This window comes from Solanum verrucosum, unplaced genomic scaffold (assembly GCF_900185275.1).
Source record: "Solanum verrucosum unplaced genomic scaffold, falcon-dt-bn FXZP01000207.1, whole genome shotgun sequence".
NCBI classification, from domain to species: Eukaryota; Viridiplantae; Streptophyta; class Magnoliopsida; order Solanales; family Solanaceae; genus Solanum; species Solanum verrucosum.
Genome location: NW_026019996.1, coordinates 2,960,596 through 3,032,684, shown reverse-complemented (window position 1 = coordinate 3,032,684; position 72,089 = coordinate 2,960,596). Strand labels below are relative to the sequence as shown.

The 72,089-nt window shown below is 34.4% G+C and overlaps 4 protein-coding genes across 4 annotated transcripts; 1 reads left to right on the top strand and 3 right to left on the bottom strand.

Annotated features, from left to right (window-relative positions):
- Window positions 1-4,959: 4,959 nt before the first annotated feature.
- Window positions 4,960-16,833, bottom strand: LOC125819276 (uncharacterized). Its single transcript, XM_049498743.1, is given in 11 exon segments — window positions 4,960-5,273; window positions 5,363-5,549; window positions 5,882-5,983; window positions 7,201-7,277; window positions 7,469-7,668; window positions 7,750-7,921; window positions 7,924-8,070; window positions 14,442-14,519; window positions 14,605-15,636; window positions 15,731-15,912; window positions 16,026-16,833. Coding segments are annotated over 11 exon segments (2,439 nt in total). The 5' UTR covers window positions 16,198-16,833; the 3' UTR covers window positions 4,960-5,183.
- A 12,461-nt stretch (window positions 16,834-29,294) lies between these two features.
- LOC125819247 (protein RETICULATA-RELATED 5, chloroplastic) lies at window positions 29,295-36,628 on the top strand. The gene is made up of 7 exons (XM_049498715.1): window positions 29,295-30,026; window positions 30,384-30,513; window positions 30,800-31,330; window positions 33,935-34,042; window positions 34,238-34,786; window positions 35,302-35,415; window positions 36,331-36,628. The coding sequence occupies exons 1-7, from the start codon at window positions 29,362-29,364 to the stop codon at window positions 36,475-36,477; spliced, it is 2,244 nt and encodes a 747-aa protein (XP_049354672.1). The 5' UTR covers window positions 29,295-29,361; the 3' UTR covers window positions 36,478-36,628.
- A 405-nt stretch (window positions 36,629-37,033) lies between these two features.
- Window positions 37,034-38,797, bottom strand: LOC125819324 (arogenate dehydrogenase 1, chloroplastic-like). The gene is made up of 7 exons (XM_049498779.1): window positions 38,619-38,797; window positions 38,371-38,539; window positions 38,118-38,273; window positions 37,912-37,994; window positions 37,757-37,826; window positions 37,519-37,593; window positions 37,034-37,425 (listed from the first exon to the last, which is right to left on the bottom strand). Exons 1-7 carry the CDS (start codon window positions 38,795-38,797, stop codon window positions 37,333-37,335), a joined length of 825 nt encoding a protein of 274 aa, XP_049354736.1. The 3' UTR covers window positions 37,034-37,332.
- Window positions 38,798-48,277: 9,480 nt separating this feature from the next.
- On the bottom strand, window positions 48,278-50,967 carry LOC125819246 (cation/H(+) antiporter 15-like). Its single transcript, XM_049498714.1, has 3 exons — window positions 50,732-50,967; window positions 49,648-50,652; window positions 48,278-49,559 (listed from the first exon to the last, which is right to left on the bottom strand). The coding sequence occupies exons 1-3, from the start codon at window positions 50,951-50,953 to the stop codon at window positions 48,288-48,290; spliced, it is 2,499 nt and encodes an 832-aa protein (XP_049354671.1). The 5' UTR covers window positions 50,954-50,967; the 3' UTR covers window positions 48,278-48,287.
- Window positions 50,968-72,089: the final 21,122 nt, after the last annotated feature.

The following is a 72,089-nucleotide window of genomic DNA, read 5'->3' as shown; positions in this document are numbered from 1 at the left end:
TGAATATCCTCTAAGTCTATAATTTCTTGCTCCGGCTTTTTCGGTTCATCATATATATCCCCAACTGCCTGTCAGGACCATTCACTAAGTTTTTTGCAAGATTTTTTAAGCTTTTGATGCAGCCTCCACATAGCATTTCTTATTACTTCTTCCCCCAGATTTCTTTCACAATTGTAATGAAGTCCTTGTGTTCCACTCAAAAATCCAAGAATTTAAAATATCTTGGTCCCAAGATATCATTCTTTTTCAAAGAGATCAACAATGGAGCATGGTCAAAGCTTGTTCAGGCTAAGTGTTGTACTGTAATATCACGCATGACATCTTCCCATTCTTCATTAATCAACATCATATCTAGTATCATCCATATGGTCTTTGGAATGCCTCTATTATCACTCCGCGTAAACTTGTTTTCATAGATTCCTACATCTTTCCCTCTACAATCATCTTTACAAGTTTAAAAATCAAAGTTATTTTCAAGTCTATGTGGTTTGCCTCCATTTTCTTAAATCGTCCCATAATTGCATTCGCTGACCAGGAGTGCATTTAGAAAATACTATTATAAGGTGGATAGGTACCGAACTGGATTGAGTTAGAGCTCTGCATATTACTTGTTGCTAGGTCTCATCCAGAATGTGGACAGCCAGATCGTTCGTCCAAAACAACCAAATTTTGTTATTGCAATTGGAATAACATTGTTGGGTGCCTAATTTCAATTTGTATCTTTGGATTTTTGTTGCTCTAACCATTGGTTCTTGTATAGCAATAAAAGGAATATTGAACTGAGTTTGAATGTATTTGAGTCTAACTGAAGCTTTTTGGGAATTCATTCCCCTAATATTTCATGAGAGTGTTAAACATGGGAAACACTAGGGTTGATTTCCTTTGTCATCTTCTTGTTCTTCCTTGTAGCACTTAGTACTTGATGTACCTCTAGGTGAGAGGTTGTTATTTTGTGTCACCTTATCTTGATCACTTGATAGAGTTATTGGGTTAATCTCAAAGTCAAGGGATCTTTGTGTTCTTCTCATGTTCTCATCTCCTAATTTGGTTGTCTCATCTTCATCTTTGTTGAGGTCCATTTCTATGTCGTGAGTTTCTGGAACTGTATCAGTGTTCCAATATTGCTCAGTGTACCCTTGGTCTTAATTAGAGGCAAAATCGTATGTTGAATAGGTGAACCCCCCGGTGTAATCTCTTGAACTTAAATGGCCATGGATAAGTTCAATATTTTTCTGATTTTGTCCCCCTTTATCTCCACATTACATAGCTTCAAAGTAGGGAAAAGAGTATCAGTTTTCATTTTATTGCCCTCGGTCAATGCTGGTAGGTTCTGATCTAGAATTTTGGATGCAAACTTTTTCCTTCTGTCTTTAGGGCATTTCTTGATATGCTTCTCAAGAAATAGTAACTAGTCCCTTCTCCACATTGACTATGTAGTCTTCCAAGTGACCTGTCACATATGTTCTTCCTCTCCTCGACTTCTTCCATTTTTTTGTCCTTTGAGTTTTTCATTATTTTTCTTCTCTTTTTTCTTTCCCTTTCTTCTTGCTTCTTTGACTACTGGAACCAATTCTATTTTATGTTCCTCCATTTGTATATTTAATTGGATCGAGGCTTCGTAGGGTGTGACTTCCATTTGTATGGGTCTTACTCCATTGCAATAGTTTTTCATGTGGGTGGGAGATTATCCAACACATTCAGACTACTAGTGATTCCTTTGTTCTTATTATTCAGTTGTGACTCTTTTTTCTCGTTCTTTGTGTTTTTTTTACTTTTCTCCATCCTTATGTTTCTCCCTCGGGATTTTCCCTAGTTTTACCAGCCTTCGCAATATTCCCCAAAGCGTCCACTTTAGGATGTTGCAACCTGCAATGGGCATCTGAATGCCCTTGCATCTTGCAGTAAAAAATAGAGATTAGGGACATTGATCAATTGCAGAAAAGAGTTTAATTCTCCTAAGGCCTCGATCAAAGCAACTTCCACTTCGTTCAGCCTAGGTCGTGTCAGTTCTATCTCCACTCGAGCATTGGTTGTAGTTGGTCTAGTCCCAGACAGTGTTACCTTATCTAGTGCAATCAAGGCATCTAATGGTTCCAGAATCTTCTTCATTAATGTTAAGTCATAGTAGTGTCGCGGTATGTCCGGTAATGTCACCCATATTGATACAATCCAGATTGCATCAAGGTCATTCACTAGAAGTCAAGCACGAGACCTTCAAAGGATGCAAGGGTTATTCATGAAGTTGGAGGTCCTCGATATGGTATTGATGGCGAACAAGGGATTTCATGCCTTGAAGATTGCATGGGGGAGTGCTGACCATTTTGGCAAGCCAGAGCCAATCGATTGATCGCCCAAGCCCTTGGGCGATAACCCCAGCTCGCCCAAATCTATAGAACGTGGCTAGGAGCATTACGCAGCAGGAATCAATGTCGAACAGAAGGGCAGATCGCCGAGTCTACTAGGTGAGCCCGACTTGGCTCGCCTTTTGTCATTTTTGGGCCTTTTAACCTAAAACTATAAATAGCTAGTTTGGGTCCATTTTAGAGTTAGACTATTTTGAATATTGATGTTGAAAACTGAAAACTCATGTTTGAGTGTTGAGAGCTTGGTTAAGTTTCTGTTGATTGTTGTTTAGAAACGTCAGTTGCTTGGGATATCGATTCCCTTGAGGTCGTCATAAGAGTTTGGTGCTATAGTTGGATTAACGAATCAAGGTCTTATGGTTTAATATACCCTTTGGCTGCTTTTTTTTCCCTCTTGTGTGTCTATCTATCTTTATTTCTTGCATTTTCGATTTCCGCATTGTATTATGATTCTCCTTGTGAGAATTACATCACACACTGCGACGACTGTAGCATCTCTTGAAGTCATCTTATTTTGAGAAATCAAGAAACACATGTCTCCAGACATATTCCCCAATCTTAATTGTATCTCGCATTGGGAACATTCTCTTGAATTCATCTCTTAACCTGTCGGGACATGTGCAATAGAATTTTCCCATCATGGTCATCGTGCACTTTTCTGCTACTATCGCATCTTCCTCTTTAGAGAAGATCACTTTGGCCCTTCCATCAACAAGTTCATAAGGCTTGTTTTCCAATCGTATTATCTTTTTTCCTCGTCCTAGCGCTGCTGCAAAGTTCTGTTGAGGTTGTTCCCCATTGTGCTTGGTTGGTATGGATTAGATTGTTGTAGTAGTTGGTTGCCGATGGCCCGATGGCTAGTTGAATTTGCCGCCACCATCGAAGTTGGAGTTAGGTTTCAAGAAGTTTTGTTGCACGCAAGGCACGTTTTGTTTGATGTAATTTTTGAAATTTGTGTTTATTTGATTGTATCTTTTAAAAATATATGGTATAAATATTAAAAGTGGTAATATATGTAATTGTTTGAAAGTAAAGATAATGTTAATATAATATATATGGTAGAGGGTGTATATCTGGTTAGGTAGTTTTTCCTTAAATTTATTGAGATTAAGTGGGCCATAGTCATGACCCAATCCAATTTTTAACCCGTTGGAGCTCAAAGCAAATTTAGACGGGGAATGACTCAATCTAATTTCTATTTCAACTCATTTTAATATCTTTAATTTCAATCCAACCAATCCATTTGACACCCCTAATTTTTTTCTTTTGATTTCCAACAGTAGGATTTTGCTTTGGTTGTTTAGGTGATAAACCTCTTTGCATATACAAATAATCAATATCCTTTTGCACAATATTCACACCAATAAAAGTATCACCAAAGAATTGTATCAAGTGTTAAACAGTTCCATCAGAAGTACTGTTATCTTTATCTAGAGACTTATATTGGTCATCAAAGATTTTGTCTTTTTCCTTTGAACAGAGGATTAATATGCACGTTTGCCAGTGAGTTAGGAGCAGGTTCTTCAACCAAATGATCAAATCTAGAGCCGTTAATATTGGCTAGGTCCGTTGGCCGGTCTGGCCTAACTTGTGATTTAATAGGGTTAGACTATGATTTTTGGCACCTATTTAAGAAAAGGGCTTTTAAGCCCGACTTGAAAAAGTCTGCCGATTTGTGGGGCTAGAGCCGGCCCAAATAATATTTAATTAAAAAATAAAAATAAAATAGAGTATTAAAAATAACAAGAGTTTAAACTCAAAATCTATTTAATATTAGAAATATTACAATTTAAATACAAAATATGTTTATAAAATATCTACTACATAAAATAAAAATTCACTAAAATTTCTAGGGAATCACTACATAGGCCATAACCTATGAAATATTGTCATAGTTTTTTGTGTTTTATTATGATCATTAGAAAATAATTAGGTTAACATTTTTATTTAGCTATTTATACTTTTACTTGAAATCAAACTTAATAAATATTATAAAGATAATTTTATTTGTGTATTTGATTAACAAGTAGTAACACTAACACCATGTAATATTATCTTGTCGATATTTATGATAATATTTTTAATTATAAATTAATTTAAAAAACTATAAAAAATATACTTTTAAGAAAAGAGGGCTAACCCGACAAAGCCCATAGCCCACATACTTGTAGGTTGGACTAACCTTTTTCTAGCACACACAAAAAATGAGTTAGCCCAGTCTGGCCCATCAAATTTCAAAGCCTATATGAGTTGGCCCCGATGGAGTGATCTAGCCCATATTGACATCTCTAATCAAATCTATTACTAGTAGATACGTGTCGGGTATGTAACAGGGTCATTCCCAGAATCATTCTGAACCGTAACAAGGCCTTGGGTTCATCATTAGGAACACTATTTTTACTTTCATCTTAACACTACAAAAATAGATGTGGAGAATTCCATTTTTACGTATGCAAATAAATATATTTAACTGAGAAGTAACAAAAGATTAATAGTGTCCCACCACAAGGACATCTTTTCAAATATGAAAAGATCATAATATGTTCCACTAGAACCGATCGACAGCATCTTAACATAGCAAATATTGTATAACGGAATTTCAGTGAAGCGGCAAAAGCATGGAGTTTAAGACAGTCACACATGAGCTTGGCACTACTTGTGTACCAGTGTATATATCACTAGACACTAGTTATATATACTAACTAATCATTTACAGATTTGGATCAGCAATATGTGCAGTGAAGTCATTACCCTGTGTCATACTATATGACAATACATTACATGTATTAGCACCAAAACGTTGAGATATTCTTCCCAAACTCACAAGACGAGGGCAGACAAGAAACATCTCTTCCCTAAAGTCTTCGAGTTAGTCATCTGCCAACCATGGCCATCTTCATAGCATTCAACCTGCCATGAATTGCAGGCAACTTATAAGGCAAAGATTGGATAAATATTCTAAACCAAGGTGGAAGTGATAAATGCTTAAAGTAATATACCGAATTTAGAATTTCCTCTTGATCGTTTACCCCGCCAAATACAAATATTTTTCCTCCTATCACAACTGCTCCAGAGTAACCCCTGGGACCGTTCATCTGCTCTCCCATCACCCATGAACCAAACCGTGGATCAAGTATCTCAACAGATGAAACCATCTTCTCTCCATCATAACCACCCAAGGAATATCTGCGAGAATAAATTTGTACGTCCGGATATAATCATCTTCAAACACAATGTACAAACATGAAATCAGGACCTTCTAAGGTCCGGTAACTACTGGTAATAGGGCAATAAAATACAAAATCAGTTAATAGTCACTGAGCTCAATCCTACCACCTTTACCCTCCCAAATATTTCTCGTACCATCCATTACCTTAAACCTGCTATAGAAAAACTTGCAAAGGACAAAGTGACTGACCACCCATTAACAATCATTCGAGGACCATGAAATACAGGTAAAATAGTTCAATGGTAAAATTAACATATCTAACAGAGGCTTCTAACAGAAATGGACTTACAACTTCTCATTGTAGGCAACCAAAGAGTGGCATCCCCTCCTCGTTTTCATGCATCCCACTGTAGTCCATGTATGTTCCCTCGGGTCAAATCTTTCAACAGATCTAAGTGTAGAACCAAATATCACAGTCAGAAATAAATGCACTCCAAACAGAATCTAGACAAAAGTGTCATTACTATTTATTAGGTAAAAGCGCCGTATGGTCATACATCCACACCCAATAAACCATGGTATGAAGCACCCATTGAAACCAAAAGGCAAACCATATCTAACCTCTAGTAATTATCAAGAGAGCAGAGAAGAATTATCAGTTACATCTTTATTATCAAGTCAAAGGGTGGCACTGGGCCGGGCCAGGCCGGGTCGGTTCACTGATTATGGAACCCGGCCAGTCCGTGACCGGGTTGGGAGTACCAGGTCCACTGGTCCATATTGGGTGTGAAGTGACCCATGCGGTTCCGGGCAAGACCAGGCGGAATTTCAAAAAGATGTGATAACTGTTTAAATGGGTTCAAATTACACCACGGAAAGCAAAACCTCATATATAGTTACGTTCTAACTAAGAGCTGATAATACTATTTGGGGAAAATTGTGTGTCAAGCAGAGTATATGACTTCCCCAACATCAATGAATGCTTCACTATTTAGGTATTCACAGAGAACTCTTGGAATTAAGAGAAACGCAATCCTAGTTTCTTTAAAGTGTATGATGTTATTTATATTATATAGAAAATTGATAATCTAGATTTTATTTCGGCTTTTACTACTGATACAAATTGATAATCTAGATTTATTTCGGCTTTTACTACTGATACAACCCAGCTTACTCAATCTAAAAAGAACACAGACATACATATCTATAAATATATTACGAACTAATAGTTATATATATAGTGTCCCAATGCGGGTTTGACAGCTACCTGCAGCACAATGTCCCCACCGCCTGGCAGGCCAAAGAGGTGACCATGAACCATGAGTCTAGAAATGATTGGGAGAAGCACATGAAAAAAGTGAAACAAAAGATCCACCTTACTTGACCAGCTAGGAAAAACTAAACGGGATATGACCTACACAATTACACCTTCCTACATAAGATAACAGGGTTGTCATAAAACAGTTTCTAAAAGCTGGATATATAAAACACATACAAGGACTTATCCTGAAAAAAAAAAGGGCACAGATGTTTCATAAAAGATATGGTACATACGAAAGTGGATATGATTTGAAGCATGCAACAAACGGCTAAATAAAATGAATTACTGGAAAATCACAGGAAACTGAGCCTTAAGGAAGATAAGTCAGCAACAACACTAATTCTTACTTCGTATAAGCCTTCCCATCATAACCACCAGCAACATATATAGCACCATTAATATCTGTTGCTGCTGGAGCAAACCGCTGCAATATATGCAAAAAAAAATATAAAAATAATACATATCAATTGAATTGAGCAAACTTCAGAATATATTGCTTCCAGCTTATCTAAGAAAAAGACGCACACTTTTCTCATTAACAGAGCAACATGCTTGGTGATACCAACTCAAATAAGTCCTGTACAACACCATAAATTGTAATTAACTGGATGATACCTTTTGCATCATTGACTGAGCAGAGATCCAATGTCCAAGGTTCAAGTCAAACATTTCTACCTGTGAAAAACATTGAACACCATTTCCACCACCAAAAGCAAAAATTTTGTCATTCAAAGAAGCTCCAGCTAAGCAGCCCTTCTTCTCATTCAATGAAGGTTGTTGACTCCATTGATTTCTCAATGGATTGTACGATTCAACTAGAAATGAGCAAGTAATGTCAACACATTTCTTTTGGAAACATACAAAAATGGGAGAAGGAACAACCTCAATTCTTATACCTGTATTGAAATACACATTATTATGCACCCCACCAAGTACAAAAAGTTCACCATTTAATTTCACTGCCGCCGCATGCGATCTTGGAAAGGTCATCTGGCTAAGTGTTTCCACACGATCGTGCGAAGGAAAGTAGGAATCCAAGGATGGCATCCATGAAGAGCCATTATATCCCCCACAATGACCACGGAATCATTAATTCCTGGAGGAAGTTGTCCTCGTGGTACGTGTACTTCCTCAAGAGCCCTTGAGGCATACAACAGCCCAGGTACCAATTCATTAAGCATGTTCATGAATTGTCGCAGTTCCAATTTGTAATGAACCTTTACATGTAACAAGCAAATAAACTTGATGAACTGAAAGCTCATATAATTCAACAAACGAAAGGCACAATTTACTATAACAGGTTTAGCATTAGCTTCAAAATTTCTTACTTTTGTGTTTTGTGGCACAGAGAGGACCTCCATAACTACCTCTCAGAACTATGTGCAAACACAAAGATACAAATACATAATATTCGGGAGAGTTCACGACTAACGTACATAAGCATCAGGTACTTCAATACAATAGCCATAACTAGAGTAAACCGTAAAAAATTTTAGGAAGCCCTTGTAATTTTTTCCAAAACAGACACTGCCTCTCCGGAAGTATATGATTTAATGCATAATTAACATGAATTTGTTGAGCTCAAGAGTTAAACGTACCTAACACCCTATAAATTATTGCTCTTGACTCTCTACATAAAGTATCCTTGGAGAGACACAAAGCTCAATACTGCCTTCAATTCAAACTTAATATTCATGTCTCCTCCTCATCTTCAAATTAACATCCATTTTCTTAGAAGTATTGAAAATATGTCATGCAACATTAAAAGTTCTATGTAGACCACACTACTCTTCATATTAAAATGATTTTCCTATCCTATTACCGAAAAACCAAAAGGTAACATGTAGATCTCTATGTAACACTTGAAATATACTAAATGACACTCCATGCCTATTTTTAGGAGAACACTTTGACATGGAGACTATTAATTTTCAAGAGTTAGATTTTGCTTATTATCCATTAGGAACATGTCGAGTTATTTGTGTTATAGGAATGAAATAGGAAAAGTTGCATAATAAGGTGTTGAAAGTGATGCCTCAAAACCTAGAAATTAGTTCCACTTTCTGTTGTATCAATATATAGCTTAAAAGTAGGATTAAGTTCAGATAAATAAGGCTGCAGTATTTGGCAGAATCTGATTAGTCAGTTGCTATATTTTAGGCTTTAGTTATTGGAGATAATGTTAAGCTTATTTTACTCCTTTTCTTTAGCTTTTTAAGTTATGAATTCATGTATTTATATTGCAGTCATTATTTCAATACAAAAATGCAACTTAACCTTGTTATCTTTTCTTTTCTTTCTTAGTCAATATTTGTTATTCTCCTACATATTGTATCAGAGCATTGCCATCTTGAGGGACCTGTGAGAAGAGAGTGAACCATATAAACCTTTCTTTGAACTACTATCTTAAATAGTTTATAGAAAATGAATTGTGAAACAAGCTTCTTAACTCCACCAATCTTCAATCGTGAGAATTATCAAGCTTGGGCAATTAGAATGACGGTTCGTCTTGAAGCCCTGGATCTCTGGGAAGCAGTTGAAGAGGATTATGAAGTAACTCCACTCGGTGATAATCCAACAATGAATCAGATGAAACATCACAAGGAGATTAAGACAAGGAAAGCCAAAGCTAAGGCTTTCCTTTTCTCTGCAGTATCCCCTTCAATTCTTACCAGAATTATGCAAATGAAGTCTGCCACAGAAATTTGGGAGTATCTCAAAGAAGAATACCCAGGAAATGAAAGAGTGCAGAATATGCAAGTGATGAATCTGATTTGAGAATTTGAAATGAAGAGAAAGAAAGAATCAGAAACTATAAAAGACTATGTAGACCAACTACTCGACTTGGCCAACAAGGTGAGCTTGTTTGGTAAGGATTTCGCTGATGAAAGAATTGTTCAAAAGATTCTTGTTACACTTCCTGAGAAATATGAAGCCACAATTTCTTCTTCAGAGAATTCTAAAGATCTGTCAAGCGTTACCTTGGCAAAACTTGTTAAAGCTTTGCAGGCATTGGAGCAAAGGAGATTAATGAGGAAAGAAGGTTCTGTTGAAAGTGCTTTTCAAGCTAATTCACATAACAACGAGTCAAACAAAGGAGGGAAAAAGAACAAAAAGCAGGCCAAGCAATAATTACAACAATCAGGGAGGAAGTCAGCCTCCCTGCCATCATTGCAAAAAGACAAATCACTCTCAACAGAAGTGTTGGTGGAGACCAGGTGTCAAGTGCAACAAATGTGGTCAATTACGCCATGTGGAGAGGGTATGCAAGTCACAACCGCAACAAGAAGAAGCTAAGGTTGCTGTAAATCAATATCAAGAAGAGCAATTATTTGTAGCAACTTGTTTTGCTAGCAAAAGCGCTTCTGAAAGTTGGTTAATTGATAGTGGATGCACAAATCATATGACCAACGACCAAGAACTCTTTAAAGATCTAGATAGATCTTTTATTTCCAAAGTGAAAATTGGAAATGGAGAATATCTCGATGCGAGAGGAAGAGGAACTGTTGCAATTGAAAGCCTTACAGGTTTGAAACTTATAGTTGATGTTCTTTTTGTTCCTGATCTTGATCAAAACCTCTAAAGTGTTGGACAGCTACTTGAAAATGGTTTGAAAGTGTTGTTTGAAGAAAAAGCATGTGTCATCAAAGATGCTAATAATAAAGAGATGTTCAAGGTCAAGATGAGAGGAAAAAGTTTTTCCTTGAACCTATTGGGCGAGGAGCAAGAAGCAGTTATGCAGTTGGAAAATAACTCAGAACTATGGCACAACAGACTCGTACATTTCATCATGATGCTATACTCTTCATGAAAGAAAATCAACCAGCAGAAGGTCTTCCAAGCCTTGAGAAGAACCTGCCTGCTTGTGAAGCTTGTTAGTATGGGAAGCAAACAAGGTTGCCTTTTCAGAATTCATCATGGAGGGCAAAGCAGAAGCTGCAACTTATTCACACGGATGTAGGCAGACCTCAGAAAACATCATCTTTAAAGGGTAGCAAGTACTATATTGCCTTTATTGATGATTGTACCACATATTGTTGGATTTATTTTTGAATTATAAATCTGAGGTCGTTGATGAATTCTGGAAATACAAGGCTTTAGTGGAAAATCAGAGTGGTTGCTGAATAATGGAACCGAGTATACTTCAGAAAAATTCAGTAAGTTTTGTAATGAAGCAGGAATTGAGCTTCAGCTAACAACACCCTATACTCCCCAACAAAATGGAGTAGTGGAAAGAAAAAATAGGACGCTAATGGAGATGACAAAGTGTTTGCTCCATGAGAAAGGACTGCCAAAGAAATTTTGGGTTGAAGCTGCAAATACTACAGTATTTCTGCTAAACAGATTGCCAACTAAGGCCTTGCAAAAGAAGACACCATTTGAGGCTTGGTTGGTTACAAACCTTTGCTAACAATCTGAAAATATTTGGTTGTCTTTGTTTTTCTTATGTACCTCAGGTCAGGGGCGGCTCAACGTAATTTGAGGCCTAAAACGAAATTTTAATTGAGGCCTACATCTATATAAATATCAAATATAGTATTTAATTTTTAAAAAAATTTTAAGTGCAAATTATTACTTGATATCTTTTCTTAAAATATTTTTTTTCGAATATCGTTTTTAATTATTAATTTTAAGTAATATTTTATCAATTCAACATTGAAAAATATTCTTTTGCTGAGGCAATCATTATATAAATTGTTAACATAATACTATAAGTAATAAGTTGACAAGCTTTACATAAAGATAAGAATTAGAACCATAAAATCTGATACAAGAAATTGATAACTTGGTATAAGTTATAACCCTACTTTAATATGTTTATGTAATACTTGAATATTTAAGAAGAAACAAACAAAAGAAAAATTGTAAGTCACTTTGTTGAATTTTTTCGACTTTTAATTTATATTTTTGACAGTGTATTACTCTAACTTATCAAAAAAAATTAAAAAGAAAGTGCAAAATAATTTTAAAAAGATAAATAATACGAGTGTTAGCGAAGAGAATGTAAACATACAAAATAATGTTTTCTTAATTTCTTCTATTTGATTGGCGTTAAAAATAATAAAATAATATATATTTGTTTAAAATTATACTTTTTAAGTAAAAATAATTATTTTTTAATTAAAAAAATTAACACATAATTTTTTCTTGATGAAAATTTGAGGCCCCCAATTTATGTGCCTTAAATTTATCAAGCAAGAGTCGGCACTGCCTCAGGTGAAAAGAGATAAGTTGGATAAGAAGGCTGAACCTGGAATTTTTGTAGGATACAGCAGTCTCTCAAAAGCTTATAGGATCTATCAACCTCAAAATGACAAAATAATTGTTAGCAGGGATGTCAAGTTCGTGGAAATGACACCTGGAGCTAGCAAGATGATGAAAAGCAAAAAAAAATCTAGAATTTCTAGATGAAGATGTTGATGATGTACCTGTTAGAGGCACAAGAACACTTTCTGATATATATCAAAGGTGTAATGTTGCAATTTTAGAACCAGAAGGATATATGGAGGCTGCTAAAGATGAAAAATGGAGATATGCAATGCAGGAGGAGCTCAAAATGATAGAAAAGAACAACACATGGGAGCTGGTTGACAGACCATCGCACAAAAAGGCAATTGGAGTCAAGTGGGTTTATAGAACCAAGCTAAATCCTGATGGTTCCATAAACAAGTACAAGGCTAGGCTGATTGCAAAAGGGTACGCACAAATGTTTGGAGTAGATTTTTCAAAAACTTTTGCTCCTGTCACCCGTTTGGATACGATAAGAATGTTGTTAGCTTTAGCAGCTCAACAGGGATGGAAGATACACCAGCTTGATGTGAAATCAGCTTTCCTAAATGGCTACCTTGAAGAAGAAATCTTTGTAGAACAACCTGAAGGTTTTTCTATCAAAGGCAAAGAAGACAAAGTGTACCTTCTAAATAAGGCATTGTATGGCTTAAAACAAGCTCCTAGAGCTTGGTATAGCAGAATTGATGCTATCTTCTGAGCTTAGGCTTTACAAAAAATCTCAGCGAGTCTTCACTCTATATTAGAAAAGAAGATTTTGATTTAACCATTGTTTCTTTGTATGTAGATGACTTGCTAGTTACAGGTAGCAATTTGAACTTGATCAATTTGTTCAAGACTAAAATGATGGAAGTTTTTGAGATGACAGACCTTGGTGAAATGTTCTACTTTCTTGGCATGGAAATTCAGAAAAAAGGACATGAGGTCTTCATATGCCAGCAGATATGCTAAAGAAATTCTCATAAAGTTCAAAATGGAAGTATGCAAGTCTACAACAACTCCTATGAATCAAAAGGAGAAGTTTTGCAAAGATGATGGAGCTGAAAAGGTTGATGAAGGATTTTATAGGAGCCTGTATGGTTGCCTAATGTACTTGACTGCAACGAGACCAGATATTCTTTATGTTGTGAGTTTACTTTCAAGATATATGCATTGTGCTAGCGAAATTCATTTTCAAGCAGCTAAACGTGTGACTAGATATGTTAAAGGTGCTGCAAATTTTGGCATAATGTTCAAAAAAGCATCAGACTTTCAGTTTCTTGGATTTTCTGATAGTGATTGGGCTGGTAGCTCAGATGATATGAGAAGCACCTCAGGTTACTGTTTTAATCTTGGTTCTGGAATGTTCTCTTGGTGTTCAAAGAAGCAAGATATTGTGGCTCAATCTACAGCTGAAGCAGAGTACATTGCAGCTGCATCAGCTGTGAATCAAGCACTTTGGATTCGGAAGCTACTGACAGATTTTGTACATGGAGCAAATGAAGAGCACTGAAATCTTTATTGATAATCAAGCTGCAATTTCAATTGCAAATAATCCTGTTTCACATGGAAAGACAACATTTCAAGATCAAGTATTATCTCTTGAGGGAGGTGCAAGAATGGAGACATAGACTTGGTGCACTGCAAAACTGATTTTCAGACTGCTGATATTTTAACTAAGGCCCTACCTAGAGCAAGATTTGAGTTTCTCAGAAAAAGACTTGGGATTGCTGCTCTTGAGTCAAGGAGGAGTGTTGAAAGTGGTGCCTCAAAACCTGGAGATTAGTTCCACTTTCTGCTGTATCAATATACAGCTCAAAAGTAGGATTAAGTTCAGATAAATAAGGCAGCAGTATTTGGCAGAATCTGATTAGTCAATTGCTATATTTTAGGCTTTAGTTATTGGAGATAATGTTAGCTTATTTTACTCCTTTTATTTAGCTTTTTAAGTTATGAATTCATGTATTTATATTGCAGTCATTATTTCACTACAAAAATGCAACTTTACCTTGTTATCTTTTCTTTTCTTTTCTTTCTTAGTCAATATCTGTTATTCTCCTACAGAAGGGTAAAAGATCACCACTGGAAACAATTTCCAGTTCACTAAAAGAGATCAACTCTACTGCATATCTTAGGCTTACTAAGTAATGAATTACGATCCAAATGAATTATTCAATCACTAAAGAGAAAGGAGCAGATCCCCAATCAAAAGATTTCATAGCTGAAGTCAAAGGTGCAAAAAAGGACTCTAGACAAGCTAGTTGAGCATAAAATGAACCGCCAATATAAAAAATATTAGATCGGACAGAATAGAACATACCAGCTCTTGCTCCAGAATCATCATTTTCCGGTCTTGTTCCATCTTAGATCTCTTCAATCCCTCCACTTCTCCCATTAACTTCAAAGATAATTTACCATGATCTATTAGTAGCAGCAAAAGGGAGGAAAGCAACCAGACTGGTAAAAAGGGCAATTTAATTCACCTTAGCTACAAGGGCTAAAGGATCAGAAGGGTTCACTTGTTTGAGCATCCCTAGCACTTCAGAATTTCTATCTTCAGAACCAATGTTATTAGCAAAAGATGTTTGAGAAATATCTCTTTGGCCTTCCTCCTGTAAGCCCATTAAACTTGTTGGTCCATCATCCGGCACTTCCACATTATCATTGTCCATAGAAGATTCTGCATGCTGACTTCCTCCGCAGGATGACTGCCATTCAATATTCAGTTCATTTAGCTTCTGAAGATTCAACTCAGAAACAGTGAGCTCAGAATGTTCACTCTCCTGTCCCGTGTATTGCCTTTCAGACAACTTGCTCTGCTGACTGGAGGGGATTGATTGATTCTGCATCGAACAACTGACAAAGCTTGATATTGATTCAACACGTTCTTCATGTTCCATTAAGCCCCAAGCCTGATACATTTGTCCATCTTTGTCAACAGAAGATGGAAGGCATGATTCCCAATCCATTCTACCTTTATCTGGGAATGGTGAACTAGGATGTGAAGATGAATTCAGCATTGGATCTGTCTTGTCCATGTTAGAAGTTGGATCCATCTTATTCATATCAGAAGCTGATGATTTGAACAATGAACTCCACAACTTCTGTGAATTAGCCATGGGTTCGATTACTGATGTGGATGCACTAGTGCTTCTTAGCACAGAGGCATGTGACTTCTCATAATTTAGGTTCCCAGTGGTATCAGTATTCACCAATCTTGGAGTATCTGCCCAACCATCATGATCTAAGTTCTCCCAGTCTTCTATTTTACCAACTGCATCTATTGGCCCAGTCGTTGGTGAACTTTTGAAAGGATGGTTCAACTTAGATGGAATTTGCAGGCTAATGACATCATTAAAGGCTGGCAAAGATGAAAACAAGTCAACCAATCTTTTGGTTTGGCTTCGATCCAGCTCAAACCAAAACAACTTTGGTGCAAAATAGTTGTCACCAATGATTGAGATAAACTGATTTTCAGTCAAGGGATGGTACAACTTCCGCACTCGGATCCTTACCTTTACAAGAAAGAGACCACATTAGGGTGAGTAACTTGGAATTGCTAACAGTAACAACCCCGTACACCAAAACATGTATGATCAATTCTTGTACCTGTGCTGCATATGGTGTACTCTCTGTTCCATCAGACGTCCACGCATACGGATTGATATTCAGCTGCCCAGGGCTAGCAGCCTCAAAGATGCCATGGAGCTTTCGATCACTATAGTTGAATAGGAATAGAGTTAAGCCAATGTTGATATTCTTCACATATGAGAAATGAGGAGCTGGTAAACCTATTCAACAAGATCAAGAGAAAAATAAAGGTCCATGTTATCTAACTGTTGTGCAATCTTCACCCGATAAAATGGCACTGAAACAAAAGTCTGATCTGAAATTGAAGACTAACCAAATAACTGTTTGAACATGCATTCCTTATATGTCAAATGCTTGCATCCAAAAATTACTGATCCAAGGTCGGCCTTTCTCAGATTCCTAGCTGATGTACTGCCATTAACTGTCGACGTGTATTCGCTTTTCTCCTTTAGCCCCACTGTTGTCGTCTTTCTCCCAGCCCCCATTATTTTGTGGGATAAATGGCCTGCCGGTTGAGGACCAATGATGTTGGAAGTCTTGATTGTAAGAGTTGGTAATCACAATTCTCGTCGAACCTGCACACTATGAATGTCTATGATCAGTAACAGTCAGTACTCAATAACCACCAGAAAAAGGTTAAGATCATACACGAGATTTGTTTCTGCCTCTACCACTAGCGCTTGTCTTTTCAAGAATTAACTAAAAAATATTGATGAGCAGAATTAATTAAGATTGATGGCAGTGTCAAATCCACATGTATCAGCGAAGATAAGTATGTTAAAGCATTTCCATGCTATCGGGGAGGATGGAATACCAGGTTCAAGTAACTTTTATGAGCATTAACAATGTTAAAGCATGACATGCAGAACATTTAGGGATGAAACAACAAATACATATTTCTTATGAGCACAAAAGGTAGCCTTCCTGTTAAGGCCATCTGAAAGAATTACAAGTTCACCAACAGTGGAATTGAACTATGACTGCATCAAAGTGTTTTTTGTGTGTGTGATAAGGTGATTGCATCAACTTGTTGTGATAGCAGTTAGGAACCTTTGTGTAAGGACAGCTTCATAAATGTTAACTATGCTTTGAAGTAGAAGAGAAAAACAAGTAACATCAATAGTAACTAAAGTCGAGGTTCTATTACTGTACTTCTGGGTGTTTTAATGACCAAAATGAGTAAACAAAGATGTCCAGATAGTGAAAAAGAATTCTCAATCTAGACATAAGTTGGACATGTCCTATCTTGAGATCACAAATTGAGAGGCAGAGGTAACCATAAGTGCGTCATATGAACAAACAAAGAAAGGACAAAGTAATAAACAGAAACATGTTGTACGTAGAGCTAATAGGGGGGAGAATGGGAGAATATGCAAGTACAACCCATGGTTGTTACCAAGGAAAAGATATAATAGGATGATAAAACCCTCAGCTGAATTATTTCAATTATTGATCACAGATTTATTGCTAGAGAATTTGGAACATATCTATATAATTACTTGCTTCTTATTGGTTCCCTGCCCCCTATCGATGTGAATGGATTTTTAGACTAAACCCAAGACCGTTTTCTCTTCCTCAGTGGCCAAGTTGAAGTGCTCAACGTCGGCCTACCATTTCTTATATGCTATGCTGCCCCCCTTGTTCAAGAGAAAGTGTGGACTTTCTTTTAGCTACCAGCCCAAACAAAAAAGATTAGCCTCTTGATTGATGATTGATTGGATCGAAGTACGAAGGGGGTGATTGAAGTCTGAGCATGGTACCAATGATAAACCATGGAAGCTCACAAGCAAGCTAAGGAAGAAGCCTCCATTAAAAGGATGAATTCAAGAATGACTGATGCTTAAAATATAGATTTCTATCCTAATATCGCAAACATGGAGTTGAACAAAATGTAGCAGTGTTTGGCATATCACGATATGTATGTAAAGCATGAATTATAACTTTCATGTTTATTCAAAGCTATTTTAGGTACACTCTTGTACAAGGCAACCAAAGGCCGTGATTTAACCATTGCAAAAGATTAAATTACAGTTCAAGACTATGCTGATTTTGCTGGTCTCTAAAGAATTTCCATGCGGTTAAACAACAGGGAGTTTCTAGACTTTAAAGAAGGGAGTATAACTTACACAAACCACAGCAAGTTGGTTATTAATCATTAATGCAAAGGAAAATACAACAAGTAGTGAAATACCATAGAGGAAGGACTCTAACTAAGTACAACTTTCATCAACACAGAAGCTTACAGGTCACAGCATCAAAAACAACAACCAATGGGGAACTTCTTAGAAATCTTGAGCAGCTTTAGAGAAATTGAACAATGGACAATGTGCTACAGGCACCAACTTAACTCAGTAATAAAAAGGTAATAAAGGATAAGGTAGTAGGCCAGATTCTATATTCTACAACTACAAGTAGTCCAGATAAGCATATGGAGTTATATCGCTAAGAGTTTTTAAGCTTTCCAGGAGTACTTAATATTTTGCAATTATAGCAGGTTGTATTAATCTTAAGCAAAATGATGACATTCTAAGAATCAAATATGTTGCTAAATTGTGAAATATGGTAAATAGCCCAAAGTTTTTTTTTGGTTTCCAACTTCTGAATTGATGAAGCATTCTCAAAATAAGTCTCTTTGCCAGTCTTGATTTTCTAAACATGTACAGAAGGCAACTTCATTTGAGCAGTGATGATGACTTTGAATGTAATGATATAACAAGCAATCTACTTCAGTTGTAAATGAAACACCATGTGCAACTCCTCTGGAGTCTAGTGCATTACTCCTTTGCTTGACAAATTTAAAATAGTTTCAGAAGATTTGAAGAAAAAAAAAACAAACTTCTTTCTAAGACTAAAATTTCTAACCTCAAACAACCCATACCAACTTCACAAGACACCTATGGAAACAAAACGTAGCTAAAGATACAGCATTAATGTCCAGCTCTGTACCTTGATACAGCAGCACAGCATTGTTAGTAAAATTCTATACATAAACAAGTACTGAAACATAAGAAAAACCTAAAGCCATGAGAGCAAAAGTTCTGAAATCAAGTAAATACAACTGTATCAAACAAAATAGAAACAACCCGGGCAAAACCCAGCGTTACTCAACTACCTATATACTTACATTTGCATCATACCTTGCAATCACAAAATACGAAAAATGTATGTTGCAGCAGAAACAACTCCTCCTACTAGAGCACAACCAGTCGTTTTACAAACAGAAACTAAAAAAAACCCATTCTTAACCATTTCAAAGCCAAAATTGAAAGTAAAATCGGAAATCGAATTACAATCTAACAGCCATGGATGCATCCTGCAGGTAATTTAGTTTCGTTACCAAAAATAGGTCACATTAAAATATGATTCGCTTCTACGAACAGTAGTGAAACCTAGGAAATAACAGTGTAAAGATACTCCAACACAAAATGAGAAGAAACATAGTGTTAAAAAACACTCTTCACTTCAACGAACACTACAGTACTGAAAAGTGAAAATACATTAGCACTTCAACAACATGCTTCATATCATATATAGTAAAAAAACAGCAGATTTTTCGAAGACGATCACGTCTTAAGCATCAATATTTGTGGAAACATCCAGATAATTGTTCAATAAAAGGCAGAAACGGTGATCATTAAGCATCAAACTGAAGAAAAAAACCACCTTTGCACGTTTCAAGTGAGAATGGAAGAGGCGAGAGACCTTCCGCACAATGGTGAGAAGAGTGTGCAGTGACTATATAAAGAAAAATCACACTAATAAGCTTTTACAAATTATAATGTATATTTATTAATGTTCTACAATTTTCAAAAAAGAAAAGCAGAGTGAAGAAGAGACACCGAGAGCCCATAAGTTAATTTTAATTAAAAGAAAAGATATAAATTTATATTTGGCACTTTTGTTTTTTTTTCCGTTTCACCTTTATTAATCCCTCTATGTTTACAATTTTTGGGGCAATAAATTGTTCAAAGCTTACCACGGATGTTTGAAGTTTTTCCATATTTATCATTTTCTTTAATAAAGTTTGATATTTTCTATAAGATAAATTGCACTCTTATAAAGTTACCAAAGAGTATTTTTGTGATTCAATACAGTACAATAATGAAAAGTATGATTTAAATTATATCCTAAAATATTTTTCCTGATAAGTGTGTATTGCCTCAAAAATTCAGTCAATATGAAATAGAGGAAATGTTGTTTTAATTTTAAGAAGGCAAAGAGACATTAATTTATGAGAACTCACATAAATATCACTAGTTTAATTGTTAATTACTTGGATACAATCTAATTTGCAATAATATATATTTTACCAGATTTTTGATATGTCCGGATATGTTCAATATGCCCAGATACATGTATCTCACGATACATGATGTCAAATCTGTTCTAGATACAATGTATTCAAGTAGATTCACATGTATTTGTAATACATAACAAATCTCGCTTGCCTCTCTCTCATCCTGCTCTATGTATCTGGTATCCAAGTACATGCGAATCATATGTATCTAGTGTGTATTTAGTATGATCTGCATGTATCTGAGATATAGCGAAATCTCGTTCTTCTCTCTCTATCTTAGTGTATCTGATAGCAAAAATATATATATTTAAGTGTATATTTTTCAATATATAGTACAAAACTCTTAGTTAGTAGTAAGATGCGTATTATTTTGAAAGTATAAATAATACTTGTATATATGACATTGAAAAATGTCTAATTATAGTTTCTCCTTAATGACATTGAAAAATGTCTAATTATAGTTTCTCCTTAATTTATTCATTCAAAAAATATTAGAGTAATTTTAATCAAATATTTTTTTTCTAATATTAATGTTATGAAATACCATTATTAACAAACTACTATAAATAATTTATCATTTTTGCCAGTGTGTAGTTTTATACTTGGCTATAAAAAGTTACTTAGAATTGATTTTTCAACCAATCACAATGTGGAGAGTGGAGACCCTTGACATTCCAAAATACGCATGAAAAGCTGCCATGCTCTACAACTAGTCTATTACTTGCCAACTCACAAGTTTACTAATTAAGGTGGCGAGATTAAATGCAATTGAGCAAATTGACCGACTTACCCCTCCAAATCCTTTTAAGCCGTTACATAAATCATTTCTTTGTTTTTGTTTTTTTTCTCAAGGTGTTCAACATTTGGTTGTTACTCCTACTGTATTTTTGCTTTTTTATCTGTTCAATCTATTCTTTTACGGTCTTTTTTTTTGGAACAAGACAGACATCATTAAAAAAATACTGCAATAGATGTGGTGGGTTGTGACTTGTAAGGTGGATAAATTCAAAATATATTTCTATGTAAGTAACGGAACTACTAATTAGGAAAATGTTATTGTTTTGCTTTTTAAAGAAACTAGTCGTACTTTCCATTAAGATAAAACGGAATATGGCCAAAATACCCCTTGAAAATAGAACTAAAATAGTGGAAATTTTAAAAAATATACGAGCAGAGGCGAATCCAGAATTTGAAGATAGGAGGCACCATTAAAATTTAAGAGTGGCACAAGGGTAAGACTAGGAATGGCTTAAGGATAAGTTAGCAAAGCGCCCTACTTAGGCCTCCAAAATTTTGAGGCCCCAATAATTTTGGCCTAAGGGTAAGGTTAGCAAAATACAACATATTTCTTCATACTGGTACTCCAACCATCTAGAATATGAACCCTTAAATCATGACTTACAAAATCGATGCATTTTCATTCCGAATCTAGTTTGAGGATATTCATTATCATTAATATCCGGTTGACAAGGCCCACGCTGAATATAGTATCTTCTCACTTCATCTCATATTCTAGGGCTATATTTATCAATGGACATTCTTTCTGCAGGATCCGATTTAAGTGATTGCAAATCAAACTCATCTATAAAACGCGAAGAATTGTCTCTAAAACTAGAACTTGGTTGAGAAGAATTATATTTCGTCAAAAATCTATCCATTTCAAATCACAAGAATCAACAACAAATTCTTACAAAAAAAAATACGCTTATAAAGAAGAACTTACCAATTTATGCGAGATAATAGGAGTAGGACTTCAATTATACAGTGAAGAATACTTGTAAGTTGTAAGTTCTAGATTTTCTAGCCGTCTTATATTTTGTTTAAAATTGTGTTAGGGCTTTTATTTATTTTTAATTTCAATTAAGAAAAGAATGGGGCCATATGAGAAGGCAAAAAAGGGTGGTTAAGAAGGGGATGTGGCCGATGAGGTGGCAAAAACGAGTTTTAATAAAAATAATTTTTTAAAAAGGTTAACTATAATGATAAAATTTATTTTAAAGTAAAAAAAAAAAAGTAACCTTTCGTGGGATTCGAACTCGCACAGTCACAGTCCAAAATGGCAACTTCAACCAATGCACTTAGGCATCTTGTTGTTATAAAGGTGCACAATCAAATATACTATCGTTTTATCAACTATCTATACATATATATACGATTTTTAAAAAAAGTTACTGGGTGCACGTGCATCCTCACGGGTGCATGTGGGTCCGCTTATGCATACGAACCATATGAAATATGATTACGCCACATAACTTAATATATAATATTATATAACACTAATGAAGTTGTCCGTGCTTCACACCGTTATGAAAGACGATAAGATATTAATATACATTTATTCAGATGTATAATTGATTTCATAGAGAAAAATATTTGGTAGTAGTTAAACGGCCTCCAATAAAGTCATAATTTACTCTTTTGAATCAAAAGTAATATAACTTACGACAATAAAAGTTTTATTTAAAATACAAAATAAAGAGAAATCATAAAGAGAACTACCAAAAAATATATAACATTATTCTTACAATCTTAATCATTAAAAAATAAAAAATAATAATATGAAATTAATGCACAATCTTTCGAGCTCTTGTCGACATCCATTCCCACAAGCCAATCCAGGGCCGACTCTTGCCTATAAAATTTTAGGCATTGGGGGCCTCAAATTTTTATAAATAAAAAATTATGTATCTTAACCCCATTCAAATAGAAGAAATTAAGGAAATATTGTTTTGGATTCTTACATTTTCTTCGTTAACACTCACATTATTTATCCTTTGTAACTCTTTTTGCACTCTATTTTTTCAAATCTTTGATAGTTAGAGTAATACACTCTCAAAAATATGAATCAATAGTTGAAAAGTGTTGAACAAAGTGCATTACAAATTTTTTTTTATAATTTATTTGTTAGTTTTCATATTAAAGTAGGTATACCAAGTTATCAACTTTTTGAATCAAATTCTATGATTCTAACTCTTATCTTTAAAGTTTATCAACTTATTACTTATAAAATTGTGTTAATAATTCATATAATAATTGTCTCAATAAAAGGATGTTTTTCAATGTTGAATTGATAAAATCTTACTTAAAACTAATAATTAAAAAAAAATGTTTGAAAAATCATTTATATAAAAGATATTAAGTAGTAATTTACGTCTAGAAATTTATAAAAATAAATAGATATAGATAAAATTTATATAGATTTTAGGCCTCTAATAAAAATTTCGCTTTAGGCCACAAATTATGTTGAGCCGCCCCTGAGCCAATCACAATTCAATAGTCTTCATTTATTCTTTAAGTCAAACTAAAACATGAATAAAATAAGTATAGAAAACATAACAATTTAAAAGGTCACTGTGATCATTTCTCTAAAATCTTACGATGCTTCTATTTGTAGGACTATAATATGAATAACAAAAAATGTAATGAATGTGATTATTAATTATTTAGAGGTTATAATAATAAAAATTATGTGAGTAATGAAATAACGACCATGAAGATTTGCATTAAAGAATATGAAAGAACGTTAATTGAAATATTTAGTATTCTACGATAAAAAATAGAAAAAATTGTGTGTGTATATATATATATATATTTATAAGAAAATAAATAGGATTCTTAGCCAAAGATTATAGTAATGATGAAAAACTCGAGAGACTCGAGACATTAGTAATTTTAGACTTTTAGTGTTATTTAAAATTTGTAGTGAAGGATTTGTAATTGAAAATTCACGGGGGGAAAATTATATTTAGACATTTTTGAGGAAGTAAAAGGCCAAAAAAGAAGAAGAAGAGATAATTAAGTCCAACAAAGTCATAAGTTACTACTTTGAACCAAAAAAAATTATAAATTTACGACAACCAAAACTTTATATAAAATACAAAATAAAGAGATGAGAGAACTAAAATAGATAAATAATATCATTCTTATGAGGTAATCATTAAAACATTTTAAAAAATAAGAAATCAATATACAATTTTCCGAGCTCTTGTTGATATCCACTTTCAAAAGCCACAATCACCATTCATCTAATTCTTTCAAGTTAAATCAAAGCATCAACATAATAAGCATTGAAAACATGATAACTTAAAATACTAATGTGCCCGTTACAACAAAGTTTTGCAATATCACTATTTATAGATTTATAAGACTATAATATAAAAATATCAAATAATATAATGAATATAACTATAAATTATTTTAGAGGTTATAGTAATAAAAAGTCACATGAGTAATGAAAATAAGCACCATTAAATTTTACATTAAAGAAAAATTGAAAAATGACTTTTTACCAATTAACTAATATAAAAGTGGAACATAATTTTTCTTCTTCTTAATCTCTTTTTATTAATTAAAATAGATCAATTGCCCAATACAAATTTTAAATTGATAATATAGATTATATATATAAATTTAAAGTAACTGCATTATTAATTTTTATGTAAATAATGATTAAAAAGGTTCTTAGTAAAATAGAAATATTTTTATTTTATGTTTTTTTGTTTTTAAGTTGAAGTAGGATAATTATTTAATAATATATTTATCAATTTTTAAGTTAATATGAAAAAATAGTCAATGATAAGATAACACGGTGCTGCACAAATAAGATATGAGAAATTAGTCACCAAAAAAATGTGCGGTATTACGCAAATTAGATATGAAAAAATAGAACTGAAAAGATACACGATTATCCAACTTTTGCTAACATAATTGTTGGCTAGACTGGGGAGGGGGGGGGGGGGCATATATGGATATATAATAGCTGTCCGCGGTAGCAGAAACTCTTTGATTCTCTATCAATATCATATATACTTTGATACCATGTGAAAAATATTTGAAATGAATATTATTGAATCGTGTATCTATATTATTATACAGAGTACATATTTATAGACATTACAATACAATCCTTTATCAAGTAGGAAACTATATACTATTCTTATTCCTATTTCTATTCCAAGTAAGATTGTATATACTTATTCATATACTAACAGTAAGTTCATGAGAAATAGAAACTACTTGTGACATTTAGAAACTTGTGAAATTCTTTGAAAAGGTATATAGTGCATATTCTAAAATCTTGAAATATAGTAACATATAATTTAACAAAATTTTCTATTTTGTTACTACATAAAGTCACTTAATTTTATTCAATCCCTGGATGGTAAATTCTTTGAAAAGGTATATATTCTAAAATCTTGAAATATAGTAACATATAATTTAACAAAATTTTCTATTTTGTTATACTACATAAAGTCACTTAATTTTAGGTAAAATTGTCACTGAACTATGCAAAATAAACCACTTATATCTTCCGTTACATTTTGAGATAAAAAATGTCCTCCCGTTATCCCAAAAGACCACAAATATTTTCAAGAGTTAACACCAACCACATGGCAAGCCACGTGACACTAATTCCTTCACCTAAGCTTGCCCACAAAGATACTCACTCATTAATTATGACCCAATTTATAACCCAAATCCTAACCCATTCTTGCTAGACCCGACCCACCAAAATTAAGAGACAAACATCATTTTTTCACCTCAGCTTTGTTGAGCTTGAGACGTCCTTTCTTAGCTTTGTCGTAGAAGCTCTCATTAGCTTCCATTGTGAATAATTTTCTTAAAATTGTTATGTTTTTTTGATAATTTTGAAGGTGATTATTGCATTGGCAACGGGTGCAATAGGGTCATCAACAGCCATAGCATACTTGGCTCACACTGGAAAGTGGAAACCAAGATGCAAATTGGCAACGATTTGGTGATTCTGTGAAAGGGCCTGTGGAGCAGTGGTGGCCGCCTTTGTCACGGTGTGTTGAATGGTGCTTGAGCTTAGCTCTCTATTCTGGTTGCTTGGTAGGACTTTAACACATAAAACGTTATGCATGAGGGCTTCTACGACAAAGTTGAAGTGAAAAGATGATGTTTGCCTCTTAATTTTAGTTGATCGGGTTTAACAAGATTGGATTAGGATTTAGGTTATAAATTGGGTTAGAATTAATGAGTGGATATCCTAGTTGACAAGCTTAGGTGGAGGAATTAGTGTCACATGACTTACCATGTGAATGTTGTTAACTCTTGTGAGTATTTGTGATTTTTTGGAATAACGTCGGGGGAATTTTTGATTCCAAATATAACGAAGGGTATAAGTGATATATTTCATATAATTTAAGGGCAATTTTGACCTATTTCCATCAATATAATAAGTTTGTTGATTGTAAGAAAAAAATGCATGATATTTTTCTTTTTGCTTCCCTACTTAGAGTCTGTTTAGAAAACCACCTGATAATTAGAATTGGTGTAATTGCTAGGATAGTAATTACCAATCTAGTAATTACACTGACCTGTTTGATTGACACAATGTAATTACATTATAATTACACATGTCTTGTTTGGATGCCACAATGTAATTACACATGTTCTGTTTGGATACACAATTGCAATCATAAAATTATATTAAATTTTTAAAATAAAAATTAATTATTTAAAATTTATACTAGACAAATAAGAAATGACATTAAATTAAATATTTAAGATATATATTCTTTTTTGAAAATATATTAATTAATAAACATATTTTCTTTAACTAATATTATGAAAAAATAATTGATTTATATTTTTTCAAATTAATATATTTCAATTGAAATGATCGTAAAAACTAAAAGTATGAAGTTTCTACGAACATCGTGAAATGTATGTTTGATAAAAAGATTAATATATAAATAAAATATCATAAATTATTAAATGTTTGACAAAAATATAATTTATCAAGTCTAATTAAAAAATGACGTACAATGTGATCCAATATTACTAAAACAAATGAAATTGAAAATATAACATAAGTTATAAATTCAAAACAAAAACTTTAACATAATACTCTTATAGCAAATTTCAACATAACATGCATAAATATGATTTCTTTTTATTTTTTTTCTTAAAAAAGAAAACGTAAGTCTATAACCTTACTTAACAATAAATTCTATTTTGATTTAAAAATTAAAATACTAATAAAATTATGCTAATGAGAAAATAAGCATGACATAAAGAAATATATAATATGAAAAAATTGCATAGAATCACGTAAAGTAAGATTGAGAACAAGAAAAAAAATGAAATTTAATAATATAAAATAAAAAATAAACTTTTACAATTTTTTAGAATAATAAAAATATAAAAAGAACTTAAAATAGTAGAAGTAAAAAAAAATTAAAAAATAGAAATAAAAAAAATGAAATTAAAAAGTAATCAGCTGGTCAGGAATTCACACCTCTGTCTGTGAATTGTAGAGTGTAATTACCCCTGCCAATTACACCAATTATCTGCTGACCAAGTAATTACATGTCCAATCAAATAGGACAGACAATGTAATTAACTCAATTACACCAAATCTAATTACCAGAATATCCTTCCAAATATGCCCTAAGTATTTTAAGCCTGCATTAAAACCCCAATTAAATTTGAATCCGCATTACAAAATCTAATACTCTCTAACAAGTTTTTTCAGTCAAATAAGCTAAAAGCGTAAACGGACTCATATATTGACTTTGTCCTTTTTCCATAAAATATATCCCGTGGATCAATTGACACTCTTAAATACACGTGGTTCACAAGAAATAATAATAAATTAATAATATAAAGATGACCACTTAAAAAGAACATTGTAAATCAAGTTGGCAAATACTGGAGACGTTTTAGTTCAAGGGCCACAAAATGAGTTAGTCCATTACAGCCACTCGAATTGTGTATATCTGATAGGTAAGCAAAAGCCTTTACTATCCATCCAGAAATGGAAATAAAGAAATAAAAAAGGCCATATAATCAGAGCCAGAAAAAGACGACCCAAAATAAAGACTTGCAGAAGTACACGTAGGATGGAATATGTATCAAAACATCCAAAATAATAATAATATGGTAATGCTAAATAGCCAAAAAATTTGATAAAAAATTTAAAAAATTTATAATATTTTTTTATTTTAAAATAAACTGATGTTTTTTCTATTTTTTAGTTAAAAGTAAAAATGTTTAAAAAGATAAAATAACATGGTAAAATATCATTTTGACCAAATTCTGACCAATTTTTTTTTCCAAAATAATAATATTATTTTCGAACATTAAAAAAACATTCAATTCACCAACTAAAAAAATAAAATATAAATTGGGTCATGTCCAAATTCTTGATTTTTTGCCACAACTTCTTTTTTTCTGTGGTGCAGTACAACTAGCATAGTACTGTACTAGCATTTTGTAAATGCATTGTTGAGATAATTACATCAAAACTCCTCTAAATTATTCACATTTTATTAATTTCACAGTAAGACAATATATTTCAATTTAAGTGTTCTAATTTAATTGGGTATAAAGTTTAATAAACAAATAAAAAATATTAATTTTTTGTGATCTTTACATTAAAGATATGTGTAGTTTTTAAAATTTTATGATTTTACACTTGAATTGAGACAAAGAAAGTAAATGGTCATAGAATTTAAGAGTGATTAAAATTTCAACTTCAACTGCAAATCATGATTTCAAATTCTAGGTTTTTTCAAAAAAGTAAAATTTAAAGTTCCAACTTCTAATTTCAAAATTTTAATGTTTTTTTTATTATTTTATTTTTACTTCACTATTATTTTGGGATTTTGAGTTTTAATTAATTTAACTTTTATTAGCAAAATATGTATAGATTTGAAGAAGAAGAAGAAGAAGAGGAGAAAAAAAAAAGAAAAAAAAAGTGTAAAAGATCACATAAATATTTTTTTTGGCCTAATTGCTTAGCTCCCATACACTATAAAGAGAGTGATGTCACTCATGTTACTAGGCAATGCAAAAGGGTTTTAATTAGAAAATATTAAAATATAAGAATAACACTATATTATTTAAATATGAAACTAATAAAACCTAAATATTTTCGAGAATTTCGTGGTATTAAATCTATATTATTGGTATTACTCCCTCCGTCTCATTTTATATGTCATTCCTTTTTATAAATAGTTGGATCACAATACTTGTCATTTTATAAAATTTATGCATAAATTATCATATTTTACTTACTATACTCTTGATAGAATAATTAATTAATCTTGTCATTTCTTAATGCAGTGCAAAGTAAAAATGTGACATATAAAATGAGAGGGAGGGAGTATAAGTTAAGGATACATAAAATTTAAATGTAAATATTTTAGACAAATGAGATTTTCCGTCTTATTTTTTTCTTATTTAATTGTTTATTTATCAAGATATAAAAGAAAGAAAATTGGAAAAAATAATGTTCAGAACAGTCTAAAAGATTTGGTGGGATTGGAGGGCGCTGACCATGTTGGATTGCCTCAGCTGATTTCTTAAAGCCTTCAACTGGAAAATGAAGGCAAACTCTGGCCGTTTTATCTCTTTTAAATCACTGCACTTACATGTTCCACCGGAAACTCTACTCCGGCGAAAGTATTTAATCAAAAGAAGACTCAATTTCCCCCGCTGCTTGGTTCACGAGCATAGCCACGCCAGCTTCTCAGTTCGTTGTTCTCAGACGCCCGCCGACGGCATCGATAACTCCGACGAGCTAATTCTGAAGCAAAACTCCTCGACTACTAGGCGTAATGTACTCCTCATGCCTCTTCTCACCATCGGAGTTTGTGCTCTCCGTTCCGCAATTGCTAGAGCGGACGACAAACCACCACCTGAGAGTGTGCCGCAACCTCCGGTGACTACAGTGGAATCTCCGCCGCCTGATCCGGTGGTTAAGGCGGATGAAGTGATTAATTCGAGGATTTATGATGCGACGGTAATTGGAGAGCCTTTGGCTTTGGGGAAGGACAAGAAGAAAGTATGGGAGAAGCTTATGAATGCTCGGGTCGTGTATTTAGGCGAAGCCGAGCAAGTGCCAACTCAAGATGATAAAGAAGTGGAGCTGGAGATTGTGAAGAATTTGAGGAAGAGATGCGCCGAAGCAGAGCGGTCGATTTCGTTGGCTCTAGAAGTATTTCCGTCTAATTTACAAGAACAACTAAATCAATACTTGGCAAAAAGGTTAGAATTCTCTTGGAGTGTATCCAAAATTTGGTTATCCTAGTGTGTCTTCAGAATAAAATTTCATGATGCTAGCAAAAAATGGTTCTACATATTTACATTTTGACAAATGCGATTGGACTGTCAGTTCTACTGTGTTTAATAAGGGTAGATTTTCCAGGTTTTCTTGAGAAGATTTAATGATGTTCATGACCTTTCATATGTGAAGTTGTGCAATAAATATTGTTTAGAGTTGTATGATCTTGTTATCTAAGAGTTTGTTATTATGCATTTGTTACATCTAATGAAAGAGAAAATTAGTTGCATTGGAATTTTTGTATGAGACATATATCTGATGTTATGCACTTGATATTGCAGGATTGATGGAGAGTGTTTGAAATCTTATGTTGCACATTGGCCAACTCAATATTGGCATGAGTATGAGCCCTTATTGACTTATTGTCGCGAAAATGGGGTTCGACTAGTTGCATGTGGTTTGCCTCTAGAGGTACTTATTATCTTCATCTGTTAGTTGACCGGCATGAGCTAGATATATTTATGAATCCAGAGAATAAAGTAGCAAATGGTATTATCTATGCTCATTTTTATGCACTATGCTTGCAAGATATTCAGCAGAAAAAAGATTGATTCCTTTTGTTACCACGGAACATCTCTTTATTCTATAAATTCCAATTCTTTTCACTGTCTGATAGTGCTGTGCATTGATCAAGTTGTTCTAGCTTCATAAGATAAGGATGAAAATGTTAATTTTTCTGGTTTTTTTTTTGGAATAGGTCCTACGAACAGTTCAAGCAGAAGGTATTCGGGGGCTTTCAAAAGCTGATCGTAAGAAATATGCTCCTCCAGCCGGTTCAGGTTTCATCTCAGGCTTTTCGTCTATGTCACGCAGATCATCTGTTGATGTAAATATGCTGAACCAGCCGACTCCTTTCGGACCAAGCTCATATCTCTCTGCACAAGCAAGAGTTGTTGAAGAGTACAACATGTCCCAGATAGTTTTAAAAGCAGTGACGGATGATGGGGCGGCTGGTATGCTTGTAGTTGTCACAGGTGCTACCCATGTCATGTATGGATCAAGAGGGACTGGGGTGCCTGCTAGAATTTCACGGAAGATACAAAAGAAAAATCAAATTGTCATACTACTTGACCCTGAAAGACAATGGCTAAGGAGGGAGGGAGAAGTTCCTGTTGCTGATTTCCTGTGGTACTCTGCAGCTAGACCTTGTAGCAGAAATTGTTTTGATCGTGCAGAAATTGCCCGTGTAATGAATGCAGCTGGAAGGAGACGAGATGCCTTACCTCAGGTTAGTTTTTATGCTTCGAGATGAAAGGTATAACTAACTCAGCTTCTAAGCTCCTATTTTGGCTGCAGTCGTACATATATATTGAATCATTAAAACAGATAGTCTCCTGCTAACTGAGTTTTGCAGGCTTTAAGTGTATGGATCTTGAAGTCATTAGATAATTAATAACTAAAACATCAGTTATGTGTTACAAGATCTACAAGTGCCTCCTGCTGCCTGAGTTCTTCAGAAATCGTAGCTTGTGTTTACTAAATAAAGAGCTTGCTTCTTTACCCCACTAGTTTGTCAGAGGAGAATTGACCAAACCCAATAGAATACAGTACTTTTCAGTCAGAAGAAAAAATATTCAATTTGACCAAACCTTTTATAAATTTACAAATTTTTTAGTCCAAGACTTCCATACCACATTTGTAGAGAATACTTCTACTTATAGATTTGTGAACGAGATAAACAATAAGACAAATGAGAGAACTTAGACAAATCACTCTAGTACAAGAAGTCTGCTGGTAGGTATTCCTCAAGGGGTATTAGGATTTTTGCTTTTTGAAGAAACTTGTATCTAATGAAGGACCTGAGATCATCTGGCTGTAGGGTCCTTCTCTCAGTTAGTAAACAGAGACGGGAATCTTAGGTCTACCTTATCTTGATCTTGTTCAAAAATAACTTTTCCTTCCTATCTCCAGCACTGACTTGTGTGATATATTCAGTATGTGAAGGATATCCTATAATCTCAAACAGTGCTATATTCTATATATGAGGCATGTTCATGATTATGACCAGTTAATGAATTGAAAATTCTGCATCAGTTCATTCTGGCTATGTCCAATGCTCTCTCTTGGCTGCTTTATCAAATTACATAAGACTCAATCTAGCTTGTCTTGTCTCTGGTCCCATATGCATTTGGATGTTTCTCACTTACCAAAATGAATTCCATTTGCAAATGGAGCTTTTAGTACTGCGGGGAAGTTGTTTTCTGATTGAGTTGTTACCCTTCCCTAGATATGCAATCACCATGTCTCTACTGAAGCACTATCTAGTTCCTCTCAAGTCTCATCATGTGCATCACATCTACTTTTTTTTTTTTTTTAATGACGGTTGTGCTCGGGCCAGCTTGTGCACACCTCAACTATTCCACCGACCAAGTACCTGCTATTTCCCCACCAACACTGGTAATGGGTGAATCTGACTATCAAGAGTTCAAGACTAGGCATAGGAAAAACTAACCTAGTGTTTTCTGTTTCTACTAGGATTTGAAACCTAATCTCCAAGGCTTGCACCTCTTCATTGACCACTATGCCTCACCATTGGGTGCTCACGTCTACTTCATTTTTAGACCTATCTTTCCAAAAGGAATAACTTTCATATTACAACTCACTCATTGTATAATCAGAGTCCTGCACTGATGGCCTTTATACCATTTACCGCAAGCTTGACCCCTGGATAGTGTGCTAAAGGTCCTCAGATGCAATTTCATTTATTCTATCTGCTGTAGTGAACTGAATTTGATGTCTCTGTGTGTTTATTAGTAAGGTACTTTCTTTTCTTTGACAAATCTTTCATACCTTCACAGCAATGGTAAATTAGATTTCACAATTTTTATCGGTGGAAAAGAATTGTTTGAAGTTACTCATCATAAATTTTCTTTTCCATTTTTTTTAACATGGCTTCCTGAGCATTTTATGTACTCATAACATATGAGGTGTTCATTGAAAGACTTCTTTCTAAAAATGTATTAAATAAATTTACCAAGTTCAAAAAAAAAAAATGTACTAAATAATTTCAGAAGTAAAGGGTTACAAGTTGCATCACTCAGTACTGGATGACCACTGTCCTGTATGCTGATTGCTGTTATCTGACCAACAAAGCGCAGCACCCTATTACTTTCTTACACTAGAATCAAGTTCCAGCTTGGATAGTGATGTCTGTTTAACATTCTTTTGGGCCCCAAAAGCATCAGCGAAAAGGGGCTTCCCCTTTAATTATTTATCAGTAAGTAAGAATGACACAGGTTGTCTTCCCAGATTTAAAATATCGCATTTCATATTCGTAGAGAGTTATTGAGATAAAATTGAACTAAGCGGCACAAGGAACTGATTTATTGTGTAAAAGACTTCATTCTTAAAACATGTAATTTTCATTTGTATTTGAATCAAATTGCACTTTTTTATAACCAAAAAAATCCTCTGTTCTACTTTTCTCCACTCAAACACCGGACTTGGTTCATTAGTCAGGATTCTAACTCGTGACATGCCCTTACCACACATCCGTATCTATATTTCTTTTCCGTTGAGCCAAGAGCTATAGCACTTTTTGGCAGGGTTTCAGTGAGATTGTATAGTCATGGATCCTGTAGCTACAATGCTAACATCTATGGGCTACATATTCATCTTCCTGTTTTCCTAGTGTCCCATCTGTTAGGGTTAATTGACATTTTGTAGCAGAAAGTTCGAAGTTATTACTATCTTTGTCTTCAAATTTCAACAAAGATACACTGGTTGCAATTTGAGAGTATATAATACTGCAGCTGTTGGAAAATGATTACGTTATATTGAGTTGTACTCTGAGGAACTTGATCTCATTATACTTACATCTTACCTCTTTCAGGACCTTCAAAATGGACTAGATCTTGGTGTGGTATCCCCTGAAGTGCTGCAGAATTTTTTTGATCTAGAGCAATATCCTTTCATTTCAGAGTTAACAGACCGCTTTCAGGTGTGCTATGACAAACATCTATTCTAAAACTACCTGTTCACCCGCAGAAGGAGAAAAGAGAATGAACAAAGAAAGAAAAAATAAATAATAAGAACATCAATTTTTTCTACTTTATCCTTTTGTTTTACGCTTGTACTGGTGTATAAAGAAAATGCTAAGTTGTTTGAAGTTGAAAAGAAGCTTGCTTTGATGCAGGGTTTTAGAGAGAGATTGTTGGCTGATCCTAAATTTCTACATCGATTAGCTATTGAAGAATCTATATCAATAACAACTACTCTGTTGGCACAGTATGAGAAGCGTAAAGAGAATTTTTTTGAGGAGATTGATTATGTTATTACAGACACTATTAGGGGTATAGTTGTGGATTTTTTCACAGTGTGGCTTCCTGCTCCAACAATTTCTTTCTTGTCAGTTACTGATGATGTTGATGCACCTGAGAGCTTCGGAGCATTGAAAGGTCTCCTGGGTTCCATCCCAGATAATGCTTTTCAGAAAAGTCTTGTTGGGAAGGACTGGGATGTGAGTCACAGAGTTGCTTCTGTGCTTATTGGTGGCCTTAAATTGGCCGGTGTAGGATTTGTTTCTAGCATCGGGGCGGTGGCTTCATCAAATATCTTGTTTGCAATGCGCAAAGTAATTAATCCGACCTTTACTACTGTCCAGAAGAACAAGCGATCACCAATATTGAAAACGGCGCTTGTGTATTCATCATTTCTTGGTACATCTGCAAATCTGCGTTATCAGGTACTTCATCATATACTTGACAGTTTAATCTTTCATATCATTTTGCTTTCAAATCCAAGATGCTGATTATCTATTTTCATTGGATATCTTGGTTAAACATGGACTGTGCCAGTATATTTTTAAACAATATTTTAAAACCATCTTTAGCTCCTGCAAATTTTAAGGATTTTTCTGTATGATGTTCCTGCCATAATCATGAAAAATTGGAGATTGATTTTTGCTGTCATTTAGTTTCAAAATTGACCCTTCATCATGGGTTTATATCCCTATCAAGTTTGAGAAAAAGCCCAAAATGGATTAACATTGAACTTGTTTTAATTCTTCCTAGAGTTTGTGGAAGTCTGATTGTTAATCAAATTTGGTCCCTTCATCTTTACTAGTGTAATGTGTTTGACACGAGACTGAAACTTTATAGTAGCAGTTACTTTAGAAACACCTATTTGACAATGATTTCCTTAACTTTCTATTGAGGTGTTTGAGGTTCAACTGAAAACAATAATTTTCATGAAATGCAGGTTATTGCAGGATTGGTAGAGCACCGGATTGCAGATAAATTTTCTGACCAAACATTACTTGTAAATATGCTATCTTTTGTTGTTCGAACGATCAACTCCTATTGGGGAACCCAGGTTAGATACGGTCTGAAATTCTTTGAAGTTAAATCTTTTTTTCCTTTTCCTTTTCCTTTTTTTACAACTAATCTACCATAAACTTCTTTTGTGACTAGTGAGTATCCCAGTAAACAGCCATGTAGGTTAATGATAATGGAATCTAAAAGATTAGTCTTTGTGAGGGTCTTCTCAGTTCTCAGGGTAGTGCCTTATATTTCCTTATTTATTCTGTTCCTGAGGGCTAGCTGGTGCAAGGTTCGAAGCTTGGTAGAAAATGTGCCCACCCCTTTACCATTCTCTGCTTAAAACCTTCTATTTGGATTTCCAATCCTTTATTGCTTTATCTTCCGCTCTTTATATTTTGTCCCATCCTTAACCCAATTAGCCTTCTTTCTCTAGCAAAAACTTCTCTTAGAAACGTAGTAGGAGATACTGCTTTTCTTTCAAGAGAAGATTCATCTATCCTCATAGCAGCTCTGAAGTAAAGACACAGTGAACAATAATGTCACCAAGCAAAACCAATTAGATTCAAAACACGGTAATGTACCCTATTAATCCAAGCAAGTCCTCCAATAATGAACTGAACAAATAGTCAAATACAGACACTAATTAAGGGACTAGACTGTAGCAACAGAATACACTTAAAAAGAGAAGAAGGAGAGTGACCGAGAAGAACAGAAAAGGGGGAGAGGAAATCAGAAAGGGGTGAGAGGGACTAGAGAATTTCTCAATACCATTACTTGCCTAATTTCCCCCCTTACCCAATTAATCCCTCATAGCTCTTACCCTGGGCCTCACACATTATTTTCATACAAACTTGCCCTCCACCGTGGCCTCTTCTTTTACTAACCATTCATCCACCATCACCTCATTGTTGATAAGTAATTTTTTCTCTTTGCTAATGATTAGTACTTCTGTATCTCTTCTTCGCAGCAATGGATCGACCTTGCACGGGTTACAGGATTGCAGACTCGCAAGAGCAAGCAAGTTTCTGTTCTTGCTCCAGATTCTGCAAATCCTACTGCAGTTGGTTGCAATAATCCAGAAGATGCCAATTCTGATGAAATCAACAGTCAATAGTAACACTACCACTTATCTTCTCTACTTTCTAGCATAACTTGTAAGCAGCAGTTTTGATTCTTTTGCTGTATATCATTCAATTTTTAGCCTGTCAATATACACAGTTTATAAATTTTGACACACGTCAAATAAATCTTTGTTATTCAGACACTTGGATCTACTTTGCCGAGAATAAAAGCAGACTGAAACTACATTGGAGCACTGTTTAACTATAACTGAATACAACATTGCACTGGATAGTGGATACTCCTCTTTACCCACTCAAAATTGACTTTAGTTGCACCTTTGTGTATCTTTTTAAGTAAAACTGTAAAAATTGCAATGAAATGTAGGAACGCATTGCAACAACAGTGAACGATGACATAAACTTTGTTCGTCTTAAGTGGATGAATGCAAGGTATTTACCTTGCAAAACCTGAGAATCCTTAAAATGGCCATGGGGGCTACAATCTCTCAAAGTCTATGGGGCCGGCATTCAATAATATGACTGGTCAAAAAAGGAATGCAAAAATAAAAAAAGAAAAAGAAACAGGATGAAAACATAGATGCCGTTCACTTTAGAGTAAATTGTCAAAATTAATTAATTTCTCGGTATCATCTTAATGATATGTTGAACAACAAAAAATCATCTTAATAATAAGTGATACAAGCAATGGAACACTTTTACTGTCGACTCTTAACAACGTCCTTTTCATTTTTAGAGCTAATTGTCTAGAACCCTAGATTGATTCCTCGTGATGTGTCTTGGTAAAAGTTGCAACCAAATTATCATCTTACAGAATACAAACAATGAAATATTACAAGACCAAGAAAGTGAGTATGAAGTTCCCATTCATTAGTATTCTTCAGCATTTGTTAGAACTTCGATATGACAGGATCCTGCAGCTCCTTCGATCTCTCTTGAAGTTTCTCTTTAGTTTTCTCCAATGCTACTTCTAAATTTTTCATCTGCACGTCATTCTGTGGTCAGTTTTTCTTCTCCTTTAATCATACCAAGAAATTATGATTCAGTTGCAGAATACGAAAAGAGCATTACTATACCTGTTGCCTGGCAAACCTATTGTGGATGAATAGCCCACTGAACAGATCAAAACTATCTTTAACTGAGCTCTCCTTCTGCATGTTGTCCAATTTCAGTGTAATAATAAAAAATCAGAGATCCCAGAAGTTGAAAATTTACTCCAGAGGATAAATGTGCAGCAGGGCATATGCATAATCTTATACAAGTGCAATCAACCAAAATAAATAAATCTCTAAGGAGTCAATGTTGCATAATTACCACTTGAACAAGTTTCTGAAATCCCTTTGTGTCTATTGGCGTGGGTTCAACCTCCATTTCCGACAAGATCCTGTCAAGTGAAGAAGATTAATACTGTAGCAGATTGATTTAGTTCTTCTGTAACTTGTGGCTAACGAGCAGGTGACACAAATTACCTGCCGATTGTGTGAGTAAGAAATTGGCTTTGAGCAGCTAATCTATCATGCTCTTCACAAGTCATTTCCAGCATTTTGCAACCCTGCAAAAGAGGATCAGTGCATTTCTCAGATGGGGGTTCTCGATCTTTCCAGTCAAATTGGAATCATTATGAGAAAGCAATAAAATTGAGGAAGAAGACATATGATCTGCAGTACTTCCTTACCTCACTTGAGAAGATGTGCAGAAAGCTAGAACACAGGGGTTGATCTCTAATTCGAACCATGTCGTACATAAAAGTCAAGTCTGTCCATCCATCCTTACCACTTTCTGGTCCAAACATTGGGTGTGTACACAGCAAGTCGCACTCTTCGGGCATTATCTTTCAAAGTTCAAACACATGGGTATTGTTAGACAAAATATGGAAAACCTTTGATGACTTGCAAATAATATGAAACAGTAGTTTGAAAATTGCATACTCGCAAAAGGACATCTTTTGGGTGTTCTTTAACAGAGAGCACATCAACGAAAAGTGTAGGCCGCTTCAGACAATTGAATGGTATGGACTCCACAACTCGTGATAGAGACAGGATGGACGTGCTAATCATTATAACTTCATTGTCCGATTCTAGAAATGCACCCATATCCCTGCGCGCAATCAATCAATAATAACTGGTAAATTTATTCATTCTCTTGTACCATCAAAAAGTTGTCTATATATCCATACCTGAAGAACAAGATACCCAAATTTGTGCAGAGCTCTGAGTAATCTGATCTTGAAGTTACTCTGATCAAATGGCCTTGTTTCATCATAGTTTTGGCCAGAAACTGGGCGAAAGGACCAAATCCAATTATGCCGATTCGTATAGTTTTTGGTTGAGAAGAAGAAGAAGACGACGACGACATGGATGCGGCAGAAAAAGATAAACAGCGACAAATGCGGGGGAGAAGATGTAGCTGATGTGTGGTATTGTCATACCTTACGTCGGACGCGTCCTTTTATACAAAAAAACGAAAAAAAAAAAAACAAAAAAAAAACAAGGAGAAACTGTCTCAAGACGGACGAGTAGACGCGGGAAGGCAACTAAAAGTCAAAAACGGAAGCGACTAAAGTTCGCTTTTATCTTTAGTCGCTAACAAAACTATTTTTGGACAATTACAAGTTAAAAACTCTTCTCGCTATAATACTACGTGATAACTGATTAGAAAAAATATTATTTATCTATTAGATTGTGCATAAGTAATTACTATTTTAAATATTGGATTAGAATTATATGTAAAAGTAATATGATGTTTTTTATGTAAAAGTAATATGATGTTTTTTTTATAATTTAGAAATTTGTATAATTAATATATACATAAGTTATAAGTTATGAAGAAATTTAAATACAATTTTATGCAGGATAGAAGATTGAATAATTAAACTCGACATAAAATAATATAAAAATTTCTTGTAACTAGTTCATTGATGTGTTGTCATTTAGTGGATAATGGTTAACGACTTTATTGACAAAAAAAATTGCGTGACCTTATAGTTATCTATATTGTATTGAAAGTATGATATTTTCACTATTTTTTATTATTTTTAACCAAATAATATCATCATTAAATTATTCTCCTAATATTTTGGACTTTGCCGTCCTTATTGATTTAGGTAAGAAATCATACTAATACAACACTTTAAATCAATTAGACTTTTACCTTGTATAAATACTAATTTACAATTCTATATGAGTAATATTTTGTATCAAATTTTATGTGAAACATACGGCTTCTTAATTGGGATTTATATTTGTGGTAAAATATAATTCAAATGCATCGTTATATATATATAAGGCAGTTCATGGTTATGGTTAAAAAATCAAATCGAACTGCAATTCGAACCAAATCAATTAAAAAACTAATATTTGGTTTGGTTTGATTTTAAATTTTGAAAACCAATACTATTTGGTTTGATTTTGATTTTACTAAAAAACAACGAGATAATATCTCAGATGATCACTCAACTTTGCATACTTTACTTAGAAAGTCACTCAACTTTGAGTTGTTTACTTAGAAAGTCACTTAACTTTATTTATAACTCAAAAGTCACTCAGCTATTGATATTTTACTTAGAAAGTCACTCAACTATTGTTATTTCATTTAGAAAATCACTCAACTATTGATATTTCACTCAAAAAGTCACCCAACAATTTAAATAGTTTATTCATTAATTAGAATTTTTTTGAAAAACAAACAGTAGCATTTTTTAGCACAATTAATTTCAGAAAATTAATAGCAATGCTACTGTAGATTTTAATTTTAATTTGTCAATTGCAACTGTACGTTTAAAATAGGGATAAGGGTCTGAAAAATATCCTAACTTTGGTCGGATTTGCTATTGCGATACTAAACTTTCATGATGACCTATTACCTCCCTAGACTATTTAATACTGTATTTTAAACATATATATTTGCCCACGTGGACATAAAAAATAATGCAAAATTATAAATTGTAATGTGTCCATGTGGACACATATATACCTTTAAAATACACTATTAAATAATTCAGGGGGTAAAAAATACGGTATTAAATAGTCTAGGGAGGTAATAGGTCCTTATGAAAGTTTAGTATCGCAACAACAAATTTGACCAAAGTTAGGGTATTTTTCAGACCCTTATCCCTTTAAAATATATATCTTTTACTAAATTACAAGGAGTAATCAAAAAGATGCTCAACGATCTTTTTTTTTTTTTTTTAAAACATAGTTTTAAAAAATTATATTTCAACAAAATTCAAAAAAATAATTAAAATGAGCATCTTTTTATTTTTTAAAAATAGTTTAAAATGAAATTGTATTTCAACAAAATTTAATGAAGAAATTATTTAAATTAGTTGGATGACTTTTTAAGAAAAATATCATTAGTTGAGTGACTTTCTAAGTGATATTATCAATAGTTGAATGACTTTTGAATGATAAAACAGAGTTGAGTGACTTTCTAAGTAAACTACTCAAAGTTGAGTGACCATTTGAGTCATCCAACTAATAAATTAGATATATAACCAAATCGAACCGATAAATTAAATATATAAAGTTTATAATTATTTATATATTATTCATAAATAAAATATAAATATTTTATTAAATTTTAATTAATTTAAGACTTTAACTTTACCATTTTCTCAAGTCCAACACTTAAATTTTAGCCCAACTATTACAATCCTAAGTCCAAGTTCATCAACATCCATTACTTTAGTTTTTACCTAACATACATTTCATAAGATAGTCACATTTTCTCTTAATTGAATCACTTTGTTTGTGTAATGATAACTCTAGTATTGCTTAATTGACCAACAATAACTTTTCTGTGGATTGTTTATCTACTAGTTGTTCGTGATTTGTCCTCCTTGCATTCAGAGGACTTCCATTATGAGTCAGTAGATATTATTCACTTCAGTTATGTTATTTAGAGGCTTTTTGAATATTAGTATTCAATTGTAATAGATTTATTTTTGCAATCTATTGCAGTTATGATTCCGCTTCAGTTTTCATATGATATGCTTAGATATCTTATGTCAAAGATTATCTTGAGATCACGTGTGGTTCCAAGCACCATGTCTTAACTAGAGTGTAGGTTCGGATCATAACAACAAGTTTTTTACATATCGGATGAACAATGATAGTTAAGGCCTTTGGCCAGTACTCTGAGAAGGTCTATTCTAATAGTTGTTCTGACCTGTCTTCCAGATTGAACATTAGCATTAGATTGATTAGGTGCAAAAGATCCCTGTCGTTGTCCTCCATTATGTTTGCCATTGTAACTACCCACATTGTCCCTTCTTTCCCTACCTTGTTTATTATAATTGTTTTGATGATGAAAACCTACCAATGACGCAATTGTACATGTAGCAAACATAGAAACAAAAATAGATACTACTTTAACCTGTGGCTCTAAGCCACACACCTCTTCAATTTCTGCTTCTCAGTAGGAATTAGTGTTTTATAAAACAGGGACGTGAGGCGAGACGTTTTACTTAGGATAGGGCGAGGTGTAAGTCTCGAGACATGGGGCATAAGCTCTATGGATCTTTAAATTTTTAATTTACAATATAGTATCTTATCTAATATATATATATAAGAGAATCTTAGACCCGCTTATGTGGCACCCTCACAAATCAAGATTCTTATTTAACCCTTCTTAAAAGTCATAATCTTACGGAAAATCACAACTATTTATAAAAGTCAGAACTCTTTAGAAAAGTCAGAATTCTTCATAAAAGTCACGACTCGTCATTTTTCATTCACACCTTTTAAAACTCAACACTTAATTCCAAGGCACCGAAAGAAGGTTTGAATGTCATGAACTTAGAACTTAGAACTTGAACTTGAACTTAGAATTTGAACTTGAACTTGAACTTAGAACTTGAATTTGAAATTAGAACTTGAACTTGAATTTAGAACTTGAAGTTGAACTTAGAATTTGAACGTGAACTTAGAACTTAAACTTGAAATTAGACCTTGAACTTGAACTTGAACTTAGAATTTGAAGTTAAACTTAGAACTTGAACTTGAACTTAGAACTTGAACTTGAACTTAGAATTTGAACTTAAACTTAGAACTTGAACTTGAACTTGAACTTGAACTTAGAACTTGAACTTGAACTTGGAATTTGAAATTGAACTTGAAATTAGAACTTGAACTTAGAACTTGAACTTGAACTTGAACTTGAACTTAGAACTTGAACTTGAACTTAGAACTTGAACTTGAATTTAGAACTTGAACTTGAACTTATAATTTGAACTTGAACTTAGAACTTGAACTTGAACTTAGAACTTGAACTTGAAATTAGAATTTGAACTTGAACTTAGAACTTGAACTTGAAATTAGAATTTGAACTTGAACTTAGAACTTGAACTTGAAATTAGAACTTGAACTTGAACTTAGATTTTGAAGTTGAACTTAGACTTGAACTTGAAATTAGAACTTGAACTTGGAACTAATTAGCTTGAATATATAACTAATTAATATATACATATATATATATAAAAAAAAAATATTCTTGGATTTGAAGTTTATATTTAACTAATTTTTGAACTTTTCGTGCTAGGCAATTGAGGAAGCTCAACATCTAAAAAAGTTGATACAAGACTATATTGCTTCTTTCATCAAAGTAGGAGATACGGTTGGTGCTTCTAAATTTCTAAAGTTCAAGTACAATTGTTTTCAATAATGTGTTTGTGTCCATTTAGTATTGATACTTAGCTTTAATTTAGAAAGGGAAAAAGGATAAATATACCCCCGAACTATCGTAAATGGTATACAGATACCCTCCGTCATACTTTTGGGACATTGGTGCCCCTGCTGTCCAAAAACTAGAGCATATATACCCTTTATACTAACGGACATACACGTGTCACAATCTTATCCACCCATCCGACATTTATTAAATATCGGATCGACGGATAAGATTGCGCCACGTGTCCCTATTTAGTCTTCCGTTAGAGTGAAGGGCATATTTGCTCTAGTTTTTGGACAGCAGGGGCACCAATGTCCCAAAAGTATGACATAGGGTATCTGCATACCATTTACGATAGTTCAAGGGTATATTTGTCCTTTTTCCCATTTAGAAATAATATATTTGTTAAGCATAAGTACCAACACTAGTTGATCCTATTGATGACAAAATTGATTTTCTTGCAAGATCGATTTGTGTCCATCTAGTGTTGACACTTAGCTTTAAATTTAGAAATAATATATTTGTTAAGCATAAGTACCAACACTAGTTGATCCTATTGATAACAAAATTGATTTTCTTGCAAGATCGATTTGTGTCCATCTAGTGTTGACACTTAACTTTAAATTTAGAAATAATATATTTGTTAAGCATAAGTACCAACACTAGTTGATCCTATTGATGACAAAATTGATTTTCTTGCAAGATCGATTTGTGTCCACCTAGTGTTGACACTTAGCTTTAAATTTAGAAATAATATATTTGTTAAACATAAGTACCAACACTAGTTGATCCTATTGATAACAAAAATTGATTTTCTTGCAAGATCGATTTGTGTCCATCTAGTGTTGATACTTAGCTTTAAATTTAGAAATAATATATATGTTAAGCATAAGTACCAACACTAGTTGATCCTATTGATAACAAAATTGATTTTCTTGCAAGATCGATTTGTGTCCATCTAGTGCTGACACTTAGCTTTAAATTTAGAAATAATATATTTGTTAAGCATAAGTACCAACACTAGTTGATCCTATTGATGACAAAATTGATTTTCTTGCAAAATCGATTTGTGTCCATCTAGTGTTGACACTTAGCTTTAAATTTAGAAATAATATATATGTTAAGCATAAGTACCAACACTAGTTGATCCTATTGATGACAAAATTAATTTTCTTGCAAGATCGATTTGTGTCCATCTAGTGTTGACACTTAGCTTTAAATTTAGAAATAATATATATGTTAAGCATAAGTACCAACACTAGTTGATCCTATTGATGACAAAATTGATTTTCTTGCAAGATCGATTTGTGTCCATCTAGTGTTGACACTTAGCTTTAAATTTAGAAATAATATATTTGTTAAGTATAAGTTACGCCTCCATTGACTCAACATGTTGTTCATCCTGATGTATCACCCTCGTCTACAGCTACACCCAGTGTTACACCACATGATACAATGTCTGCTTTAGCTCCTGGCCAGAATGATAGACTTGGTAGAGTCATGATTGAGCCTGATGGATCATCGTAAGTTTGTTTTGTTATCTATTTGTTAGTTTATTTTATTTATTTCTTATACTTTAATATATTATTCATGAACTAACATATTTATTATGTGTTTTGCAGGTGGCATCCTGCAACGGATGCTGCCCGGGCTTTAAAAGAATGTGTTAGACTCTATACACAAGCTTATCACTCTTGGACCGAGATTTGAAATAGTATACGCCAGGCGATGTTTAATAACTTTAAGGTATATATTTTTTAGTTAAGTTTAGTATACTTACTTTTTTTTTCTATCAATTTAATTAACGTTATTCAATTTTTTTTCCAGACTATGTGAACTTGGGAGTCGAGGTACAATTTGTTCATTGGGACCACATTTGAGAGGAAGGCATCCACCAGACTGTCTAGCTGGGTAAAGAAAGTTCGGGATAATGGTGAACGTCCTGGTTGGATGTTGCCTCATGTTTTTGATGAATTGGGTCAGTATTGGAACACAAACAAGTTTAAGGCAATATCAGATCAATCCAAAATGGCTAGAGGCAGTCTTAAAGGTGGCTCGTTGCACACCGGAGGTGCAAAGACGGTTGGAACAATTGCACGAGAGATGGTAAGTTCTAATTCAAACTTTTAAATAAATAATTAGTTGATTCATATATATATTGTTGTAAATTTCAGTTTTTATTTATAGGAAAAAGGATTGGGACGCACTCCCATTGAACCAGAGGTTTTCAAGAAGACTCATGTCAGGAAGAAAGAAAATGAGTCGGATCCGGATGTGTGGGTGGAGGAAAGGGCCGAACTAACTTTTGTAAGTTATTTAATATGAATAAAATATATTAATAGTGAATATATTTATGATATGTATATATATTGATGTCAATTTTTATATTTAATATACAAAATGACTTTCATCAGTACGTCGCTGAGAATCTAGATAGTTCGGTCCAATTGACACCTGAACTGTCCACCCAGATTTGGAAAGAAAAAGTGGTAAGGGGGACACACAAGGGTAGATGCTATGGTCTAAGCTCTCGAAACTATGTTAGACGACTTTAGTCAGGCTGAGAAGGTATTGAATCGTCACGTCAAGCCAAGACACTTGACGGTGTTCAGATTGCTGCTATGTCGGATCAAATAGCTAAACTTACAGCGACACTAGCAGAGTCGGAGCGGAGAAGAGTAACTGAACAACAAAGCATGAGTGAGACCGTTCAGCAAATAAGTGATGGACCTTGCTCGTCGATCTACTACTTTGGCTCCCGATGACACCGACGACGAGAGTGATGAGGATGATTATGTAGATCTCACTCCCTAGTTTAGATCTCTGGACATTTATGAACTTTTTAAAATTTTGAAACGAATTTTGAAAGACTTTATAAGTCTTTAATTTATGATTTAGATACTTTTGAATGTTATTTTAAGTTTGTTGTTTTATGTTTTGTTTAGATTGTTTATAAGTGTGTGTTTGATTGGGCTGAATAGTGTAGAATTTAATTGAATTGCATTTGCAGGTGGGCAACAGAAATTGCCAGCTGCTGCTATCAAAAATATTGCAGAAAAAGCGACGGACAACATGGTTTAGTCCGTCGCTTTTTTGGGTTTTAATTTTTTTAAAAACCCAGAAAAGCGACGAACAGCGCGGTTTAGTCCGTCGCTTTTTTGGGATTTTCAAAAATAAAATTTCCAGAAAAGCGACGGACTGCGTCGCCTTTTAGAAATAAAAAAAATGAAAATTAAAATAAAGCGACGAACTCCATCGCTTTTGTTAAAAAATTAATTTATTTTTTTTTTGCAAAAAAGCGACACTGTCCATCGCTTTTAGTGACGCAATCCGTCGCTTTTGGAAAAGCGACGCAGTCCGTCACTTTTTGAAAAGCGTCGGGTTAAAAAGCGACGAAGATGACTGCGTCGCTTTTCCGTCTATTTTGACCAAAAAAATGACGCAGTCCGTCGTTTTTTGACTATTTTTTAGTAGTGATTTAGTTCAAATACCACCCTTTTTGTCTCCTCTTGAGTTCTCTTGATTTTCCTCTTATGTGATCAGTTTGGGAATATGGTTCAACATTGAGTATTCTTGAGACGTCTCCTCTGCCTTAAACTGCTCAGAGAAGAAATGGACGGCTGCATCCCCTATTTGTTGTTTTGTTTTCACCACCTCTCTTTGCTCATTACGTATTTCTGTCAACAATAATTTCTTCCTTCTAAAAATACTAACTAAAGAATTCCCCCCCAAGGCCTAGCTTAAGTGGCAAAAGGTGGAGGATTTGTGGTTTAGGTCACAGGTTCAAGCCCCACACCACGCAAAACGAAGCTCGGTATTTAAGTGGAGAAGGATAGGGGGGGGGGTATTATCCACCAAGTTTAGAAGGCTGTGATTGGTCCAAAGGGCGGGTCACAGACGGATTTCTAGCTTATCAAAAAAAAATATTAACTAAAGAATTTAACACATAATTTGTTTAAGATATGTTGGGCGTGCTTAAGGTGTATAGTCAGGTGCTTAGCACGTAAGTCTTACGAAACTAAGTCCCACACTTGAATCTCGGTGTATTTTGCTGGAGCACCGTCCTAGAACAAGTCCCAACATAGTCTTTTAAAATACTGATAAAGATAATATACATGGATTATCTACTCAATCGAGTAAACTGCAAACTATACTTGCAAACTTTCATAGAGCATTGATCGAACATAGTATCCAAAGAGAATCACTCCTTAGGCGGCTTGGAGGTCTTATCTATGAAACACATCTAGAATCGTCTACTTATATCAGTATTGCATTCTAGGAACAAAGTCCAATACCGCTTTTCTTCTATTTTTTTTTTTTTTTCATGATGAATCAGGAAACTAGACACTAACGTAGTACCCTCTTGCAGGTCACCACAATTTAAAAAATGGTGCAATATGTCTCTCATATGAAAATATAATGGGGAATTTTTATAAATTTCACTAGTTTAGAAGTTAATTACTTAGATACACTTTAGTTTGCAATATTACGTATCTTACCAGATTTTGTTGCCTCCAGATACGTTAGATACATGTATCTCGGACACATGAAGTCAAATTTAGGTGTAATTTGTTCCAGATACATTGTACCAAGTAGATTCATATATATCTAGGATACATAGCAAATCTCGTTCACCTTACTCGCCTCTCTCCCATCTCGTTTGCCACCCTATCATGTATATGGTATCACAAGTACATGTGAATCACTCCAGATACATGTATCTAGTGTGTATCTTGTGTGATTCACGTGTATCCGGTATATATATGAATCTCGCTCGCGTCTCTCTATATTTTTGTGTATTCGGAAGCAAAAATATATGTATATAAGTGTAAAGATTAGTAGATGTCATTTACCAATGGAACCATCAATATTTTGGCATATCCACATGATTCAATAATACTATAATTCTAGAAAGTACAACCCATCTTAGAAAGCTTTTCCAAACCAACATGGACATTTCCTTTTGAGATATTACTAGTTTTTCCACCATTATTTTCATGAACATTTATCTATAAGAACATTTGTAAAACAGAACATTATTGCTTCAGAAATCATGTTCTCAATTTGAACAACAAATTAATGTTGAAACAAGTACAACAACAAAATTTGATACTGTTAATGTAAGTTTGTATTCAATTTATATTACTGTACAACAAGCAAAACTACATGGATGCAAAAACTAATTAGCTCTATCTATAGTGATTTCCCATCTTGGATGATCATTAGAGACGGTTGTTGGTGTTGACATCCCATTGTTATTATGATTATGATTATTCATTTCTGGATATGGACCGCCATCTTGATTGTTAACTACTACTGGTTTTGCTGCTCTATTCAACAACTTTCCTCTAACTCTCTGCTGCTGCACCACTAGAACTGAAGCTATGATCCCAACATCCGGTGAAGCCAAGAAATCTCCGACTACACCAAGTTCAGGACATTCACTCCACTCCCCAAGACCCACTAGCAAAGGTGACTCTTCATGGTACCTTCCTACAACAATTAAATCATATCTATCTTCTAAGCTTCTAAGTGAAGCAGATAGCCCAACCCCATCTCTTGTAACGCGTTCTTCATATATGAAATTCTCATTCATTGAGTTCTCATAGCGAACTGCTTCAATCAGGCTATTGTCTACCTTTCTTTCTCTGGCATTGTCATAACCAAACATAAGAAAACGGATAAGTGTTACTGAGACATTTGGGTGTCTCGCCAGTCGAGCACCATAGGCTAGTGATTCTGCATCATCTGGACCTCCAATGTAAATCACTGCAACATGGTACCCCTTCTGATTGTTTAGTATAGCCATGGATCCCTTTAGGATTCCACGATCGACTAGTATCCCTAAAGAACAAGGTGCTTTCTTGATGACTTTGGAGTTGATATTTTGTATGGCACGACTTGATGTTCCAATGGAACCATCAATTTCCCAATGCTTGTGAAATGGTAGGATCAAAAATGTGGCGTTCTGGTCCAGTGAAAGGCGACAAATGTCTTCATGCATTAGATCAAAATGCGTGATGTCAGTGAATGGTTGAAGTGTGACACAAGTTTCATAAGCAAGCTCATATTGTCTGAGTGCGCTGATGATTTGCAATGATATTGAAGCATCCTCAGGGATTTCTCCCTGGGTATGATTATGAGTGATAAGAAGGGGAGCAGCTCGACCCACGAGCTCAATGAGTACGAGACCTATGACTCCTATGGGGCTCTGCTCTGTTGCATTGGATGCTTCAAGTAAGTTGACCATAGTTGGTACACTTTGTAGATGGTGAACACAGACCAGTATCCTTAGCTCTGTGTCCGGCTTTGAGTGCTGAAGGGTCCTTCTCTTTGTTGGAGTTTGTTCTTCGATTGAACCAAGGAGGTATTTTAATAGCGGTGTGATGATCACCGTAACTAAAATAACTGAGATAATGATAACCACTGCAAAGTGTTCATCTGTCAGGGCCTAGCATTGATTAGAAAGAGTTCAAATCATTTTTAATCATCATCTCAATTATTCGAAAAAAGAAAAAAAAGGTTTGATGAAATATCACCTCTGAAATTCTCCATAAGTTAAAGAAAACAACATCACAGATGCCTTTAGAATTCAACATGAGACCAACGATGACAGAGTCATGAACGGTCAAGCCGGTGAAACGAGTTATGATAATCATTACTGCAATCTTGATTAGGACTGAAAAGAGAACTAGAAGGCTGATAACCCATAGGGACTTAAAATGAATGGTGAAAACATCTGTTTTGAGTCCACTTGTAGTGAGAAAAATTGGGTACAAAAGCTTGCCAATTGGATAATGAAGTTTGTTGATCAAAGCTGCCCCTAAAGGCGGGCCTTCAGGAATCGCCATGCCTAATAAAAGTGCTCCGAAGAGGAAGTGTTGCCCAATCGTCTCAGCAGCAAATATGTACGTCAATACAATTATCAAAATGCATACAAAGTAGTTTTCCCCAACAGGTTTCCCATCCGGTCTTTGTTTTAATGTCTTCTTAATTGCAGGCCTAACGAAATAAATTGTGAATATGACAAGGATCAAAGGAGAGAAACCTGAACCCATTTTCCGCGGGATAGAATGTTCTTTCTCCACCTGTAATTTTATAAAACCTACTGCACCCATAGTGAATCCAATTACATCACAGAACATAGCTGAAGTAGTCGCTAAACGGCCTTGGTCAGTGTTGAGCATTTGCATTTCTTTCAAAAGGGAACATACGTTAGGAAAACCAACAATGCATTGTGAAATTGCTACAACAGGTAGAGCCTTTGCAAGAGGAGGATCCATAGTGATGAAACTTTGCATAAGTGTTGCCATTCCCATATTCGATATAAGTGATGAAAACAATACAGAGATGCCTATGATAACTGCTTTTTTCCCTGGCCTGAACATCCTTTTCGAGTCACACTCAACTCCTATAGCAAAAAGATTGAAGAAAACACCAAATGTTGCTGCAGTTTCTAATGCCATAACGCCTCGTGGAGGGAATATTGTTTCTCTCAATACTTCTGAACGTCCCAATGCTGATGGTCCAAACAATATACCACCCTGAAATTGCCATAATCAGCTCATCATATATACATTGATCCAAACTAAAAATGAATTACTACAACAAATAACTGCTTACAAGAACTTGTGCAACAAGGATAGGTTGACCCAAAGGCTTAAGTCCGACACCAATGATGAGCGATGTTAATGAGATAATGGAGAGCTGAAATACCATAAGAGGTGCAGGAAATCTTAAAGGATTACGAACTTTATAGCCATTTGAAATAACGTCTGAGTGATCATAACATACAATATTCCGCTCACTAAATGCATTATCCGTCAAATATGCCGATTTCGCCATTCTCTTAAATTCTTTTTTTCCTTCCTACTTTCTTCTATCTTAACAGATCATGATCAATTCTTTGTTTATTCCATCATCACTCATCATTTTGGTGGATAATATTTGTTTGTTTTCAAGTAAATGGTCTATAAATTCATTAGTTATCTACACACGTATACTCTACTATTTTCTCTCCAACTTACATTGCTCAATTTAAGGACCCTTGCCTCACTTAATATCCTTTTGTTTTTTTAGTTTAAGTTAGAACCAAAAAAAATGAAAGGTAGAGGCGATTAGTATTAAGTTAAAGCTTTTTAGTAAATAATTATAGTTGAAAGAACATTGGACAAGTGCTTTAAAATTATTAATATAAGGCTTAAGTCATCCACAGCCACTTAAAGTTGTCTGCATAATTCATTTGAACACCTCAATTAAGACTTGTACCTATTGAACACCTCTACCACGTTGAATTGATACCTATTTGACATTTTTTCTACAATCAGCCAAAAATTTGAAGTGTGTGAGATTCACTCGCAGTGACGTGGCACAATGACAAATTATACTTTGACATGTCATTTAGTTTCAAAAAATTATTTAAAAATATCTTATAAAAAGCATTTTAAGGTAAAAAATAATATAAAAACAAAAATCAACCCTATCTACCCATAACCCCTTTCCGGCAGAACTAGTCCGTCGGAACACCATTGCCCGATAACGAGTGGCAAGTATCTTCCCCATATTTCTCTCATCAACACCATAGCTGCTACCTACCCTCTTCCTTTTATTCCCATTTGGCAATTTTTTTTATCAATACCATAGCTGCCATTTCTCCGATCTCACTCTCTTCTCCATACATCATTTAAGATTTGTTGATATTTTTTGTACTGTGGATTCTTTAGGATTTGAATTCTTTAACAATTTCAAAGAAAATATATTTAGATTTGTATTAGTCTTGTCGGAAAAAATGGATGCTCACCGAATTTTTTTGACTCAATCTGATTATTATTATTATATTTTCTTTTGTAGCTTTAACTCTCTTGAATTTTTCTACAATTTATAAGGTTAGATTTTTTTATTTTTTTTTTGTATCAGTTAACTCTCTTTTGAATTTTTCGATTTTGACGGTCATTTGTTTAATGGACACTTTTTCGATTAAGATAAAGACGACGATATTGGTGATGACGGATGATAGTAGAAAGGAAAAATAAAGATGAATACAGAAAGGGGTGTGGCAGAGACGTTGGCTAAAGGATTTAGCCGGTGAGGAAAATGCAAAAGACTAAGGTGGTTTGGAATTGGGGAAGAAGATACTGTTGGGAATATTTTTTTCATGCTCAGACTTTTGCTCCACTTTTTAAATGTTGACATGTAATTTTTTGATTGGCTTGTAAGTAAATTGTATTGGTTTCACGCGCTTATGAGGCGTGTACTACACCTATGATGCCACATCATTAAAAAGTATGTAATAGGTACATGTTTTGAACAAGAGAGGTGTTCAATAGGTACACCCCTTAATTGAGGTGTCTAAGTGAAATATGAGGACAACTTTAAGTGGCTATGAATGACTTAAGCCTTAATACAAATTGTCATAGAGTTGATTGTTTTTTTAGACCAAAATAATCAAATATCATTGAAACATTTCAAAATACATTCAAAATTTAAATATGTGGAGAAAGTGACATTTCTTTAGTAGTATTGTTTTTTTACTTTACTCAATTTGGTAAACAAACTTAACCAACAAAATAGAAAAATAATATCAATATAAAAAAGGTCACCAATAGCCTTTCCTCTCGAGTTATGACTATAAATGATGGATATCATTTAAGTACAATTTTTCTCTTAAATATTAATACTTGAAATTTAACATGCGCATGACACCAACAAATAGAGATGTAATTTTACAAAAAAGTGTACTTCTATAGTGAATGTCAATACTGTTATAAGTAGAATGTTATAGAGACGAAAAATCATAACATCAAAAATTAGTTCTAAAGAAAATTAGGCTGTTACAGTGGAATGTTGTTTTAAGGAATGATGGTTAAATAGAGGTTTGAGTGTATGCCAAATATTTAGCTTGACCAATTCTTTGTTTTAGATGTGTGTATGTGTGTGTGTGTATATATATATATAAATGGCCTAACTCATCGGTGGCCCCCTAAAGTTGGTAGCAGTTTTCACTTAGACACTTTAACTAGGCTTTGTTCATTTTAGACACTTAATGTCATGCTCCGTTGTGTCATTTTGACACTTTCAGCTGACATGGCAAAGTGAGTGTTATACACTTGTTATTGACGCGTGAGGGACTTATTTAGTCTATTTTATTTTATTTTATTTTTTCTCTTCTTCTTTCCCATTTTATAGCCACTATCTCTCCCATTATTCTCAAAGCTAAAAGTACTTCAATGGAGGTTAAATCTTCCTTTTGTTATAATAATTTCAATTTAAATTTCGCACTACAAACTCAAATAGACCCAAAAAGAAATAAGAAATCGAACTCATATCAACAACACCTCAAATCATGTAAAGTTCACCCACAATAATCCTAAAATAGGAGCCAAAAAATTTCAATTTTTACTATGTAAATGTTAATCTCACTAACCTTGAGCCCTAATTAAACTACAAACATCACAAAATTAAAGAAAAAGAGACGCAATCTTAAAAATATGAACCATTAATTGTTGTTATACATTTGCACCTTTTAGCCCTAAATCAAATGAAGAAATGGGAGGGAGGGTGCAACGAATGAGGAATATGGTAGAAAAAAAATCATGAAAAAGAGGAATAAAACGGAGAAGATGGCTGTGTGGTTGTGGGTGTGACGGAAAAGATAATGAAAATGAAGGAATATGATAGAGAAGATTGTGTGGGTGTGGATTTATGACAGAAAAAATAAGGCTCAAAAATAATAAAAATGAAGTAATACAATGGAGAAGATGACTGGGGAAGTTGTGGGGGGTTGCATTTTTCTTTAAATTTGTCAAATATTTTATTTAATTTTTTGGAATAAAAAGACCACATGTCATTTATTCATTGGTTACTTTGTCATGTATCTAAATTCTTATTTTTTCTTTAATATGATAGACTTTTAATGAGTTGACATGATATAATTGGGCATCTAATCCACGTGAACGCGCTTGGTTAACACGCACTTGAAGTCAACATGTACTAGTGAAAAAAGTGTCAAAATGACACAATGGGATCTGACATGAGGTGTCTAAAATGAACAAAGCCTAGTTAAAATGTCTAATTGGATTGCCAACTTTAGGGGGCCACTGATGGGTTTGGCCTATATATATATATATCAATAGCATAATTTAATATTAATATATGAACAACATCACCTATGGTAAAAAATATTTTATTTCTTTAAGTTTCTACCTTATCTTTGCGGAATTGTAGTCTTCTCCTTTATTCTACCATATACATATCATATAGTTGTTGTCTAATGAGATTATCTAGTATCTTATAGAAGTTTCATCGTGATATAAATATTAAACTTTTTCAATAAAAAAATTAATAGATGAATAACATTTAAAATATTATTTATAGAATCTTTAATTTGATTTAAGATCATTTTATGATCAATCACCATTTTCTTATCTATTTTTAAATAGCTAGCAAAGAGCGTATCATGTGACGTAACATTTTCTTAGATCAATATGAACACAAAATAACATGAAATTTATACTTAAAAAAATTCATACTCAATATAAATATAAAAAGTAAAAATATATGGAACAATTCATAGCCAATGAAGAAGGAAAATGAAAATATATGTTCATGTTATATTCATTCTAATGATCCATTTGATTGAAATCTCTGGCCACCAACACTTTACTTTCTCCGTTCATTTTACTTACATATCAATTAAAAAATAATTATTATCATGGCTATATTATCATATTATTAGTAAAACTGAAAATCTATTTTGAAATAGTGGACTTGACATCAAAACAAAAAATTCAATGGACTACGTTGATGCCCGTTGTTTTAACAAAATTAGGAAGAAACTCCTTCATTTGAGGTTAAAAGAATAAAAAATAGAAAAAAAAGAAGAAATAGTTTACCCCAATCATGTGCCTTTTTTTCGTATTTGTTTATTATTATTGTTGTTTTATTTAAAAAACTAAAACCGACTAGTTTTAAGAGTCGCCACTTAATTTTGAAAGTAAAATTAAGAAAACTTATTTTTTCAAAAGATTAAAACAGAAAATCTAATGAAAATATTAAGGGGGTTCGGGGTTCATATTAGCATTTCAGGAAAGGTTTGAAAGCACCCGAAATGCCCGCTAACACGCGGTTATCCGATAGTTAACTATTTGGCTAATTGATTTTAAAAATAAAAGCATGCATACTTAGACTAGTTAAGAAGTAAACAATTCAAAAATAAATTAAAAGATCTTAAAGGGGAAAGGGGGATATTGAAAATATTATTTAAGTACTAGATGCTTTAGAGTCGAGTAAATAAAATATACTTGTTTGATTTTAACAGTTATGGTTAAATCATCTTTTGGGGAATTGAATTGAGGAAAAACCTTATAATTAACTAGCAAATAAACAATTAAAAAAAAATATACTAAAACGAATAAAATAAAGAGAGAGAAGGCATTGGGCCCAAGTCTGGTTCTCTGTCCGCTTGGGCCAGTACTTGGGCCTAATTTCATTTCGGGCCTTTAGCTCATTTAAATCATTTGTACCTGTCTTAGTCTAACATAAAAAAATATTTTTCCTTTGGGCCTTAGACCCAATTCTTCCCCCTGTCCTAAACTCTAACAAGAGGATAATAAATAAGTGGGCTTATGCCCAATAATAACAAAATACAATTGCTGAAATTTGAGGGCTTCTTTGTCCCATTCTGCTGTATACACGGGGGCCATATCACACTATATATCACTGTATATGCTGCACATTTTTCAACTCCGGGACCTGTTCTTTGATTTGATGGTTGGCTGACTGGGTAAAGAAAATTTGGGGCCTTTGTGGCCTCCTTTGAAATGAAAAGAGCGAGTCCATGAGGACTTGGGCAGATTTCACATGCAAACATAAAAGAAAGAAACATAAGCGAGGCTCATAATGATTCGATAGGAGAAATGCAATATGACAATAGCACAACTTAATAAGCTACTATTGACATTGATGCTTATCGTGACCAACGACACTAACCTACGGTACGAGTGTCTATGATCGTCGATAGTATAGTAAACCAACTAAAGGTTAGGTCGTGTCCCAAGGGAGTGATTTTGAGAATTGATAGAAAAATAAAATTTAGTTCTAACTAGTCGTAGCTAAAGACATTAACGAGTAAAAACATAGTAAATTAATGGGGGTGACACGAAAGTGTCAAAAATCAATTGGGGGTTTTGTCACAAGTATTAAAAACAACAAAAATAACAATAAAATCAAGTATGGGGAAAAGTTCTTGGAGTGTGACCGCAATACAAGTTGAGATAAGTCGTTGGGTACATGCCTTCGATAGGAAATTTGCAAGATAATAGTGACTAGGCTAAGCTTTAGATGGAAATAAGTTCCCTCTCGGGCAACTTACCCCGTTTCAAATGCGTTCCTCTCGGACACCCATTTTCCGCATGAAGGACAGCCTACGCCTTACCCCACTCACTTTCTCGAGCTGAGTGTTAGGATATGGGACTAGGGTTCACCCTCTCGGGCTGAACCTCATGTCGACCCACTCCTTAGGTAATCAGTCTAGTGGTCTTGGTTTCGCGACCTCCCTCTCGGGCAAGCCGAAAACGCATGGGTGGTTTTGTATTTGCAACTACAAACCCATTAAATTAAACCACAACCACTAGGTGAAATCACCATTAAAATACATATATTCTATCAGCAAGGAAGACCCAACAACAATATCAACACATATTTGCTAAATCACACCCCAAGAATGGGGTTTTTTAGCCACTCATCAAGAAATAATAAAATACACCTAAAATGATACTAAAATCAAATGGGTATAAGAAATTAAACCTCGATTTAAGCAAGTGAAGAAGAATGGAAAAAACCCACTTCCAACTTAGGGAAGATGAAATCATTCTTTCTTCAAGTCTCCCGAAACTCTCTCCAAACTTGAGAGAAAATATCCAAAAAGTACTATTCTATTCTGGAAATTAAAATTAATGTTCGACTATTTAAAAATTAATAACAATTTTAGTATTTATAGACTTCAGAAAATAGTGTTGGCGGATCTTTCGACGAGGTTAGTCGAAATCGCTGATTAACTCGGCGATTTGCCCTTTGGTGTAGTTCGTTGCCGTCTTGCACTAGCCTTCAGCGTCGTCATGCTCTGTGTCATTGGGCGGTATAGTACTACTTCGCGGAACTATTCGGCGAAGCGTCGACTGCTCCTTTCATCGCCTTTTTGATCCTTCTCCTTTAGGGTTTCGCGTACTGGAGCAAAGGGCGGAGTTCATCCCTTCGGCGAGTCGCCAAGTGTGCTTGGTGATGCGCAGGCTTCAACTTCTTCATTATTTTCAACCTTTTTGTTCCTTTTTTGCGCCTAAGTGTCCATACTTCCACCAAAACTTCAAATACCTGAAACATAAGAGTTTTCATAAGATATTGAGACAAAATAAGCATTTGAGGATACTATTTCTATCAAAATAAAGCCCTAAATGAGTCCAATTTGTGGACTTATCAACACCCCCAACTTAAACTTTTGCTTGTCCTCAAGCAAACTCAAGTTCAGCCGTTCAAAAAGGGTGTCACAAATAGTGCTACACAAGACTCAATCATGAATGCACACAACAAGACTCAATTTACTTATACAAGGATCAATTGTGTACTCAAATATTTAAGTTGTGACACACCATTACCAAAGATTTTCATGCTCACAATACTTGCTACTTGTGCAAGTTCAAGCTCAACAAAAAGTATCTCAATGCCAGCACATAAAAACCGAGGAACATAATGCATGTTTTCACCCATATGTTTGCCCTTATTTTCCAATCGACTTTCGATTCGGCTTACTCAAGATCAAAAAGTTCCTTCTAAGGCTTGTAATAGGGATGAGTGCAAAGATATGGTAATTTAGGTTCAGTGACTTCTTCCTCGTGAGAAGTGGTACTCTCAAGGCATTCCCTTCTTTTCCTTTATCAATTCTTTTTCTAGTGCTTCTAAGTCATTTTTTTATTCACCTCCATGAATTGCTTGGAAACCCAATTTCTTTTGTACTTTATTCCACAGTTTGTTTTGTTTCCATTGTTCTGCAACACCATGGGTTAAGGGGGACTTTTCTTGCACTTCTTGACTTCTTCTTTTCCTTTTTCACCACACCCCAACTTAGGCTTTTGGCCTAAGTTGACTATTTCCTAAACCACAAATCAAGAGGATTATAGGTAGTGAGCCAAGTAAGGTCTAGGGTTCATCAATGTTCTTCCAAAGAAAGGGAAGGCTCAAAGGGTGTTCAAAAGGGTTTCACACATTCCTGGGTAGGTCACAAAAGAGGTATAAGTCAAATTTAGCTCACACTCTTTAAAGTTGCCTAAGATCATTTCAAGAGGACACCTTTCTAAATCAATCAGACTAACAGGGCAAATTCTAGGTTTATTCATGCATGGTTCAAAGCAAGCTAATCACACAAGACATCAACACTTAAAGCAAACAAGACTACACACTTTCGCTAGTGTGCAATGGTTATTACAAGAGAATCAATTCGATAAATGGCTAATCACAACGAGATGCAAATAGGTCACACATTGTTTATGCAACTTCATTTGGCCTCATCGTAGCCGCACGTTCATGTTCGTTCAATTGAGAGTATTATTTAAGTCATCGATATTGATCGAAACCGAGACTTAAATTTGTACGAGAACAACCACTTTTAACACAAGCGGTGACAAATTTTTTTGAAAAATAATAATAATTTTTTGGAAGAGTCAAAATTGTTTTTCAATCAATTAAAATCAGGAAGAAGCGATAAGCTTAAACAATCGTGAAAACAATATAAAGCGCCATTTTAAACAGACAACCCAAATAAATAACAATAATCCAGAGGTCAAATTAAAGAACGACAGAGATAGGGCTAGAGAATAATCCTGGTTAGGTAGCTGTTTCAAGTTGGAGTCTTTCAACAGATGTTGCGTAAAACAGAAGGTATGCTGGGGACTGTTACGATTTGATTTCAAAAACTAAGGTTTTGAAACCATTTTCGCAACTTTGGCAATTTCAATTTTTGAAAAAATTTACAATTTGGAAGTCACCACTTAATTTTTAGGAAAAAATTAAGAAAACCATTTAAAAAAGGGGTTTTGAAAGAAAAAACATTTTTAATAAAACAGAGTTTTGGGTAAGGGTTCAAAAACATGCCTCAGTTTCCTCTGAGGTCTGTAGTTTGAAACATTAGGAAGACCGAATCCTTATATAGGATTGCCTACGTATCTTACTAGAACAAGAAATCAGGTCTAACGTAGTTCGAACCCGAAACTTAACGGAATTTAAAGAGGACGTAAGATTTTCCATAAAAAGGCAATGGATTTGAAACAAGGAAGGACAAAGTTCTTCAACATAAAATATAGGATAAGAGTCAGATTGTTGGATTGGATCTTTGGTGTCGGGAATCCTTCCTGATGGAATTTGAAAAAGGTTGGCTCGTGAATATCTGATTTGAACATTCAAAACCTCAAAATATCTTTTGAATTCTTGCCTTCAATTCTGGTAATGATACCTGCAAAACTCAGTCCTGAGTTAGTAACAAAATAAAATTATCAAAGTAAATGATATAACAAAAGATAAGTTAAGGATGAAGTTATTCATCATTATATTGGTTTGGATAACATTTTACGGCCTTCGCCATTGTGCCGAGCTATTCCATCTGTAGAATTGAGAATGTGTGAGTCACAATAAATTGAAAGGAGAAATTTTAGAAGAAGAGTAAAAGTAGAAATCATCTGATCTATGACGAGGCCACTGTGGTACTAATGATGCCTTGTAACTTTGTATTTCCTGCATCCAAAGAAAAATTCTTAGTTTTGAGAGACTGATTCATGTTGGCTTTGCCTTGCTATCCTGATGCTCCTTTGCCTTCCGACTTACAACCTTGTCTGGTCTCGAAATGTCGCTTGATGGAATTTTTGAGGACCCTCCTCAAAAATTCTACCCCGGTTTAAAACATAATATAACTTTTGAACTTATATAGTTTTGAGTTGAATTTTTGAGTGAATCTAAAAAATTCTTCCCCAGTTGCAACTCTGAAGTGATGCTTGATTCTTATTTGTTGGAAAAATTCCTCTTCTAACGAATTTTGAGATCCTCTCAAACTTCTGGCCCAGTTTTCATTATAAAGAAAATGGAAATCTTATGGGGAATATGATCGAACCGGTGTGGCGCCTACGTATCCGGTTGAGCAGGAATCAGGTCAAACGTAGTTCCACATAAAGAGAAAATGAAATATTTTTGATAACGCGACCGAAGCCAGTGAAGGCCGCCTATGTATTCCACTAGGAAAATAAGGTCGAACGTAGTTCAAGTAGAAGGAAACATTAAAAAAGGATAAAGGGGTGACCGAAGCCGACATAGGCCGCCTACGTATCTCATTCTTGAGAATTCAGGTAAGACGTAGTTCATTACAGATGAAAGATGCTAACAAATTAAATCCAAACAAACTATTACAAAGGAAACAAAGCGATAAAAATGCGATTACATGGAAATAAAACAATAAACTCCAAATACAGGACTAAAAGACGCCAAAAGTGTGACTTTCAGAGAAACTTGCTTCTTCTTCGCAACTGGTTACGCCAATGACTACTCCTTGTGCTTGGGCAGTGGATTGGTGTTCACATTCGCTGGAGCCTGTGCAAGTTCTACCACCTCGTTGTCAATCAGATCTTGAATTTTGTGCTTGAGAGTGATACACTTCTCGGTATCATGCCCAATAACTCCGGAATGATAAGCACACCGCTTGTTTGGGTCATACCACTCGACCGAAGTATTCACACTCTTAGCTTCCACTGGATGGAGTATTCCTGCCTCTTTTAATCTGTCAAAAAGTTGAGTTCATGTCTCACACAATGGAGTGAAGACTCGAGGAAGATTTTTCTCAAAACTAGGATGAGGTGCATTGTTTCGAGGATTTTGCATTGGTCGTGGAGAACGAAATATTGATTGATTGTTGCAAACATAGTATTGTGAATTAGGATAGCTTGGAGGTGGTTGACGGTTATATGAGGTAGCTCCTCGGCTTGTTAACATCATAACCTCTTTCTCATTTTTCTTTCCAAAAGAACCGGTTTGATAGGCCCTGTTAGCAAATTGAGATGAGGTGTAACTCGCTATTCGGCTAGTCTTGAGGCCGTCTTCAATTATTTCTCCAGCCTTGATAACTTCAGCAAATGTTTTTCCACTCATTGTCACCATTCGCTCGTAGTATTCTGAGTCTTGAGCTTGAATGAAGTAGGTGATCATTTTTTATTCCTCCATATGTGGATGCACCCTAGCAGCTTCTTCCCTCCAACGAATGGCATATTCTTGAAAGCATTCAGTCGACGTTGGTTTTAGCTTGGTAATAGAGATCCTATCGGGAGCGATCTCAACATGAAACTTGTAGTGATCCACAAAAACATTCGCTAAATCATCCCAAATACGTCATTTAGTCACATCTTGCTTTGAGTACCACTCCAAGGCTTTTCCAGTCAGACTTTGATTGAATAGCTTGATTCTTATCCCTTCGTTGTTTCCAACACCAATCAACTTTTCAAAGTAAATTTTCAAATGAAAGAAAGGATTTCCTGATCCACTGAACTTTTCAAACTTCGGAATCTTGTAATCGGGTGGAAGCTCAACCTCAGGGAATGTGCACAACTCTTCATATCTAACACTTTGGCTATTATCGAACCCACGAAGACCTCTCATAGCATCCTCTAAGCTTTTCATCTTCCTATTCATCATTTCAGCATCAATTGATTTTGTATCATTTTCAATTTCAACATAGTGATTAACATCTTGGCGGTGAAACTCCTGAGCCTTGGTAACATGTGGAGCAGTGACATAAGTGTACACTGGTGGAGCATGATGTGTTACCGTTGGAGCTTTTGAAGGAGCAAATGTGTACACAAGAGGAGTATCCTGAGTTGAATTAGTAAGTGAGGCGCTTTGAGTTTGCTGAAAGGTGGTAAAATGATCTCCTTGATTGAGCTCACTCGAAGTCGAAAACGAAGGTGGCATGGGCCCTTTTTGGCGAGCATCAGGTGGTAGGTTCTGAGAAGCAGCTTGGAAATGAGCTACTAGGAGATTTATTTCACCAATTTGTCGCTCTAGACGAGCAATGACTTCCATGGGTGATTATGTTGCTACCGAGGCACTAGGATTAGCCGCGACAGATGGAGTGGGGATCATTTCGGATGAAGTAAACGTGTTGATAGTGGAATCCATTTTTGACCGAGTCCTCTTAGTGGTCCAAGTAAGAAATGATGAGTTTGAAACAATTTTCTTGACCTTAAACCGTGTAAAATATGAATGTTCTGCTAGCGGATACTTTGGTGAAGTGAGCAAGTTTGATTACCAACACAAATCAGTCTCTTCTTCTAAAAACAACTAAAAAATAAGAGAGTTAGTCCATTAATCATAATAATCAACCAAAATAACATATAAAACAAATAACATTTGATTTGCTTCAAACAAATTAGTCCAAAATTCGAAGAACAAAGGACTCTAAAAGAGTGACCAAATAGTAAAACTTTGATCGTTCTGTGGACTAAAATTTTAACGAAAAAAAGGAGTTTGAACAAAGCAAACTACATGATTTGAGTAAAGATTCAAATGTACCTTTTGGAAGGTTCAATTGAAAAGCCCTTCCGAGAAATAGGGACTTAAGACCTAAAACTGACGGAATATTTAGTAACGCCGGCTAGGTAGGTGTGAGAAATAAATTTCAAGAAACAACAAGGTCAACATGAATTTTAATGATGACCTAATAATTTTTTAAAGCACTATTGAACCTAGAATTTGAGTGATTTTGAACGTATTTTGATAATGAAGTCAAGAGTACTTCGGAAAGCTTGAAAATTGAGTATATATGTTAAAAGATGTTCTAAGACTTTGGAATGAAATAATGTTTAAAGCAAAACATATGTATAGAACACATAAGTCAAGCAAGCACAAACGAAACAAAATTTGTAACATTTAACACACAAACAATATATAACGCCTCCTAACATGCATGTGACCTTTTTGAGCCAAAGGTAGGACTAACGATTGAAGGATATGTATATCGTTTGTAAAACGTTTCATTGCCCCAACAAAAAAAAAAAATACAAACCTTATGAATAAAGCAAATGAGGATACATAATAGAGGAAAGGGAAATAAATATCAGTCCCACATAGGGGTACAATGGTAAACTAATCTAAGCTTCAACATAAAATTTTCATTCCCGAACTTCTTGATGCTTTTGAATTTCTTCTGGATAAGGAGAATTTTCTTTTGACCTAAACAAAGAAACTACCTACAAAACAAAACTGGACCCCCAAGGGATAATGGTACGCATAAATTGACATACATATCCTTCAAATTTAACAAGTAGTTGAATGATCGTCTTATATTGACCGGGGGTCAATTAGACATAAGGTGGTATTTTAATGGGCCCAACACGCCTTGGATGTTGGGTCAACTTAGTTCAAAATGCGCTAAATTCAGGATTTGGTTTCGCTCTACGCTAGTTGACTAAGAGTGACTTTTCAAAGACCGGGAATCCAAGCGGACAACTTAGGCTGGAACTCACAACAGCCATTGGACGCATGAGTACTAATAAATTGCCGATCATTCCGAAAAAAAGTTGAGTATAAAAAATCCGGCTGCGATTATGTAGAAACCGTTGTTTAATATACTATACAAATATTAGAAAAATGTCATGAATGCAATATGACGGTTAATATTCAAAATTTAAACACATAATTGCATAAAGTAACAATTAATACAATAATAGTTAGCCAAACAATAAAATTCTTTTGGTTAGAACCTAGATGAATCTCCAGTGAAGTCGCTATTCTGTTACGATTCGATTTTGAAAACTAAGGTTTCGAAATCATTTTCGCAACTTTGGCAATTTTGATTTTTGAAAAAATTTACAATTTGGAAGTCGCCACTTAATTTTTACGAAAAAAATTAAGAAAACCATTTTAAAAAGGGGGTTTGAAAGAAAAAACATTTTTAATAAAACCAGAGTTTTGGGTAAGGGTTCAATTAATTATCTAAGGAAGGATTTAAACATCTTAGAGAATCTGCTAACACACGGTTGACCGACGGATTTAAAAGTTGGATAATTTTATAGAAAGGGTTACTTATAAAAATCTTGTTTGAAACTTATATAAAAATCTTCTTGTACTTCTAAAAAATCTCAAGAATAAACCTAACTTAAAACTTTTATCCATAGTCATGTTTTGATTCCTACGATTAATTCAAATTCATAAACATGGATTAAAAGACCTTGTTTAACAACTATGAAATGATATTAAAGATCATTAAGTCATTCATACAAAGTCTTAAGCTAAATTAAAAGATAACTAATTTATTTAAGAAACTTGACAATTTTATCATATTCAAAAATTTGAACTAAATTGTTAGTTCAAACTCATGAACATGGATTCAAAACTAATTACTAACTATGAAAGAATATAAATAATTCTCAAGTTAGTCTAAGAGCTAAGATTACTCGACTAAAAAGAATTTGAAAAAAATTTAAACTTACTCAAAATGAAAAACAAAATAGAAAACTTCCCCAATGATTCATCTAAATTAACAAAATAAAATGTTTAAAAGTTAGCGATCATCAACATATATTCACAAATAGAGTAGATAACTAAATAAAATAAAGAACTGGATAAAAAGGGAACTTTGGCCCCTTTATGGTTCTGCCGCCACAACTGCACTCAAATTGAGACTTTTCAAGTCCAATTTTTCAGATTTCCAGCCCTTTGGAATACCATCGCTGCTGCTGATTTTTATTATACGGGACTTTAAGTCCAGAACTTCAATTTTTTAGCCCTTTGGGGGCTGCTGCTACTGCTGCAAATTGGACTTATTAAAGTCCAAAAATTTCCAATTTTAGTCCCTTTGGTCTGCTGCAACTTAGTTGCTGCCACTGGTTTGGGTTTTAACCCATTAATATTAGCTTCCCTTTCATGACTCCGATGGAGGTTGACTCAAGAAGGGAAAAATGCAAGAGAGGGGAGTCCAAGTGGACTCGAATAAGAGAGTTTATGAAAAGAAAAACAAGGGAAATAAGAATTAGCTGAAGTAAAATAAAGAAACATAAGTCAATTAATAAAAATAAAAGTAAAATAAAAATAAAAACAAACTCAGTGCAGCAAACCGGAAAATCATTTGATATTCTATGTATGACCTATTCCTTGTTAACTAATTTAACACCAGTTGTTCATAAAGAAGTAAAACATCCAATTTTACACAACATAGAATAATTAATGTCATAAAAAGAAAATCACCAAACCTAGAGGTAACACGCTACTCATAACCTCACATAAACTATACTCTCAAGGAAATATTTGACACTCTAATTCTCATGGATTATGGAAATACATAACTGGCAGCAAACCACTGAAAGTAAAATGACCCCTACCTCAAAATTCCTCCAATACTTGATTCATATCGAGATAAATATATATATAGTTATCTTTAATTAGGACAAAGGACGAATATGAACACATGTCATCACCTCGCTCTACTAGATCATGAGTACAAAGAAAGATCTTAGATTTCAAAGTTAAACCGAAAACTCTCGCACATGAGTAGGGAACACCTCTAAAAAATTAAAAATCAAATGGTCAAATCGCTTTTAAGAAATAGATGAAAAATAATAGACGTATAAACAATATGAGTGCAGGCATTTGATCAAATTAATTCCAAACTAACACTTGCTGACTTAAACCAGAAGAAAAATCAACTTATGACAACAAAAGACCAACTCATAGAATGAAATTTAAGCTTCCTACGACTAAAAGATACTAACAAGCAAATGAGGGGTCCAAAATGAAAAATAAAAAAAGAACAAAGCCGGGATAACATAGACTCGATAAGATAAAATAGGGAAAGCCTACACAATGTAGTTAAAATATGCAAATTTTACCTTAAACTAGTTCAAACACGAGACAAGAACAAGTTAACAAACTTCATGTGAGAGCTAATTTGAAGAGTATAAAAGAGACAATTAATCTTGCTTAATGCACACAAAGCATCAGAGAAAATAAATTAACCACATGTCTAGCTTGAGCAGAATAATCAAGCTAATTTAAAGATAAGAAAGATGTCAAACCCCGACCAATATAAGGGAGCTAACAACTAATCCTAACACAAACAAACTCAAGATTATTTAACAGTCATTATTTGGACAAAAACATCATAGATTTATACTACCAATAAGATATTACTTTAAAACATCGAATCAGTAGATACTCCAACTTAACGCTTGTAAAACAGATCGAAGAAATCAGGCTTTGACAGAAAGCAGAGGTGGTAGTTTTAATACAAAAGACGACTTAAGGCAGAAAACAACATCTTAACATTGATATGGATCCTTGAGTGTAACTACAGAACATATTCCAAAGGATTCCACACTTAAATCATATGACTACTTGACTCGATTATATCCATTTTAATCAGAAATAGCACAAGTCCATAATCAAACGAAAGAAGAAAAAATTTCAGCCCAAACTTGACCAAGTAAACTGCACATACTAATCAAAACAGGAAAGAAACTACACTTGAGCTTCCTAAAAAAAAAAGCAATTAAACTACTATATAAACATACAACACGAATGATAAACTAAAAGAAAATGGAGCTAGAAATTTCTAAGGAAAGAAGATTACCTGGTTCTGGGCAACGAACCGGATGGGCGAGTTTGACAGAGACGATTCCACCACCTCCTTCAACTCAAACAATCACAAAAGCTACAAAATTTTGAACTATTGAGCCAAGAATTCCCAAAACCTTTAGGGTACTCTTTGGTTTCCAAAATTCCCCCCCTGAACAGTGAGGAGAGGGTTTTTTAATAGCACCCAAAATCTCCAAATTCTGAGAATATTTTCGATGTGAGAGGAACAAATTTTGAAAATTTCTTAGAGGATCAGGCTCCATTGAGCTGGAATCGTACGAATTTGAAAAGGAAAAGGAAATTGGAAAGGACCACACCAAGGCTGCCCCCGAAAGCTTCGCGTGTCTTTGGCTCATGCTAGGCACGCAGATTGTACGAATTTGAGGCAGAGAAGAGTAAATTGAAGCTGGGAATTTAGGAATTTGGAGCTCGCGCTTTCTGTTCACATTTTGAGCGTTGAGCGCATCTTGTTGGAATGAAGAAGAACAAAACCGGTCTGGGTATTTAGAAGAAGTGTGGGCTGGGTCATTGAAAATGGGACAAATATTGGCTAATTTACTAAGTTTAGAGGACCAATTGAATTAAAAGAAATTCAAGAGGGAATAGGTCCCTTGGTTCAGATTTTCACCAAATTCGAATGGTTAGTTTAAATATGATAAAATGGAAATGAGGTAAATTATGAATCTAATTAATTATTTAAGCTTCTTAACTTCGACAACACAAAATAATTATTTCGAAAAGAAAGATCTTTATTGAATTGTGATCAGTTTTAAAGGAAATAATATGAGTACTCACTTAAAACTCTATTTTTGGTAAGACGATTTACTAATTATTTATTCAAATTTAATAATTATATAAATCTATATATTTTAAGTATATAGAGATATATTTTATAATAAAAAATGAAAAATTTCTTTGAAAATGATATCAAAAGTATCTTTGATTTTTTCCAAAACAATTACTTCAAATTGTTCGAAATTGAAGAAGCTTGAAAATTAATTAAATTGGGGAGGGTCAAAATTGGGTGTCAACAGGGACGTTTGGTGCATTGCCGAGTTATTCATCAAGCTCTGTACTACTTTTCTTAGCATTCCAATGCACCTATCTTCAACCCACACTCTCGAGTGATTAATCAGCTACCTTTTTGTGCGTTGGCCTGCAGCTTATCCAGTTCATTCCCATTCGGTGACAACGCTTTGACTTCTGAGTGATTCGGCGCTTCGCCTAACAAATTTTTACTTCGTCAATTTTTATAGAACTTCTCAGCAGCTATGGATGTTCAAATGGCGGTAACCATAGGGATCGCCGATCAGGTGGGCGATTAGCCGAAACTGTCCTGAGCTCACCGAGGTTTACAAACTCCAGATTTTGAAGATATCTTGAGTTAAACGGCGGAATAGATTTGATCGTCGGCTTCTTCGGCGACTCGCCAACTGGGTTTGCTGCTCACCATTCTGCACATCTTTGGCACCTATTACACTTCAATCAATAAAACTAAGACACTAATATTTTAGTAGTACACCAATATAAGATAATATGGGATTTTGGGTTGCCTCCCAAACAACGCATGAGTTAACGTCACGACACGACGCAAGTCAAAGACTACTCTTCATCTTCGGAATCACCCATGGTGTAATTAGGTGAATCTTCGGCGAACGAAGGATAGTGACCCGTCATTAAATGGGTGATTTGAGCATCCTGCAATTGAATTGTCATGGAGTGAAAGGCTGACGCTTTGTTTAGCATTTCAATATTTTCCTTCATCTCATTCAACATTTTCTCATGTGCCTCAATCTTTTGTTGAATGAGTGACATGACTTCATCATCCTGTATACATCTCTGTTTCTTCCCATGTCTACATTCTTGAAGGGAGGAGTGCTTTTCTTTCCCCATGGCTTGTACCTCCAATTTCGTGACTCTGGTAGATAAAACATTCAACTGGGTAGCTAGTGTGTCCCACTCCTGCTTCTTTTTGACTTCTTTGTTGGCTTCTACCATGCCATCAAAGAGTTTTGCTACAACTTCATAGGGCTGGTGTAGCATACCGCCCTTGCAAATTTGATCGGCTATATCTCTATTCTCGGGTCCTAGACCCCTGTAGAAGCACTTCAGTAGCCCTTTGTCTGTCATCCCGTGAGATGGGCATGGTTGCAGCACCGCTTGAAACTTCAGCCACATTTCCTGAATAGTCTTATCCCCTTCCTATTTAAAGGTCAGGAGGTTCTCCCTGAGGTTCAATAGTTTCAAAAGGGGATGATTCGTGTGGTATCCATAATGGTTTTCCATCCTTAGTTCCCTACTTTGATATTCAAACTACCAAAACAAAACTACAATTTAGATTAGTAACACTAAAACTAGAAAGAATCAAAATTTTTATTTAACTACGAATTCCCAAATAACACCACTCCCCGACAACGACGTCATTTTGATGCTTATCATGACCAACGACACTAACCTACGGTACAAGTGTCTACGATCGTCGATAATATAGTAACCCAACTAAAAGTTGGGGTCGTGTCTCAAGGGAGTGGTTTGAGAATTGATAGAAAAATAAAATTTAGTTATAACTAGTCGTAGCCAAAGAGATTAACTAAATTAAAGGGGGTGACACGATAGTGTCAATATCAATTAGGGGTTTCGTCACAAGTATTAAAAACAACAAAAATAACAATAAAATCAAGTAAGGGGAAAAGTTCTTGGGGTGTGACCGCACTACAAGTTGAGATAAATCGTTGGGTACATGCCTTCGATAGGAAATTTGTAAGATAATAGTGACTAGGCTAAGCTTTAGATGGAAATAAGTTTCCTCTTGGGCAACTTACCTCGTTTCAAGTGTGTTCCTCTCGGACACCCATTTGCCGCATGAAAGCCAGCCTACGCCTTACCCCACTTTCTCTCTCGAGCTGAGTGTTAGGATATAGGACTAGGGCTCACCCTCTCGGGCTAAACCTCATGTCGACCCACTCCTTAGGCCATCAGTCTAGTGGTCTTGATTTCGTGACCTCCCTCTCGGGAAAACCAAAAACACATAAGTGATTTTGTATTTGCAACTACAAACCCATTAAATTAAACCACAACCACTAGGTGAAATCACCATTACAATACATATATCCTATCAACAAGCAAGACCCAACAACAATATCAACACATATTTGCTAAATCACACCCCAAAAATGAGGGTTTTTAGCCACACATCAAGAAATAACAAAATACACCTAAAATGATACTAAAATCAAATGGGTATAAGAAATTAAGCCTTGATTTAAGCATAGGAAGAAGAATGGAGAAGACCCACTTCCAACTTAGGGAAAATGAAATCATTCTTTCTTCAAGTCTCCCAAAACCCTCTCCAAACTTGAGAGAATATATCCAAAAAGTACTATTATGTTCTGGAAATTGAAATTAATGTTCGACTCTTTAAAAATTAATAACAAGTTTAGTATTTATAGACTTCAAAAAATAGTTCTGGCGGATTTTTCGGCGAGGTTAGTGGAATCGCCGATTAACTCGGCAATTCGCCCTTTGGTGTAGTCCGTCGCCGTCTTGCACTAGCCTTCAGCGTCATCATGCTCTGTGTCATTGGGTGGTACAGTACTGCTTCGCGGAACTATTCGGCGAAGCACCGACTGCTCCTTTCATCGCCTTTTTTATCCTTCTCCTTCAAGACTTTGCGTACTGGAACAAAGGGTGGAGTGTGTCCCTTCGGTGAGTCGCCAATTGTGCTTGGCGATACGCAGGCTTCAGCTTCTTCGTTCTTTTCAGCCGTTTTGTTCCTCTTTTGTGCCTAAGTGTCCATGCTTCCACCAAAACTTCAAATACCTGAAACTTAAGAGTTTTCATCAGATATTGAGACAAAATAAGCATTTGAGGACACTATTTCTATCAAAATAATGCCAAATGAAGATTCCACTCTCACATAATGGATAGGCAGAAGCTAGAACAATAAAGTTACTTTAACAAAGAATACAACATTATACCAGGGAACAAATATTACTCCATTATGTCAGAAAAGAAAACACGAATCAGGTCAAAGGCAACAAAATAAAACAAAGTAAAAGTCTCAACTAGTAGGAGGACAATCATATATTAATTTAAAATAGAACCTTTGAAAATAACATTAAAGCTTGCAATCTCACATTTTTATGCAAGCAAACAACCCAAGAAATGACTTTAAACTCATACCTATCAGACTTAAATATACAACACCCACCAAAGCTAATAGAGATAGACATAAATATGTAGAATTAGGGAATTCTAGTGAGCTTCCAGATGCATAGCTCCACAATGGGACATGAACATGCTATATTGATTGATTTTAAGGCTCCTACACCTAAATGAAATCGAGAAATAACAAAACACGCAACTAACCACTAAGCAATAAAACTCTAAAGCTCAAAGCATCAGGTGACATTCAAGAAGATAATGGAAAGAAACACCTAATGACTAAATTACGAAACACTTGAAAGAGACCAATTAAGAGCATATTGCTAACCCGAGCAAAAGTGGAAGTCGTATTCACATGAAGCTATAGAGAATCACAGATTACCAGGATGCTTTCTATCACAAAATAGAGACAGAGATGAATGGTGGCTAAAATAATAGCAAAAATTTCCAGACCATTTAAATAACACCAAAATAAACCGAGCCATGTTTAAGAAATAAAAGAAGATAAATATATCCTCAGTCACATTTCGAAACCAAAGCACTGGGCGACAAATAAACCAGAGGACGAGTAAAAGAAATTTTCTTTCAAAAAATTGTACATAAACAGATTCACAAGCATGCTACTGTAAGAAACGCAATTCCAAAATACCATTTACATTCAAAGTAACTAAATACATAATTGCATAATACATTCTACACTCTACAAACACATGACAAAAGTACATATATTATTTCAACAAAAATGGGAAAAAGAACGATATCAATGCGATTAACAAGCGAATGAATTAAACTTGATACAAATACAACAACTCTAAGTCCTAAAACATTATCAATAGAGAAAACAGACTCAAACGGGCATTAAGGTGACTCAAAAATAAAGCACACATTACCAATCTCGAAGAAATACGATGAAGATTACAGACAACACCTAGCTTCAAACATCTCATATGAAAATGAATTGATTCCCACACAAAACATAACTCGACTGTAAACCTCTATTGAGAGTAAACGAATAAAAGAGTTGTGAATCGTATACCTTTTCCGACGCAGCAAATGGGGAACCACGAGCTAAAGAAGACAAGCTTCCACCACTACAAGAGTTACTTCAAAAAATTCCAACAAACAAGCAAAGCGAGTAAAAACCGAAAGGATTGAAAAATGGTCC

Coding starts and splice junctions, on each gene's coding strand:
- LOC125819246 (XM_049498714.1), bottom strand. CDS start 50,953: ATGGCGAAATCGGCATATTTGACGGATAATGCATTTAGTGAGCGGAAT. Junction 50,653..50,731: donor TCCTTGTTGCACAAGTTCTT/GTAAGCAGTTAT, acceptor TGGCAATTTCAG/GGTGGTATATTGTTTGGACC. Junction 49,560..49,647: donor ACTTATGGAGAATTTCAGAG/GTGATATTTCAT, acceptor AATCAATGCTAG/GCCCTGACAGATGAACACTT.
- LOC125819247 (XM_049498715.1), top strand. CDS start 29,362: ATGAAGGCAAACTCTGGCCGTTTTATCTCTTTTAAATCACTGCACTTA. Junction 30,514..30,799: donor CATGTGGTTTGCCTCTAGAG/GTACTTATTATC, acceptor TTTTTGGAATAG/GTCCTACGAACAGTTCAAGC. Junction 35,416..36,330: donor ACTCCTATTGGGGAACCCAG/GTTAGATACGGT, acceptor TCTTCTTCGCAG/CAATGGATCGACCTTGCACG.
- LOC125819324 (XM_049498779.1), bottom strand. CDS start 38,797: ATGTCGTCGTCGTCTTCTTCTTCTTCTCAACCAAAAACTATACGAATC. Junction 38,540..38,618: donor TTGGGTATCTTGTTCTTCAG/GTATGGATATAT, acceptor GATTGCGCGCAG/GGATATGGGTGCATTTCTAG. Junction 38,274..38,370: donor CAAAAGATGTCCTTTTGCGA/GTATGCAATTTT, acceptor GAACTTTGAAAG/ATAATGCCCGAAGAGTGCGA.